Below are 72089 nucleotides of genomic sequence, written 5' to 3' on the forward strand. Positions count from 1 at the left end.
GTCTATTACATGTATCTAACATTTAATTACATTTGGATATTACAAATTTATACGAAAAAATCAAGGACAAAAGGGACGATTTATTGTTCTCTAAATCATTTTTAAGGTGAAGTTTCATTTGTCAATACCTACCAAATGTGTGTTTTTTATGTCCGTTTCTGTAGTGACGTATTATATTTATATGATGTAATCTATATGTATAACTGGTCATTCATTAAGTGATGTATTATGTTACCATATATAACTTTCAACCTAAGTTTACTTTATTCAATCATAGATACAAAGATTGAATATTATAGTTAAGCTGAAACGGAAGAAACCATATACTATTATCACGAATTCCCATTTTTTTCGTCAAAATTGTGTATAGTTTCTGTTAATTTATATATGTAACAGGTAGCATTTTGATCAACACAGGTTCAAAATTAACACTGTACAGGCTATACGGTTTTTTGTCGTTATCGGATTATTTGCTATTGGATTAGTGACTTTCCGTTTTGAATTTTCCCCGAAGTTCAGTATTTGTCACACAAAATAAGTATGTTTTGCTTCAGAGCTATGAAAACTAGCTCTACATCTGGTCAATACTTATAGCTTAACATTGCACTAATTTGTGTTTTTTTCAACAGGTAATGACGTTATTATACTAAAGCCGTTGGATGTTAACTGATTGATATTTTATAAAGGTGAAACATAGGTGTTTTTGTAGTTAAAATTGTCTATGAACTATTAACTGGAAGAACATATAGATTGGTACTCTATTTTTGTAATTTTTTTGTCAATTTGTTAACATCTCTTGCTTTAACACCACTATTTTACAAGTATTAAGTTTTAATTTATCAGTTAGATTGTCAATGATCGTAGACACGGTATTACACTGTTGTACGAAAAGAGAAAAACAACGAAAACTTTAGTCAAACTGAAATTGATGGTTGTTTTTTCAATATGAATGTTTCAACTACATATTTTTTTTAATTTGATTTCATTAACACAATATAAATTACTGCTGAGTCAGCTTTTATATTGTATAATCATAAAACATAATCGGAAATGAAGGGGACCGTCTAAACTTGAAAGCAATGCCTACTTCATCCTAATTATTTCAGACGCATGTATGCTCATTTGAAGGAATCAAAAACACCATTGAGTGTATACTTGCTATGCATGTGTGCTAAGATGCACCCGTGAAAACTTTACTTAAAAGTAGAGCCAAGACCTGTTAATAAATGATAAACGAATTTACACTTATTTCATTGAATCTGCAATCTTTTTATCTATGAATATAATACTGAGGAGAAGACATTATCAAATCAACATATTTTCAGATCCATTATATAGCAATGACTAATCTTATCTCGTTTTAGTTGTATCCAATTATACAATATAATTTATTTATAAGCAATCGCATGTACTAAACAAAACAATTAACAGAAAATTACTTTAAACAAACATGTATGTAATCTTTTGCGTACAATAATTTGATAAAAATAATTAAATTTTGCATTTGATTTGTAAATAACATTATATTATTTCAAAAGAAGATATATAAGATATCCAGAGTAGTCTATTTCTATTACTTGAATAACATGTCCTTGTAGAGTACTTCACAGTAGAGTTAGATGGATATTTTAAAATTAATTCATTTTTGTAAGAGCATGAAAATATTAACGACATATTGTTCGCTTGAATTTTTATCAAATGCCATAATTGTCAAATAGCGGATTTTCTATCTTAGATGCGGAAGATGTAAATGGGACAAATATATATTAAATGTACAAATTAACCAATCTTATCTTTAAATCACGTGTAGTATCGGTAGACTATCATGGTCAGGATTCAACTCCATCCAACTATTTTCTATTACATGTGTAATAAGAAGCTTTATAATTTGAATAAAGGCAACAGTAGTATACCGCTGTTCAAAACTCATAAATATGTGGACAAAAAACAAAATCGGGGATAACAAACTAAAACTGAGGGAAACGCATTAAATATTAGAGGAGAACAACGTCACAACATTAAAATGTAACACACACAGCAACGGACTAAGCATTAGACAAAATCCGATGAGAATAACCAATATAACATCAAAACCAAATACATGAATTTGGGATAGAAAAGTCTTATAGTAATGTGAATTCACACATTTAAAATTACCGAGCAACTTGATATTGCATTTTTTCTAGCATTTTACATAATTATGTACATTTTGTTTTATCGTTTTAATTTAAGTAACTGAAACGGTTTTTAGGAAGTTTGTTTATATTATGTAATGCTTTTATTTAGTGCAATGTTTTGATACATGCAGCACGTTACAGAATTTGAGAAAATTTAGTTTTAGAGAAATAATGTTTTTATTGATTCCTATTATATTAACTTATTTTAAGTAACATGTGAACGAGGTCTAGAATAGAATAAACTTTAATGATGATATATTAGACCAAGAAGAGGGTGGATATTTCTGAAGTCTGATGATACAAATAAAATTAAATATGTTTAATGAAGTGGTTCAACATCAAAAATAGTATATTAGCTTTTATTCTTTAACATGAAATCCAAATTAAATTATGAGTATAAGTTAGTAGGTATGCAAAAGAAACTTGCTTTAAACGTTTAATTTTTTGAAAGAACATTCATTTTAACGTTTTACAGTTGTTTTGTAACTATGGCATAGGTATACTATCTTTATACATAAACAATAATTCCACATCCTTTATCCATCGAAAGTCACATGGTACGTTGATTTTTTCCAAAAAATACAAAGATTTTTGTTTTTTTGTTTTTGTTTTTTTGTTTTTTTGTTTTTTTGTTTTTTTTTGGAAAATTATGCCGTTTTAAGCTTCTGGGAATAGAAACAAAAAGAAACCAGAATGATAATGATAAAATTGAGAAACGAAATGTGGAATGTGTCCGACCATAGAGCAGATAACAGCTGAAGGCGAATCTATTTTAGTATTTGTATTGTAAATTGATATTCGACAGACTTCATGCCCCACGCAAAAAATTTATGAAGAACAGAAAAACTTTAATTAAGAAAATCTTCCACCGACATTTCTGCTTTTACTAGCTGATAAGAAAAGAGTAATAATTATAATCACTACTGTATGCCATTGCCCTTATATCGTTCAATAATTTCGATTACATCCCAGCTCCTTTGTTCTAACAGGGATGATCTGAGCCGGATAACCCCTACTAGATCACCCTAGTTTTAGTTTCTTTGTTATGCATGCTTTCCTTTGTTCTGTAACATTTTGGCGGGAATGACAAATCCACTATAAAACTTATAATTAATTATCCGGAAAAGACTATCTATCAAAATTCACGTAGAAACAATCAAGTGTATATGCTGGGATTCGAACTCAAGACCTTTAGCAAATCAAGCCCCGATACATACCACTACGCCAGGACGACTGGATACGAACTAATTGTAATTTAACATACTTAAAGGAAGCAAGATATTTTTATAAGTTGGGCGAATTAGAAGACCTTTATTCAGTGGGGTTTAAACCTTTTTCGTTAATAAGAGAGTTGTCAGACTGATTGTTCAATTTGATTTTATACTTTTTTCAAAAGTGGGGCGAGTCGGTAAAAAAAGAGTGGGGCGATTTTTTTATAAAGTGGCGATATAGTATGGGCCGATTGGCAAGAGGGGCGAGTGGACATTGTTTGCTATCTACTCATCGTGTTTGGGGGTCATAAAGGGTATACATCATAAAGTAATATATAATGTATATTATAATGGTTGTATGGCGTTCTAAACTAGATTTTATGAATTGTAAATGGTTTTTCGTCTAATCTGAACAGCTGGGATGTAAATTAGTTACCCCATTCGGACTTTGTGTGTCAGTGTCAGATCACCCTCTGGCCTCCGGCAATCGGGGTGATCTTACACTGACACACCGCTTCCTTATGGGATAACTATTAAAGATTAGCCAGTCGATCGACCTTTGTCCCTACCGTAGATATGTTATATTTTTTTTTCTTGGCAGAGTAAATAGCATATTAAGACAATTCGCCTATTGTTAGAACATACTCACCCCTTCTCGTCCAATGAAAAGTCAGTTTTTCCCCTCTAATTTTCATAGTACATGGTTTTCCATGCACTATGAAATGCTATACATGAATGACTTTGCATTGTAAGTTTATTATAACTGCACTAATGAAGTGTATAATCCCCTGAGGCATTTGCCCTGGGAAAAGAGCCTACTGATTAAAGATAAAAGAGCAAAGATTAAAACAAAACATTTTGAACTTTACAAATTTTTATAAATTTTCTAATGGTACACATATATAGAATAAACAAAAACAATATGGGGGTAAGGATGTAGGTAAAATGATATTTATTTATTATATACCGGGCATTTGAGGGATTTTTTTTCTTTCAAGAAAACAATTCCAGACTGCTGATATAGAAAGCAAAGGATTTTTTCGGAGACACCATTCATATAAAACTATAAATAAAAAGTAAGCATTAAACGCTGAACGGTCTGAATTCAATTGCTTATACAGAGTTTTATATTTATAAAAAGAAATCGAAAAGGGGATTTATATAACATTGTGTTGCTTTTTAAAATAAAAAAATCTCAAGATATATAAGTATTAAATTTTACCTGAAGCAGTAGCAAAACAGTTTATCCATTCGGTCCTCACAAACTATGTCAGTGCTATTTCATTCCATCCATTGAAATGATGATTACCTATGGTTTACATTTGGTTAACTAAAAAAAGTGAACTCTTATTAGGGTTTGAATATTACAATGGAAAAGCTAATTTTGTAAGGTCACTCGAAAGTGTGAATATGTTTTAAATTGGTCAGACAATACTTGGTCATGTTTTATGAAGATTTAAGCCCTCGGCTTCGCCTTGGGCTTAAATCTTCATAAAACATGACCAAGTATTGTCTTACCTATAATAAAATTCTAACGAAAGAACACAACCGGCATGGCGGGGACATTTGATGAGCGTGTACCTGATCAACAAATCAAATAAGATCTATTGGAAGCAAAATAATCCTTAATGTTTATAATCATTAACACGACAATCGATTAAATTTAGTAATCCCTTTAGGCAATGCTGATCTCCCGTAAATTCATAAAACTGTAATGAGGCTTTTATTAAACGTCTAACATTTTGACTACTATGTGACTTTGATGTGTTCTTTTTAAGATACAAATCAAACCACAAATTTTTAAATTACGTGTTATTTCTTACTTTTAATAACATATTTAATTGATTTTAATGTTGAAATGAAAACATTTCTAACTGGTACGACGATCTTAACGCATACAACTTTAATAATCTTCTTATCTGTTGATGATCAATATCTTAAAGTCATATGAAACCTCAAATTAAAAAAAATCATGCATATATTTTTTTATAACTTAATGGATAGTTTTTATTATGCAACTTATATGTACATATACTTTTTTCTGAGGATTGTTTTAATTTGTCCACATTCAGAAGAAGTTTGCTTATTTTTAATTGCTTGCTTCCAGGAAGCAATTCGCCGACATATTTTCCGTATCCATAGTGACCTGAGCGTGACCTTCCTTGTAAAAATCCGGGGATCGCAATACGCATGGATCTGTCATTAGAATAAACAATTATCTGATTGTACATGTTAAACACGTGCTCAATACCCATGCTTTTTGTTATTTGTTTACTATAAGGTGACAATTGGTAAACTTCGGCTTTAAAACACGACATTTAATGAGCAGCCATATTTGTTAAATCATAACAGACAGACAGAAAAAAATTGACGATTATACGATATATTTGGGTAAAAAATGATACATGCACAGAAGACTAAGTTTATGATATATATACGCATTGGTTCAAGAATTGGATAAACATTATTTTTCACCACTCGCTCGTTTCATATGACTAAGTTAAAAAAAATATTTCTAACATCTGGGCTTCGGTGGTGAAGTGGTCTAAGAAGCCGATATACGGTCTCACGATCCTGTACTCACAGAGATTGTGTATTCTATTCCCGCACATGCGCACCACTCGACTCCAAATTTAAATCACTAGGATTGTCTTTTTTCATACCAAAGGTTTGTGGTTCTTTCCGTGCACTCCAGCTTCCTATACTAATAAAAAATCATCGCTATGAAATATCACACTACTGTTGAAAGTGACGTTAAATACAAATCAATCAAGCATTGACAACTTCAAAAATATTCTCTTATATTAGCGCGCACCTAAATCGATATTAAAAATTATCGTTTTATATGGCATCTCGCTAGTTTGTTTTCTCTCAGTTTTGGTTTGTGACCCGGACCTGTTTTAGTTAAATCGATTTATGATTATAGAACTGCGGTATACTTCTATTGCCTTTATTTATGTTCAATTTAATTAACGAGCATAGTTTAAGTTAATTATTGTCTTTCTCCTTTCAATCTGCTCCATCACATACAAGACATTGCACGTTAGTCAAACATCAACAAGTAAATCTTCTATATAGCTTGTATTCGTATTAACATTTGTAATGAGCAAACATATAAGAATACGAATTGTTGATGTAGATTATAATATGTCTGTTGATGTACATTATAATATGTCTGTTGATGTAGATTATAATATGTCTGTTGATGTACATTATAATATGTCTGTTGATGTAGATTATAATATGTCTGTTGATGTACATTATAATATGTCTGTTGATGTAGATTATAATATGTCTGTTGGTGTAGATTATAATATGTCTGTTGGTGTAGATTATAATATGTCTGTTGATGTACATTATAATATGTCTGTTGGTGTAGATTATAATATGTCTGTTGGTGTAGATTATAATATGTCTGTTGATGTAGATTATAATATGTCTGTTGATGTAGATTATAATATGTCTGTTGATTGGTGTATGTGCTGAGACATGTTTGATTTTCTTTCTTATTTTGATAAACTGTCGACAGAGCATTCCTGCCCTCTCGATAAACTTTACTCAGAGTTTAAAATTTTCCCTCGAAGTAACATATTCAGTATATTGATTGATTGATAGCTAAGTCTGAATATGATAAGGATACTCATAATGTTAATGAACAGTAAAACATTGTCATCACTGGGGTTTTATTTTCTTCTTTTAGAGATCATGTGTGTCCTTCGACTTTTATTTTTTGTTATTTATTCCCTATATTCTATTCACCTACAGACCTTAATTAATGACATTACATATTTGGTTTGTCTTTATTCTGCGTGTAGAAATAACTGTTTTATTTCATTTAACTTAATGTATGATAAATGAAATATTGATGAGCTACTGTAAGTTATGAGTTTGATTTTTTATGTTCTACTGTAAGTTTTAGGTTCTACTGTAAGTTTAAGTTTGATGTTTTATGTTCTGTATTGTCTTAAACTGCTACCTGTGGTTGCAATACCTTTCTCTTTTTTCTATTGTTTCCTGTTTTCTTTTCCTGGTTGGATTAACTGGGTTCTGCATAGTTTAAAAATATAGAACTGCAAGCAATTTGTCATGGTACACGTTGGGTTTCATTTTTTCACAATAATAGTACAATGTCATTATTTAAACTGTTCAGACTACTGATATGTAGTTAGGATATTAAATCACAGTAATATTTGACATCTATTGGTAGCTGATTGTTCAGCGTGATAATTTAAACGTATAACCGGGAGAAAAATGTTTTCAGTTAGATCGAAGAAAAAAGCTCTCTGGTTTTCAGATGACTGCATTTGAACTATTTCTGCACAGAGAAAGGATGACGAAGAAATAATAAATATCCTAAAAACGCCAATATAAGTGAAACTTGTATTTCAAACGAGGAGGATATGTGGACTGCTTTGCGTCCCTATAACAATCTTAAAAATGTAACACTCATAACATAATGCGCAAGGTTTAGGATATCTTTAAAATGAAAAAAAAAACAGGTGAAATATTTTTAGGCGTTATAATATTCTTGCATCGGAAAGAAAATACGATGTATCGAATATATTAAGATTTCCTAGTTAAGATAATATCCATTATAATAAACATTAAAATATCAAGAGATCACTTGGGTATATAAATATGGTAAACTGGACTGTTCCTATATCTGAACCCATGCTAAAAGAATGGCTTCCAATTGAATCTGTGAGAATAATAAATACGTCTCATTTTCCAATTAAATACTATGTCTTCATTAGAGAGAGTGCCACCACGTGTAAATTTTGGAGAGAAAAAACTGTTGCAAAGAGAACGCAGTTCATGTTGGCTAATTATTGCTCATTTTATTCAGGATACCAAACAAGGCGATCATAGACCGAGCATTAACTAAGAATTTGGTATCTGAAAAGAGGAACTGATATATTTATAATAAAAAAAGATATGTATGCTCTTTGTCGGTATTTGGAAAAGGCAAGGACTGTTGCTAGTTTAAGGTAGATTTAACGTATTTTTTCGAGCTGGTAAAGAGCTTAAATAGTTATCTGACATCCTGTTTAAATGTTTTCAACCAAGAACTTAAGTTCTTCTACAACACAATGAACCACAAGAGTCAACAACGGTACGGAATAATAGTCACATTGACTTTTCCATTTGCATTTGGTAGTAAAACAAATGCTTAAGAGTGGCGTGCGTTAGGTTATCAATTAGACGTTGGATCAGATTACTCATGTAGAGAGAGTGACTTTTCTCTTCAAGTTGAAAACAACTATATGAGGATAACATAGTTCGCTTGTTGCAAGGAAACATTCGGTCCCTCTCTAACTTTGGAGTTTTCCCGTGTCATTCCGTCGTAATTCATGTGGACCTAATTACAGAACCGTCATTAGTTTACATGAAATAGTTGCTACCGTAAGTTAAACAGAAAACAACAAATCTATCAATCAATTTGGTCAGTCTTAAGTTGTGTTTTTTGTACTATCGTTTGTCTGATGGTCTTTTATTTCGTTTTTTTTTTACCACGGTGTTGTCAGTTTATTTTCGACTTTGCTCATTGCTGAAGGATGTAGTGACCTGACATTCTTAATTTTTGTATCATGTTGGTCTCTTATGGAGAGTTGTCTCATTGGCCATCATACCACATCTTCTTTTTTATATTATGAGTTCGAATGTCCCGCTGGTATGTTTGCCCTTTTATTTAATTTTTTGATTTTCATTTAATTGAAATAAAAAATTCACCTAGTTTGTTGAGATAGTAATATTATATACCCGTCTTTCAAATGTAAAACACTGGATATGAGTTTTCACATTTGTCATCTTATTCCTATTAAGATAAAAAAAAAAAGAAAGCAAAAGTGCTGGCTTTCAAATAAGAATGAGATTGTAAATAAGACCACTTTGCACTAGAGTTAAAATGACGTAGATACAAGCAATTATATTCCACCGCATGAGAAAAACCCTCTTGCACTTTGATGTTGGAAAACCTCAATACATTTATTATTTTAATCTTGTAAATGTTTAATCAAATTGAATTGTTTTTTCTAATAATGGCATTCGGAAGCAATATTAAATTACAACATCCACATGTCTTTTGCGATAAACAAAATTGTAACTGAATAGACTTTCAATCGAGTTTCAATGACAGAAGATTTTTGTAATTATACGAATGTAATGTTTGAAACACTGCTTGAACAAAATTTAAACTCCCTCGACAGTTTTACTAGCTCACCTGATTGACGGAAATGTATCAGCTGTCACTTTGAAACAACCGTCTGTTTAACCAAATCTATTGTATAAACTTGTTCGATTTGAACTGCATCATTTAAAGTAGGTGACTCTAGTTTATGAAAGATCGACTGGTCTTGAGTAAATTAAATATGTTACAATCGCAATTAGTTTTATTTTGATACGATATCATAATTTGTTTTCTTTTGAATTATTTTGAAGTGCAATTTTGTTGGCATAAACAAAAGTACGAAAGTACGACGCTCTATGACCTATCAGTAAAGAACTTTTCAACTTTGGGACTTCGAAAATCCATTTGGCATAATGTATTAGGGAGGACCTTTATCGTCTGTTAGTATGCAGGCCTTCTTCTCTAAAATTGTCATTCTCCGTTTCTTCTTACGTTAAATCGGGCTTAATATATCGTACAATGAAAAAAGGTCCGTTATCAAATGTCAAAATCAAAAGCTCAAACACATCAAACAAATGGATAAAAATTGTCATATTCCTGGTACTTAATACATGCATTTTCTTATGTAGAAAATGATTGATTAAACTAGGTTTATAGCGAGATAAACCTGTCTCTTTCATGACAATTGTATAAAAGTCCATTATACTGACGATGTGAGAACAAAACAAACAGACATAAACAAAAAAAAATGTCCAAAATAGTGGTAAAGCGGTCAACGTTGTGTTATAATCTTTATCTGTGAATTTTTCACTATAAAAACAAACAAAAAACAAAAATATATGTAACGCAGAAATGCAAAAAAGCATATTGACAAAAAAGAAAAACAAGAATACAAAAAAATAATAATAGCACAAAGACGGGATATATATGTGCAGAGTCACGTTATTTGTAAAATAGAAACACAAAAGGCATAATGACAAAGTACAGTATCGAATATGAAAGACAAGAATGCAAAATGAAATTTACCTGATGAACTATTTAAGAAAAAGGACGAGACGTTCTTTGACACACTCTTGGTTCGTCAACATTCTTCTCAGACTGGTGACGTTTAAATTTTGATTTCTTGAATACCAAATAAGATTTGAAATATGTATCCCATATGCAGGTGAAGATAGTATATTGATACTAAGGTGAAGTAACAATTTGGGTTATGTTATTAGTTACACAGTTTGCAATTGTCCTAATACGAGAATTTATCGAGTCAATAAAATTCGTATCGGGGAGGCAAAGAAAATGGTATGTGATATAGATACAATGGATAAGCGTTAATTCTTAAGAAAAAAAAAACCATGAGCCCGCAGGGCGAATGGTTTGTTTTTCATGAATCAACGCTTGTCCATTGTATCTATCACTTAAACTATTGTGATATTGTATTTTGAAAATTAACGCCTATCCTTAATTAGAAGGTGTTGTAAGTGAGTTTAATTAACCCTAATATTGTGTCAAATGATCCATTACAATAAATTAGATATCACAATTAAATGGTTTAAAAAATACAAATATCATAACTAAATACGTCTGCCCTTAAAGATCTTCATATCATCAGGCATCCGAATGTTATCTGTTTTTACAAAATAAGATATATTCGAACTTATTTCTATTTGAATTGATCTTAATGGAAATGGAGAATGTGGCAAAGGGACAACAACCCGACAAAAAACATTATATTATATATAGTGCATGTAATAAGTATGTTTCCGAAATTTCTAGCAATAAGCCTAATTCAAGATATATCACGATTTTCTAGCATAGGAATTTGCGAATTAAAATTTGTAAAATTATGTAGTAAAACAGATAAAATCATATAATATTAATTTATAAAACAAAAATGGACCAATATTATTCAATCCATTTTTGTTTTGTTTCGAACATATGGAATAGCCAACCATTATCCGATAATAAACGACCCAAATCGCTTTTTTTACACAAAATATCCACAATAACATTCAAAACAAGAACAAAAACTGGAAATCTAGGCTATTGGACCAACAAAGAGAATTCAGTGATTCTAACCTAAACAGACAAGTCCTTAGCTTTAACTCATTTATCTTAACTACGAAACCTCGTGGCTACCAACTCATACTATACGATTACCTATTATGTATATATAAAAGTACAAGCCATATGTGTACCGATGTATATCATATATTGATTTATATATATAAAATAGACTTTTAAATCGTAACCGATTGGTAGCCCAGAGGTTTCGTCGATATGTTAATGTCAGTAACAAGTTACAAAAATTATGGATGGGTTCGATTCCCAGTGAAGGCATATAGAAATTACAAAAATTAAAGGTAAGTTATTATACTTGTTTGGCTTTACAACTATTTTGATCTGAGCGTCACTGATGCGTCTTATGTAGACGAAACGCGCTTCTGGCGTAATAAATTATAATCCTGATACCTTTGATAACTATTTACACCACTGGGTCGATGCCACTGCTGGTGGACGTTTCGTCCCCGAGGGTATCACCAGCCCAGTAGTCAACACTTCGGTATTGACATGAATATCAATTATGTGATCATTTTTATAAATTTTCTGTTACAAAACTTTGAATTTTATTTAACAACTAAGGATTTTCTTATCCAAGGAATAGATTACCTTAGACGTATTTGGCACAACTTTTTGGAATTTTGGGTCCTCAATGCTCTTCAACTTTGTACTTGTTTGGCTTTACAACTATTTCGATCTGAGCGTCACTGATGAGTCTTATGTATACGAAACGCGCGTCTGGCGTAATAAATTATAATCCTGGTACCTTTGATAACTATTTACACCACTGGGTCGATGCCACTGCTGGTGGACGTTTCGTCCCCGAGGGAATCACCAGCCCAGTAGTCAGCACTTCTGTATTGACATGAATATCAATTATGTGATCATTTTTATAAATTTTCTGTTACAAAACTTTGATTTTTTTTTAACAACTAAGGATTTTCTTATCCAAGGAATAGATTACCTTAGCCGTATTTGGCACAACTTTTTGGAATTTTGGGTCCTCAATGCTCTTCAACTTTGTACTTGTTTGGCTTTACAACTATTTCGATCTGAGCGTCACTGATGAATCTTATGTAGACGAAACGCGCGTCTGGCGTAATAAATTATAGTTCTGGTACCTTTGATAACTATTAAAAAGAATTCCATTAGTGAACAGAAATCATGAAATTAGTCAATTCAAACTTAATGATATTAGGCACACAAAGGAAACAATAGAATATAATCTGGTGAGTCCATTTCAGCGACGGATTTAGGATGCGTTGATTCTAGAAAAAGAATCCACGGTAAATAAATAGGCTGACGTCACCACAATGGTTTAAAAGGGAGATAATCCCAATTGACGTAATAAATAAGGGAGATAAATCCCATTGACGTATAAAAAAATTGTACTGAAATTTATCAGGACAATATCAGCCAATTAAATTGCGAGAAATTACTCTAAATCCTGATAATTTTAATTATACACGACTAGTTAAACATAAGCGTAATCAATAATACTATTAATAATTATATTTGCATGAAGCAATTATGATAACTCATCACGAGTGATATATAAAGCTCTGTCAGGTAATTTCAGTTACAAATGCTACTTTTTTAATTACATAAATATTCTGAACAATTTTCAGAAAGACAATACTATTGTATTGTACTTCCTTACACCTGAGTTTATCCTGGCGTTCTATGAAAAAAACAAATATTGTTGTCTGTCCTTCTGTCGTTTCCATTGTTGGACAAGGTTATGTCTGTTTTAATTGCATATACGTATTTTAGATATTTAAACATTTGTTGACGCAATGTTTTGTTAAAATATGTAATCAACACACTACAAATTTGAAGCGTCCGACTATTTTTCTGACTTTAGTTTTATCAGAATGCCTAAACCCGGAATTTGAAAATCAAACATATAAAAATTATTTGACCAAAATTTGATTTCATATTGAAAGTGTTTTTTTACACGGTAATTTTTCTAATGTAGGCATTCATTCAAAAAATAAATTTACAGTAAAGGATTTAATTTCATAAACAAATAAAGGCAGTAATAGTGTACCAGTTTTCAAATCTCATAAATCGATTGAGAGAAAACAAATTTGGGTTACAAACTAAAAACGAGGTTCCTAAATTAGGGAAAAGAATTATTCTTTGTGTCATAGACATTAAACATTAATTGCTGTTAAATGATCCTTTCCAATGATTCTTTAGTATATGTCTAAAGGACAGGATCTGCTTAGCCTTCTGGGCCGCATGATATCACTCAGGATTTGTGCTGGACTTCGTTTTACCGAGTTCGTTTTTAATGTATCTTCTCGTTTTGTCGTTTTTTGCCAAGGAACATTCCGCTCTTTTTTCGAATTATGAGTTTGAATGTCCATTTGGAATTTTTCGGCTCGATTTTAAGGACAGAAACACTGACTTCTGGGCTAGCGACACACTTGGGAACTGAAAGTTCACCAGCATCATAATTGAATCAGTGAACATAGTGTGATTGTTGGGTTTTTTTTTTTAATCAAATAAATAAAAATAAAATACAACACAAAGACATTTTTATTCGATATATACATGATTGAATGATTGTTAGTGTTTTTGGATATCTTGATATAATTGTGATATCACAAAAGAATATTTTACAATACTGTTTATACACAATATTCAGTCAAAATGCATCTTGGTAATGTTTTGTTATTTATATTTCAAAATATCGTTCACTTTTTTTGTTCTTTTAAACAACCATAATTGGTATATTGGCTATAAAAGGTCGACGCACATATCTGTTATTTCCGCCTACTAGCTTTGCAATGAATACCATTTTGAGCTCTCATCACCAGTGCCGTTTGTTCCTCCGCGGTGTGGTTTGGGTCGAGCTTCAGTGTATACCTGAGAGAGAACAAAGGAATATCATGGTAGGATCTATGACAGTATAATTGTGTTATATAGGATTCAATACGTTTTTCATTTTAATAACTTTCAAGTTTAAGTTACCTACAAAATGCTTTTATATTAGCAATTGTCCTTTGTTGGCTAACCAATCATGTCAATCATGAAAATGTATATTATACAATACAGTTAAATATCGTCCCATTTCCGAGTATGCTGAAACATGCACATTTTTCAAATACATTTTCTGTTCTTGTATGAATTGTACAAAAACATATGCCGTAAACGTTTATATTTACTAACTCGTACATAAAGTTGCAAATTTAGCTAAAGAGATTTGACAAAAATTAAAAACTATTAAGCGCAGTGGCAAAATGATATGTTTCTATAATGAAGGATTAATCTTCGTTTCCAAAATAATTACACACGACAAAAGCCTTTAAAGAGTTTTACAAGAAAATTCAAACAAGTATTATTTTATATAACAAAACCTTATGCGTGTTTATTTTTACAAAATTTCGTGAATAATCGATGCTTATTTTTACATTATATCTCTATGAAACAAACATCATCTGATTCCAATTTACCAATACTTGAAACTTAAACTGTTAACAGACACTCCCTGATTGAGAACATGATAACCAAAACATAACAAATAAAACTATAAAAGATGCCTAGATGATAGTATGATGTTGTTTGTAGAATAAAAGTGTCAATCCAAATGCTGTGAATACTAGTGTCTATCGATGTTTAGTCTAAGTCTGAGTCTAACTTTAGTGTCTGTATATATATAGTTGTCACGGAAATCTCTTGAACATTCTATAAATTGAAAGTTCTAGAGAACTATAACGGAAGTTCTTGGAATAATGTAGAAGTTGGAATAACACATCTTTAATTAGGATCATTATGGAATCATTATGCAAGTCAAATGGAAAGTTCCAATCATTCTGTGATTGTTTCAGTGATTTCTAAACTGCACAGTTCTAAGATTATTCTGTAAACAACTATCAGGACACACAACTCAAATCAGGCCAACATAAATAAATACAATAATTACAATATCATAATAACCTCTATCAAGAAAATCATGATAGAAAATGCAAGCACGGGAATATCATATCAATTGGGAGATATATACTCCGTATGCAGGTGCTGCTAGAATGTTGCTACTTAGAAATGGAAAGTCCTCACAATTGGAAGCTATAACCATCTCTTTTGTGGTTTCAACCGATCCTCATTGTCAATTTCTAGATGTAAGTCAAGATATGAGGCCGACTTAACTGTATCTGTAGTATCCGTTATCTGTAGTTCGATTGGATGGATGCGTTCAACATAGTCACCAAATTTTGAATTATTTAGTGAAAGAACATCATCTATAGTATATAGGGGAAAGTAGAGTTAAAGGATATTGCCAACTTCTTGTCCTTCTTCCTAAGAAATTCCTGCCAGCCTCATAGTAGTAACAACACATGTTGGCAAGAAGAAGAGCACAATTTGTACGCATTGGAATGCCGACAGTCTGTTGAAAAACACGTCCTCCGAACGTAACAAATATGTTGTCAATCAAGAAATAAAGCATCTTGATAATGTCAGTTTCAGAGAATCTTTTGTTTGAATCAGAGTGATCCTTTACAAAGCAGGATTTATCCCTCCCTAAGATAAGATACTTGTATCTACGTTGGCCATTTTTTTTATGAAACAAAGCAATGCTAACTCTTTCAATTTGTATTTTAGTTTCGGATGTGGAATACTTGTGTAAAGTGTAGAAATGTCAAATGATTTATTACTATTACACGAAAAAGAGAGTTAGATTGTATGTACTCTACAAGATCTTTGGAATTTTTAAGTATCTACATCTGATTCACGCCTCCTCTAGAATAGGCAGTTTCACAATAACTTTGAAGCCCGTCTTTGATTGCTGATAAAATAGATGTTAATAATTTAGAAAGAGGTTTCGTGGAGCACTTGGAAGACCCAGCAATATACCGTTGTTTCTAAGGACACTTATGTAAGAAGAGACATTTACGACTTAATAAGATATTACCACACATGACATTCTGTTTCCAGTGGCAATATAATTTCCGGTTCCGGTGTCACCATTTTATAGAATGATGAGAAATTTCGGAATCTTTCAATTTGACTACTGTTAAATTGATATACTTCAATTTCGTACTTTGGTTAGTTTTCTTTTTTTACTCGGGCATCATCAATTGGGTTTTTTGGTGACGAGCACAAAAGTTTGGTATCTATGATGTGAAATCGTACGGTAAAACTTTGAATAAACAATTTTTTCTAGTAAGCTTGTTTTAAAATGCTTATGTTTTTGTGTTACTTTTGGGTAATTGCTTTTTACCTGTGATACGTTTTAATCGCTTAAGTTTTGTTTCAAGTTCCACTTGAGAATAAATTTTCGAAATGAGCATATAATGTATTACATGGTTTTAGGCATCTCTTGCAATAATGTTCAATGAAATAGAAGCTAAAGAAGGAAACACAACATCATGATGAAAATACAAACAATAGTCCATAAAAATCACAATGTAGAAAAGTAAATATTGAGCAATGTAAGCATACAAAATCCAAGGGGAAAGAACTTTCTGTTTCAGTATCAACCGTTATATGGCTCATGACTAAAATATATTCCATGCTACCCATCAGAATCCATCACCATTTGGTGATATTCAAAAATGATGAAAGAAAAGATAGGATTCTTACTGTAATTAATAAAAACATGTTAATCATTAAAAGCTATGGTTGTAACGCTAGAAGACAAGGTTAACTCGGTTGTTCATGGTCAGACCAATTTAATGTTTATACTCTCAGAAGTTTTTATAATTACAAAAAAAGAACATGTAGTATGATTGCCAAGAGACAACTCATAAGCAAAAAACCTCAACTGTAAAAACATAAGGGCATATACTACAGGCACTAGAGACACATTGTACTGCATGCACACAGCACGAGTAACAAACCCTGCAGTAAATATAAAAATAAAGATGTTGTATGATATCCAATTAGAAACACCAAGTTTGACTGCTCAGACTTTTGATCACAAGTATACTTGATGACTTTAATTACAGAAACACGTATTGTGAGCACTTAAATCATATACAAGTATTTACAACTATGGAATGAGGAGAGGTGACCTCTAACGAATCACTTATATGCATTATGTAGAATGAAGATCAATTCATTTTGTGGTCTTTGATTGCATTTCCAGAGGAACACACATACTCACATGATGACTACGTTATATAAGTATGTCGTATTTTGAGTTCTTACACATCGATTGGTTGACTGTTTTAAAAAGTTTTATTTGCACAGCCCAAAAGAACTTTTAATAAATACACAAGATGGTCATTGGTCTTTTAGAAAGATACTATACGTACCTTTTAAGAATTCTAGCAATCACAGTTTTTTCTTCATTCATAGCAAAATTTTGTCCAATGCAGTTTCTAAAATACCAATAGTTAATTCTACGATTAAATAGTACGAAAATCTACAGATTTTTTTCCGAAGGGATGAAAATAATTGAAACATAATGAATATAAATTTACAAGTAATTACTAACATCTTTTAAAGTGTAACGACCTCTGTAAAATCTTCAGACAATTTGTCAAACCTTATTGTTAATACAGTTCTGTGAGTGAGTCTTCCTTATCGGAGAAAAAATGAAACTATAATTGTGATGATCTTCAAGAACAGTTTTATTTAGTCAATTTCAATACAAAAGACTACTACAAAATTATCCCGACAACAACAATAAAATGTTTACAAAAGTACAAGTACAAAATGTATTGAATACGTTGTCAGTGAAATGCAAAAAAAAAGCTTGTTTTGAAATAGGAAATTACACACAAAAACCTACAAACAGCTGCGCTTGTCCGCCTTTTATCGAATTTAAGTATCAAATCTTTACAACAACAAATACGAAAATATTCCAAAAACGAAAATATTTACAAAATGAAATGGAATTTCATTGTTTGGTAAATAAAAATAGATTTATGCATTTAACAGCGAACTTTATAAAAATAGTTAAAATAGATGAAAAGAGCTTTTTACCATTAGAGCCTTATAATTAAGGAAACTCTCATAACCTCAAGTGGCTTTCTTAATGAACAAAACACTGTAATATATTCAGAAAGATCGAGTTGCTTTGGTTATAATGATCTAAACTGAATATATTTTTTCATGTATTCCAAAGGACCCATACCGCAGGTACGCCAAAAACTTAAACTTGTGTCAAAATAAAAACGAACCGCTTATCAGACTGTCTTTCTTTATACTTATATGTTGTTGAAGAACTATACAATCACTTTGATATCCATTTGACGTGGCTCTGTACTTATACATCCCGTAATTGTGTTATTGTTCTATTTTATGGTAAAAAAATATATTCTTGTCTTTCATTGTTTGCTAATGTGTTTTGTCTATATGCCTACTGAGTTGTTTCTTTGTTTCATATGACGTGGCTCTGTATCTTAAATATCCTGCCAGTGTGTTATTGTGTTAAGTTGAATTTTTGTATCCTTATCTTTCATGTTTACTAATGTGCTTTGTATACATGCATTTTTTGTGTCTCTTTGTTACATCATTGTTTGTTTTAATGGAAATTTAGTTTATAAACCAGTGTTGACTGCTGTACCCTTTTTTTTGCATTGTTATCTATTATGTCTGTTTTGTTCACACATTGTTGTCAATATAATGGACTTTTATGAGACTGTCATACAGTGAGAGGTTTAGTTACCTATAAAACAAGGTTTAATACATTATGCTCTACACAAAAAAATGACTGTACCAAGAGAGGAATATGACAGTTGTTATACGTTCGTTTCATGTGTTCGAGTTTTTGATTTTGCCTTTTGATTACAGATTTTCCGTTTTGAATTGTACGTGGAGTTCGGTATTCTTGTTTTTTTTTTTACTTTTTAAATCAACTCCCAATGTACAAAATGAATTATGTTACAAATGTTGAGACAGCAAGAAAACGTCACTACCTTGGTCCAGCTGAAAATGGTATAAAGGCATATGAGTCCAGCACTGAGTCTCTGTCCTTTGAAAAACGACTTGGATCATAGGTCGTGTGGTCCTTCCATACAGCTGGATTATGGTGTAAACCGTATATATTGACAGAAAATGTGGTATCTGGAGGAAATGTCACGCCCTCTATTGTCACTTCCTTTGTTGATTGTCGTGATACGATAGGCACTGGTGGGTGTATTCTCATTCCTTCCTTTATACACTGTGTTAAAATATCAAATTGGCTTAGGTTTTCCCTAAATAAAACACAAATGATATATTTCCTTAACTGGTTAAGCATTGCTTAAAATTATTCCCCCGAGTTAAAATATCAAATTGGTGAAGGCTAGTGAAATTAAAAACAAATGAAATATTCTATTTACTAGTATTGGTTAAGCATCATTTAAAATTATTCCTGTGTTAAAATATCAAATTGTAGCAGGTTTCAAATATTTTGGCCACGAGCATCACTGAAAAGACATGTATTGTTGAAAGGCGCATCTGGTGCAGGATGTTATTAGTTTCCCTAAACAAATATAATATTCCTATATTGGTTAAGCTTCATTTGCAATTAGATTTGATCATGTTGATCTGAAAATATATTGACTACGTATATTTTCAAATATAACCACAAAAATCAAATATATTGCTTTTACAATTTCACATGCGTGTACTTAAGTGATACCGGTTTACACCACTGACGAGAAATACATGTTCAAAATGTGCTTTCATGCATCAAATTAAATCCGTTTGGTATTTTAGAGGAATGGGTCAAACTTTATAACAAATAGTTAAGATATTTCAGTTGACACAAAATATGTTAGACTTGAGGAATTTAAATGTTATATCTCCAATTGAAAAGGATACTAGATTTTTAGTTATATGAGTCACCCTGTTTGGCATGTTTTACATTCTTTGCTTTTTGACATTTTTTTAACCTTGATTCTTTTAAATAACTATTCGGTACATATAATTTTTAACTTGGTATCTATTTTGCATATTCCAAATTATGTGCTTTTGTGATACGAAAGCAGAATGGTACATGACTTGGGGTTCTTTTTTCCGCGTTCTGATTGCATAGGAATTATATAAGGAATGTTATATAGGCACATCACCGAAATGGACTCTGGAGACGAGCCTTTTCGTCATCTGATAATATTATTTCAAGGAGGAGATCCACATTTTCTTTTGCTAACGCCTGTCATGGTTATTTCAGTTTATTTAAATAAATAAAATGTATGAAAATGTCTATTAAATTTTAGATTACTGTAAAGTGAGTTACTAGTTCATAAAGTACTTACCAAGTAACAAAGTCATTACTATCCCTCAGCACTTTATCTACCTCTTGTTGACATAACTTTTGATATGACTGATTTTTGGCCAATTCATATAAAATCCATGATATTCCACTTGTTGTTGTATCATGTCCTAAAGGATTTAAATTAGAAAATTGTTAATAAAATCGTGTCTATTGAAGGTAGCCTATTGTTGCTTACATCCCTCCCCTCCATTTGAACTCCTTTGAGTAGTTGTCACATAAGCAATCAAACAACAGATCCTTATTTCCATATCAGAAGACAACTGCGTATTTACATGTAATAACAGCATTTGACTTATACCACTCGGTATGTCACTGTAGCTATATATAAGGAACGATCCCATCTTAAATTCAAACAATCAGACAATTTGTGCTAACATGAACATTTGTGGTAACATGAACAACACCACGGATGCCACATGTGGATCAGGATTTGTTAACTCTTCCACAAAAGCTGAGATCCTCTCCATGGTTTTTATGAGTATGGGGTTGGTGTTGCTCAGACTTAAATTTTAAATTTTCTATGGTGAGTTTTGTAGAGTGATATTCGTCTTTTCGTCATTTTTTGTTTTTGTTTACCATGGCGATGTCTGTTTGTCTTAAACTTGTGAGTTTGAATATCCCTTCAGTTTATCCCGCTTTTCTTGCATAATTTTCTTTTTTTTGTTTCAATAATTTTGATAAATTGATAAAACAAATTAAATTGATCTTGGCTCATAAATGAGATCTAAGAAAACGAAATCACAGATGGTATTTTAATTAGATTGGATGTTTGAAATCCTGTTTAAGACAAGATTTAGTTGAAACGTACATATGCTTCTCACATGTGAAAAACTAAATGTGTCTGAAAACTTTCTGGAAAAAAATGTGTTAATATATACACCTCGCCAAAAGTTGAGCAACATCTGATAATTTTCCAGAATCATTTTTTACTGAATTCATAACTAATCGAAATATCGATACAATGAACTGAATTTGTGTTTTTATATGATAACATAAAGAATGTTAATTGAAAAGTTTGGACTGTTTTCATAATTGAATTTTTTACTATTTCATTTAGGGCAAATGATTGTAAAATGGCAAATACAAGATAAAGTTTCAACTTATACTGAAGTTTTAGACAAATTTTCTGAGCACTATACACAAAACTCTTTTCAAAACTCGAGAGTGACAATTTGTGAATACATTAAAGAAGAATTTAGGTCATAAGCGAGTGTATCCTCCACGCTTCCGGATACGTTCATCCACACGTCGTCTTATGCTTTGAACTAAGCGTCGTAATGTTTTAACAGGAATTCTTTGCCATTTTTCAATTAAGCTGCTCGCAATTCCTGTTAATTCTTACTAGCTGGAACCATGTTGTTGATTTTCAACCAATATATGCTCAATGGGATTCATATCCGGTGTCATGGGTGGCCAAAGAATACTGTCCGTAACCTTCTGACGTAAATAATTTGTAACAATGCTTGCTCTCTGTGGCCTAGCATTATCGTCAATGAATATTGCTTTAGTTGCAAGATTATGATAGTCAAAATGTGGCTTAAAGATATCCCGGATGATGTTATCGCGATATTTTTTACCCTTCATAGTCCCATCCAGTACATAAATGTCCTTTTTGCAGTGGAATAAAAAGCATCCCTTAGCTTTCAAACGCCTACCACCAAACCCTGTAGTTCCAATAATGTACTGTTTCCTGAATGCTATATTCCGATGACGCCATATGCGCATGGGCTCATCAATATGATGTTGGAGGAATATTTTCTCGTCAAAACAATGGATATGACGCAACCGTGTCAAAGTCATATACATATAGTGGTGACCAAATGACCACTGATGTCGAGCTTGACGAGGCCTAAGAGTCAGTAATGGTCTTTTGACTGGCATAAGGGCACGTTAATTGGCACAATTTAGTCTGTGGATTAGTTACATTTCATTGCACAAAACTTGCAAGGAAAAACTTGTATGTAGCTTTATAAAACCTGTTTTAAGGTACCTAGGAATAGAATTTATACCTGAATTCTTACCTGTCGATTAACAAATTATAGATTATCGAAATATATGGAGACAAAGCAGTATCAAATTTAATTTTAAAACATAAGATAGAAGCAAAAACATTCAAGTGTTGCCTAACTTATGGCGAGGTGTATATATATACAGGTTGGGAATTTGATGACTGAAAATTAAAGAGAGTTGCTTTTCTCGCTAATAAAGAATTTTTTTTCAAAAAAAAACAAACGTTTTGATACTATTATGGAGTATATGGAGCTTTTCTCTTCAATTTATAGATATACATGTAAGACGATGTGGTATGAGTGCCAATGAGACAACTTTCTATCGATGTCACAATCTTTAAAGTAAACCTTTATAGGTCAAAGTACCACCTTCAACGTGGAGCCGTGGCTCACATCGAATATGAAGCTATGAAGGGACCAGCAAAAATGACTAGTGTGAAACCATTCAAACTGGAAAACGAGAAACACGTACGAAACACATAAACAAAAAACATGTTCCTGACTTAGAACAGGTGTAAACAAATGTATCGCTTAAACGTTTTAACAGGCGCCAACCTTCACCCTAACCTGAAATAATAGTGAAACATCACAAAATAGAAACAACACCATAAAATATCAGTTGATATGTCTCAAATTGATATATAATAACAACAAGAATGTGTCCCAAGTACACGAATGACCCATCCGCACTATCATTTTTCTATGTTCAATGGACCGTAAAATTGGGACAAAATCTCTAAATTGGCATTACAATTAGAAAGATCATATCATAGGGAACATGTTAACTAAGTTTCAAGTTGATTGGACGTCATCAAAAACTACCTCTACCAAAAAATTTAACCTGAGGCGGGACATACGGACGTACGGACGTTCGGACGAACGAACGAACGGAGGCACAGACCAGAAAACATAATCCCCCATAAATGGGGCATTAAAACAAGTTAACATACACTGAACGAATAAATTTGATCTATGACACAATACATAATTGATAAATAAAGGGTTGAGATGGGAGAAAAAACAGAAATTACATTTGTGGGATTTGTGTGTTCTACGTTTTTGTGATATTTTTTTTACGAAACAGGTTAATGTTTAAACAATGGAAAGATAAATGAAATGCACTCCTTATTCCTATTTCAAAACACTACATGTAAATGTAGATCATAATGCATTATTGGAATCTCCCAACGGTACATGTAAATGTAGATCATAATGCATTATTGGAATTTCACAACGGTACATGTAAATGTATTCCTATTCTTATTATTTAAAAAGGTACCGCTAGACATGAATTTCAATTATTGAAGATTTAAATCATACAAGCTAACAGTAAGTAAACATAAATTACATTAATTTCCATTTTCCATTCCTGTTGATTGCATGTTATTCTTTGTATAGAAGTTCAGTTATATCTCACTCGACTTGAATTTGTGAATTTCAAAAAGTCATCTCTTAAGAGAAAAGATACGAACCTTCGAACATGAAAGTATCTACTTCAGCTCTGATATCCGCTGGGGAAAGTCCTATTCCTGTCTCATCTTTTGCAGATAATAGTATATCTAAAAAATCTAGATATTTCTTCTTTTCTTGTTTTCCTGCTGCCTTAAAAATCCATGGCAAAACTGATATTATTAAATGCTATTTCAAAATTTAATCATCATCGAATTATTGTTTATATTTTCGGTTTGCTCCGTAAAATTAAAAATGAACGCTATGCTCTGTTTTAATTTTTTTTTTTTTTTTTTTTTTTTTTTGTCGCGCATGTAACGTCGACGATTAACTGAAATGAAACCCCCCATGTTTCTGTGGTCACGTGTGTTCTGTTTTTTACACTATCTGCACTTAGTATTTCTGTTTTAGCCCCCAATCTCCGTTAGCCATAGACATGTGTGTACAACGTAGTACTGTAATTTACTGTATAACGCTTTAGGTGACAAATGTGTATGAAATTGCGTGCTTATGACCTGTTGGGGAACACCATAGCGTAAAGGTTTTGTTTTCAATTTTACTATTCAGTTTTATTGGTTAAATCAAACCTCCATAATTAATCTTCAACTCTTATAATTTAGCTAAACTGCAATAATTAAAGCAGTTATATGGAACGCCAACACTGTCTTGTTATGACCATTTCCTTTATATGATGTGCATTTACCTTTATATGATGTGCAATTGTCATTATATGATGTGCAAATATCCTTACATGATGTGCAAACATCCTTATATGATGTACAAACATCATTATTTGATGTGCAAACATCATTATATGATGTGCAAACATCATTATATGATGTACAAACATCATTATATGATGTGCATGTATATTTATATGATGTGAATATATACTTATATGACGTGCCAATGTACTTATATGATATGCAAACATTCTTATATGATGTGCAAACGTACTTATATTATGTACAACGATCCTAATGATGTGCAAATATACTTATGTCATGTGCAAATATACTTATATGATGTGTACATATCATTATATGATGTGCAGTTACCATTATATTATGTGCAAATATCTTTATACGATGTGGTTGTGTCATTATATTATGTGCTTGTAATCTTATATTATGTGGTTTGGTTTACTTCATTATATGATGTCGAAACGTCACTATATGATGTGCTTTCATCGTCCTTATGGTCAATGAACATAATTACGATTAGAATGATTACTGTCTACGTCATAACTGATTCCGATCTGCTTCTGTAAACTATAAACCCGGCTCAAATACAATGTATGTGTCCATCGCTAGCGAGAGTGCAATTAATAGGAAAAATGAGACAATGCAATTTAACAAAATCTACGTTTTAAACAGTTCAGAGGGAGATAATTTAAAGATCAATTAATACAGGAGCTAATTGGAGAAATTTGCGGCTGTGGCGAAAATATGATAAAACAAATTTTGAGGCTCTTTATAGGTTGCTATTTGGGTTTAGCAAAAGCTACGTGTTGCAGGTCGTACTTTGACCTATGAGTGTTTACTCTTACAAATTATGACTTGGATGGAGAGTTTTCTCATTGACTCTCATACCACATCTTCTTATTTCTATTCATTGCAAAATGCACCATTGAACTCACAGTCAGTTTTAAAAATATTTCACAACAATAGCTATAAAATTATCTACTCATGCATAATATGGCGAGATGGTTTGTTTTATAAACTGTTATTGAAAAATATAAATGGTAAGATGTATAATGTAGCGTCACTCCTCCCAGTCCGATATGCGGTTTAAAGAGAACAAAAGAATTCGACCTCTTTTGTTTAGAAGGTAGAAAAGTGAAATGAAATTTGTATACGGTTGTCAAGATGTCACAAAAGTTACTTTCCGTAAAGTCATTATAAATATTTTCATTCACGTTGTTTAATTTTCAAATTGTACAATTGTTAACAATGCAACTTGCAAACAATCGTTTTGAAAACGACCATAAGTCAAGTTGTTACGTTATTTAGGGGGTCTCCTTATAAACTGCTACTTTTTTTCGCCCGACATAGAAAAAATCTGGGAAAAATTACAAAAATTGAGAAATGAATTGTCAATCGTTTAAGACCATTCCAAAAGTGGCACACCTAAATTTGACATTTGGACGCAATTTCAAAGTTGGATGTTATATGACGGGGTTTTGTTAATTCATTTACGCATCGAACACACCCGTCCTATATATGTAACATCACATGACTTTTAAGTGATTTAAAACTATTTTTTTTTTAATAATATTTGAATGTTTGACATGTTTTTTTCTTAAACAATTACACCGACAGTCATATTTTCTGTATTATTTAAAAAAAAGTTTTGTTACACATTTTGTTACACCTCAGTTATACAGTAACCCAGATTGGTTGACCATTGTGAAGTTGAGTATTTTTTTGGGTAGCATAGATTTATATCGTTGTATTCCTTTTGTTTGTGTTAACCAATTGTCGTTCGGAATTATTTTTTATACATCATTTATTGACCTTGCAATTTCTTGTAATTTAGTTTGCGTCTTATTTCTTTGGTGTCATATTTTGGCTATGTTTGTGTTCGATCATACAGTATAAGTCGGTAGTTGCCCGCGAATGGATTTTTTTTTTATTTCTTGTGACTCTTTGCGTCTTATTTTTTTTTTATTGCAGTTGGTTTTTGTTTTGTGTCATGTTGAGATCTGGTGTGATTTTCTTTTTCTTTTGATGTGTTTGCATCTTAAATTGGGATTGCACTGAGTTATTTTAAGATTTCTTTTGTGCTACATTTTTAGTCTATCTTATAGCATCTTACGACGACATAATGTGATACTTTTTTTGTTCGCCAATATTTTTCATACGATTCATACGATTTGAATTTACTATTTATATCTTTTTCCTTTCTTATAAGTTTACCTAAGCCGAAAATTTGCAAGACATTAAGAGTCTTTACTTATCTAACAGTTGTACATTAGACTCAATTTTATTATAGTTTATCACATAAAGACTCGATTGTATTATAGTACTTTACTTGAATAACCCTTATTTGTATGTTAGTTCTTCACAACTCAGAAACAAATTCAAGAATATCAAAGTTCCCTTATATTGATTTTTTACCGTATACGGTGGCTCACTTTATTTTTCTCATACATACTCACTAGTACAAGTCAAGTACTATAGTATTACACCGGTGTCTTCATATTTCATGTACTACACATGCGTATATATTACTCGAGTGTGAAACATGCAACAATACTCTACCAAAGCAAGCGAGGAAACAATCCATCAACAAGGAAGTAAGTTAATTATTTAGCTTCAAAGGGGGTATGGTTTTCTTGTCTGAGCTCGAACATTTATTGTCCGCCTCCATCAGTCAAATATTTTGTTCTTTCAAAACTTAACACTGTAAGGTTTTAGAATCTTGATCAGAATTCATATTTTTTTTTTTTGGTTTCAAATTTTGCCTGACAACAATATTTTTTTCGAACGAATTTTGAGTCAGACGATTTTTTTTTAATGAATCTTACCCCTCACTCTTTTTCACAATTTGAAGTTAAATTTTCGTTCCCGTATGTAAATAACCAGCACAGACTTTCATAACCTTTTTTTTTTTTTTTTTTTTATACATTTGAAGACTTCCATCGCACTGTCCAAACCAATCGTGATTCAGTGGCGGATCCAGAATTTTAGATTAGGGGAGGGAGCGCTAACTGAGCTAAATGGAGCTCGCTCCAGTCGCTTCAGTGATTCCCTATGTTTAATCAAACATATATTTCCGACGAAAGCCGCTCCCACCCCCGGCTTGAGTTAAAATTGTACTTAGGGACGACATCAAAAATCAATGAAGGATAAAAAACTTCACATAGTTTTTTCACAGACAACCCCCCTCTTAACTTAATTTGTTCAGAAGTTAGAGAAAGTATTTTTCACATTTTTTGGGAATGTAATGTAACAAAAAACTTCTGTTTTTTCATTATAGATTGGATTAGAAATTATGACATCTTCTTGCCTTTTAGTGCAAAAGAGGTCATTTTAGGTGTGTCTGAGGATTTTGTCAACAGTAAAACAGTTAATAATATTTTGTTGTTACTTAAATACTATATATACAAATGTAGATGTAAGAGCGTATTGCCCACAAAATATGGTGGGATAGAATATTTAAAGTATTGGATCAAAATAGAAAAATACTCTGTATGTTTCTTAACCCCTACACAAAAAATAAAATTGGATCAGAAGTGGCAATTGTTAGAAGCAGCATTAAATTAACAAAATCAATTGTAATATTTATATCTTATTATACCATTATGATTTAATTGACCTTACAAGTGTTATTTAACTTTTTATACTTGTGTCTAATACTGTATTATGTAATTTCACATGTTTCATCTTCAAAAATAAAATAATAACAAAAAAAAAAACAAAAAAAAAAAAAAAATTTGTGAAAAATTGATTGACCCATATAGATATATGTAAAAATCAATTTCGGATAACCACATCTTGCAGCAGTTCACCCCCTCCCCCCCCCCCCAAAAAAAAATCTATTTGAATTAATTTTTTTTTATCTTACATTGATCTTTTGATGTCGTCCCTTACTTGACAGTCTTTGATAATCTGTTACAGTTTTGTACAAGAGTTAGTCCTTTGTTGTTTTAATGATAAAACGGAACTATTAAAATATCGAGTTTGATATTGACAAATCAAAAACTCAAATCACATGGTAATGTTTGGGATGCTTAAACCTTTGACATATTTTGTAAGTTGAAAAATTAATATACAAAAGACCTTTTTTGGGTGTTAACATTTACGGTTGACTGGCATATTTTATGTAGAATGTACAACCTGTTTTATTTTAAAAAAACAATGATGATTCTAAAAGATAACGAAAATTAAGCATAATGCTCTTTTAACTGTTCTTTAACAGGGTTCCAATTAAAAAAAATAAAGAGTTCAGATTATCAAGTTCTTTGAAGAAGGAGAAAGGGGTAACCAATGGCACTGCTATATCATCTCAGAAATTATATAAATTATTACCATCAGTATTACAAGACTATGAAGAATGCATTCACATCTCTTCTGTTATGGATACGTTTGACAAATTCTGTATATAAAAAAAAAAACAATATAAAAAAGAAGATGTGGTATTATTGCCAATGAGACAACTATCCACAAAAGACCAAAATGACACAGACATAAACAACTATAGGTCACCGTACGCCTTCAACAATGAGCAAAGCCCATACCGCATAGTCAGCTATAAAAGGCCCCGATAAGACAATGTAAAACAATTCAAACGAGAAAACTAACGGCCTTATTTATGTAAAAAAAGAACGAAAAACAAATATGTAACACATAAACAAACGACAACCACTGAATTACAGGCTCCTGACTTGGGACAGGCACATACATAAATAATGTGGCGGGGTTAAACATGTTAGCGGATTCCTTTTGTGGCATAACTTTATTCATATAGATTATTTCTCCTACATATCTTTATATATTGCTTTTTTTAGTTCAATCTCAGATAAGCATCTGGTACTTTAAAACCCCTCCTCTCTGTTCCATGCCACTGGTCGACATGTGTACTTCAGAATAATTCCTGACTGTCAGATGTATAGTAGAACTTTCACATAACTTCTTGATGAAACTGCTGTCCATCTCCCTTTTCGACACTGCAAACAAAAAATCGAATAGGCAATTAAAGAGGGGGTTGCAACCACATGTTCCCCGTACAAACGGATCAGAACCAAAAGTTCTTTCCCGGATCTGCCACTGGATTTATACATCAGATGCATCACAAAATATAAACATGTTATTAAATATACTAGAATATGAAATAAAGAAAAATATAATTCGAAAATGTTGAATTATCATTTATGTCTACGAGTACGAAACCACAAGATCCTACTTAATTGGCCATGTTTTCAAATCATATCAAATGTTTTCATCGGTCTTCACTTGTTAGAAAAATGTACTGAATTTATTGTTTAGCTAAATTATCAATGTTAGGTTATTGCATATTCTTCAGAGCTGTATATTGAACTAATAATTGAAAAAGAGGGGATGAATATACGTACTAAACATGTGTCTGTATTTTCAACATATCTAACAAACATGTGTGATAAATTAGTTTTAGAATACGAAATATCTCTCTCATTCTGTTTTACAAACAGATATTGTAGGATTGTTAAGGTATTTTTGTATTTTTAAAAGCCCCCTTTTTTGTAATATACACCACACTGAAAAACATTTAGTTAGGACGAAGAACTAATAAACGATAGTCCTATAATGTAAGGCTTCAGAGTTACATATCATTTACATTCAACATGTTTATCGGATTTTTTTAACTACCAATGTTGAACCGTTGAACCGTTCAAAATTGATAGTAAACAAAAATTCGTAAAAAATGTTGAATGTAAATGATATGAACCTCCGGTCTTATATTAAAGGACAATACATAAGACTTCTGAGGTTCATACCATTTGCATTCAACGGTTTTGTCGGATTTTTTTTTTACTATGAAGTTGAACCTTTCAACATTAATAGTATAAAAAAAATCCGATATAAAAACGTTGAATATAAGTGATTTGAACCTCCGAAGTCTTATATAATAGCACTACGGTAAATAGAATAATTGAAATTCAGTTAATTGAGTGTGGGAGGCTATTTTAATCCACTTTATGAGTGTGTATTATGTAAATGTTGTTTATTTTCTTTGGTTACATCTTCTTACATCAGACTCGGACTTCCCTAGGACTGAATTTTAATGTGCGTATTGTTATGCGTGTACTTTTCTACATTGGCTAGAGGTATAGGGGGAGGGTTGAGATCTCACAAACATGTTTAACCCCGCCGCATTTTTGCGCCTGTCCCAAGTCAGGAGCCTCTGGCCTTTGTTAGTCTTGTATTATTTTAATTTTAGTTTCTTGTGTACAATTTGGAAATTAGTATGGCGTTCATTATCACTGAACTAGTATATAATTGTTTAGGGCCAGCTGAAGGACGCCTCCGGGTGCGGGAATTTCTCGCTACATTTAAGACCTGTTGGTGACCTTCTGCTGTTGTTTTTTTTTTTTTTTTCTATGGTCGGGTTGTTGTCTCTTTGGCACATTCCCCATTCCCATTCTCAATGTTATTACAATGTAACAAACCTATCAAACACACCGTGAAAAATAATATTATCTCCCCTGGAAATGCTTAACAAGACACAAGAAACTGCTACCTTTTTTGCCCTATATCACATAATTATGAAAACACATTACATAGATAGGGAATACTGTGTCTGTGTACACGTTTGAATCTGTAGGTGGCACACTCAGAACGATCGTCTCTAGATTTTTTTTTAAATTCGTCCCGGCCTTCACAGGCACTTGTTTCTATCCATTGGAAGACCCACTATCAACGTAAATCACTATCAACGTACATTTACGTTGATAGTGGGTCTTCCAATGGATAGAAACAAGTACCTGTGCCGGCCTTTCCGGGTTTAAGTAGCAACACGTTTCCTTTCTTTCCAGCTTTTCCTGATTATGAATTAATCCAAAACATGCATTTATCCCCAAGCAACAACTATTAAACAACTCACCTATAGCAATGGTGATCGTCGAATTCCTAGCTGATTCCATTAATCGTACCTTTCTTGACGACACCCGTCGTTGTAGCGTCTACCATTGGAGGTAGCGCAATTACATAATTTGACAGGAGAGCAAAATAAACAAGGGGAGCAATTTTATCGAACCGCATTCCGGACTGCTCCAAAACCATACAAAGTCGGATATATTTGTGATATGACGTATACATGTAGTGTTTTGTACTTCCTTTATTTGTCTTTGAAACAATCTTTTTTTCCTCAGAAAAAGCCAAAATATCCAAATTCGGAGACTGCATGCTTAATCCACGTACTGCCCGCGAAATGCAAAATGGTCAGGTTTGGTAATGTTCACATATTTGTATTTACTGATTGTTTATTTTCAACTTATTTCAATGGAGATTTTTTTAACGTATTGAGAAAGATGTGTGTAATTGTTCTCTTGTGGTTTTTTGAGGGGGGAGTCGTGAAAAGTTTAGGTCTTTGGAATGATTGTTTTTTTTTTTCCTATTTCACGGTAATAACTTGGAAAATAAATTAGAGGAATTCCCATCTTTCCTACGCCGTCCCCACCACCAATGATGAAAATGACAATAATTATAATTTACTTATTTTTAAATCTGTTCTTATAATATAAAAAATAAGACGTGGTATGATTGCCAATGAGACAACTCTCCACAAGAGACCAAAATGACACAGAAATTAACACTTATAGGTAACCGTAAGGCCTTCAACAATGAGCAAAGCCCATACCGCAAAGTCAGTACAAAAGGCCCCGAAATGACAATGTAAAACAATTCAAACGAGAAAACTATTTTGCTCAGAAAAGGTTTCCCTATAAATAAGTATCAAGATAAAAGGCAATAAAACAACAAAACTCATAAGAGCCAAAATTGCCCAAAATGGGACCTTAAAATTTACCATAAAATATATTCAGATACATTGCAGTATTTTTTTTAATCTATTGTAGTTTTAAAGATAAACCTAAAATATTAAAAGTCACCGCCGTAAATCTTCACTTAGAAAAAAATAAAACGCAACTCTCTATATGTCAGAGACCACCAGGCCTCAGTAAACAAAAAATAAATATAGTATTTTTATGTTCATTCAGACACAAATCTAATTAAATTACAGCTATTGTGTGTCCAAGCTATGCTTACGCGGATCTGAAAACGCTCCATTCTATTTTCTGTTTAAAGACCATTGGGATTCTCGGTTTTGTCGGATTTATATACACCTTCAAAAATGTGAAGGCTGAATGTCATTGGCTTATGTAATATATACTAGAACAAAAAGTATCAAAGGACTGAAGTACTGAACATCGGATGACCACAAGTTCTCGTTGATGGTCACACGCACTTGCCTTAAAGAAAATCACATCACAATACCTGAAAGTGAGGTTAACTTACAGAGACATATTTTTTCTGAGACAAGTTCGTGCGTGGATGATGAACGGGCTCGTCTAGATATTCAACATGATATAGTCAGTATCAAAAACGAAACTACCTATTATTCTATATATAACAGTTACATGTATACATATTTTTTATTCAAATGCTATAGCATTCTATTCTACTATTCTAATAATAGTGCAGTGCAAGTGCATGGTGAAAACACTTCTATAATAATTCGGATTTTCTAATAGTTTGGATTTATGTAGGCATTCATTTTCCCCGTATAAACGTTCTTGAGATGTTCTTCCGAATGCGTTAAAACAATTGTCCTGTATGTGTGCCTAGATATAACTTTCTTATAACTTAAAAATATATTTCTAACGACGCAACATCTTCATATAATTAATTTAATATGTTCTAAAAAAAAAAATTTTTTATGAGTATTACTTGAAGCGACAAGGAATGCTATTTTGCACTCGGCTATGTCTGCGTTTTTATACGATTGGTAACATGTACCAGTCAAAGTCGAAAGTCAAATCTCTGTTGCGACAATACATCGGAATGCCCTCACGGTCATCGTGATGTAAACATGAAGTGATGGCAGGAGGACGTGTTCTTCCTTGTTCCAGGACAAACACTATTGTTTTATTTTTTCTCTCATTTTCTCATATTTATCAGAATAATCTGTCCGGGTAAGGTGAAATGGATTTCTGTGAAGTAGCATGTTAAAAATCCGACTCAGGGTGTTGGTCTATTACAAAGGGCACAGGACGTTTGCGCTTTTTTACCTGTAAAACGATAGGACATTTGCGCTTCAAATACTATGGACATTTGCGCTTTTAATTTTGATTCACCTGTATTAAATTGACCAGACATTTGCGCTTTTTACCTATAGTCGACTACCTGTAATCTTAATGAGAAGTAAATCATTACGTAAATAAATTTAACTTATATTTGTCATTAGTTAGTTCACATTTACACAGTGAACATGGATTTTAAAGTTATAGTGAATAGTAAAGAAAAAAAATGAATATGTCTTGATGGATTTTTATATCGTTTCGATCAAACCCTAACAATTGGAGACCTTTCAAGGAGATGTACCGTTGAAAAGGAGAAACTCGATCATTTATTTGAGATGTGGGCTAAGTACCAATCAGGACAGTTAACAAGAGCAAAATTTGTTCACTCATTGGGCTTCAAATATCAAGCTAAAACTGACCTGTAATTGTGATGATAGTACTTGATTTTATTTCTTAAGAATGTTTACTTTTAGCTGTACATAAACTTTTAAACATATATCAACAATGTGCTATGACATGAAGGTGCTATGATTTTTTAACTTTTAACTATAATGAATGACTCTAACTCTGCCAGGTCAAACCTGCCGGTCCCAAGCCCGGATAAAAGAGGAGGGAAGTTATAGATATATATAAAAAAAAAAAAAGCGCAAATGTCCTATGTAAAAAGCCCAAATGTCCATTTTTAAAAAGCGCAAATGTCCTATGTTTTGAAGCGCAAGTGTCCACAAAAAAAAGCGCAAATGTCCTATGAAAAAGCGCAAACGTCCCGTGCCGATTACGGAACCGGGTTAATATTCATTTCACATTAATATGTTCCCGTACCAATATGCACCTGTCCCAAGTCTGGAGCCTGTAATTCAGTGGGTTGTCGTCTGTTGATGTGTTACATACCGGTTTTTGTTTTTCGTTCATTTTTTGTACATAAATTATGTCGTTAGTTTTCTCGTTTGAATTGTTTTACATTTGTCATTAAGGGGCCTTTTATAGCTGATTATGCGGTATGGGCTTTGCTCATTGTTGAAGGCCGTACGGTGACCTATCGTTGTTAATTTCTGTGTCATTTGGTGTTTTGTGGAGAGTTTTCTCATTGGCAATCATAACACATAGTCTTTTATATATATAACTGATTATCTCAAGAAAATGGAAAGCCTCAATCCTTTACCAAGCAATACTATACTTGCTTCCATGGACGTGTCTTCTTTATATACCAACATTCCACAAGACGAAGGAATAGCAGCCTGTGAAGAGGCATGGAACACTCGTAGTGAAAAAAATCCTCCTACTGAGTGCCTTGTTACACTTCTGAAACTAGTACTGGAGAATAACAACTTCTCTTTCAATGAAAAACACTATCTCCAGATAGACGGTACTAGTATGGGCACAAAAATGGCCCCGTCATATGCCAACATATTTATGGGCCAACTTGAAAAACGCCTCTTGGCTAGTGCTCCATATCAGCCCTTATCATGGTTCCGATTCATTGACGATATTGATTTCAAATGGACAGATTCACAAGAACATCTTAATGAATTTCTAGAACACTGCAACTCTTTCCACCATTCAATAAAATTTACATATGAATCATCGATCTATGGAGAAAATAAACTTCCTCGATACTACGAGTTACATCAAGAACGGAACCATTATAACGGACCTCCATACCAAACAAACGGACAAACATCAATTCCTTTCTCCTAAAAGTTGCCATCCTAAACACTGCTCCCGTGGTATCCCATTCAGCCAGGCATTGCGAATCAAGAGAATATGCTCTACTGAAAATACGAAAAATGCTAGACTTGGACAACTTCGTAAACATCTAGTTGTTCGAGGATACAATAACAACATCATTGATAGCGCTTTCGAAAGAGCAAACAAAACTAGTCGCCAAGAACTTCTTGAGTACAAAGATAAGAATAAAGCAGCTAACAGAACACCCCTTGTACTCACTTACCATCCTGATTTTAAAAATGTGTCATCCATTGTTCAGAAGCATTGGAAAATTATAGAAAATGATTTAAATCTAAAAAAAAGTATTTTCTTCACCACCAGTCATGGCCTTCCGAAGACCTAAAAACATCCGTGACAAATTAGTGACATCTGTATTAGCAAAGCAGCCTAATCCATCGCCCGGTTGCTACAAACAATGTGGTCGAAGGAATTGTTTGTGTTGTAAAGCTGCCAATACAAGCAGTTCTTTCATCAGTTCCGTTACTAAACAAAATTATACCATTTACTCTAATTCCAACTGTAAAACGGAGAACTCAATTTATATATTAACATGTGACACTTGTGGCATTCAGTATGTGGGAGAAACAATGTTCAAATTTAATATTCGGCTCAATAACCATCGTTCATCCTACAAAACCAACAAAAACTGTCCTCTCACAAGACATCTTCGTTCAACGAAACATCCTTTTGATAATGTCACTTTCCAAATTATAGAAGTCAACACCGAATGGGACACCACGGCGAGAAGGAGAAGAGAAAACTTTTGGATCCACCAACTCCACACTTTAGAACCTGATGGTCTTAACGAAAAAGACGAAAAAAGATACAGGAAAGATAAAGAATAATTTAAAACAAAGCATCGTCCTTTTTATCCCGTAATATTGGCCAATGGACGTTGCTAACTTCAACTACCAATTATGTATTTTTAAGGTAGCTAAATCCAAGTGCAACATGTACATTGATCTGCAAAATTTTCTTATTTTCAAAGCAGCTAAATGCAAGAGGTCATAGACATTGAGCTGCAAAATTTTCTTATTTTAAAGGCAGTTCAGTACAACATAGACGTTGAGCTGCAAAAGTTTCTTATCATCTACGTCCGATTTCACCTGGATAGATGCACGCTTGATAAAGCTAGTTGGTCTAGCGAAATATTGCGTTTATTTTCATCATTTTGTAAATATTTTAAACATTCTTATATTTACATACTAAATAGCGTGTTAAAATTACATTGTTAGGCAATCTATATATATATATATATTTTTTTTTTTTGGGGGGGGGGGGGGGGGGGGCTCGGTTTGCGAGTAGTCCAAGTATCTAGCCTGTCAACACTTACATGTAGGTTGTGAGTTCGAATCCCACACGTGGCAGGTAAGCTCGACTTCAATCTTAATTTAATGGAATTATTAGTTTTTCCTACCGAAAGTCGGTGGTTCTTTCCGGGGACTTCGGCTTCTTCCATCAATATAAACTCACCGCCACGATATAGCATGATAGTGTTGAAAGTGGCGTTAAAAAGCAATCAATCAACAAATTAATCAACCAATCATCCATACCGGTACAATTATAAATGCAAGAGAGGATAATTTTGTAGCTATCGTTATTAAATATTTTTAAAATTGACTCTGAGTTCATTGGTGTCTTTTGCAATGAATAGAAATAAGAAGATATGATATGAGTGCCAATGAGACTACTCTACATCTAAGTCATAATGTGTAAAAGGAAACAATTATAGGTTAAATTACGGCCTTCAACACGGAGCTTTTACTCAAACCGAACAGCAAGCTATAAATAAGAGCCACAAAATTTGATTTATCATATTTTCGCCGCTGCAGGGAAATTTTTCAACTAGTTCCTGTATCAATTGATTTTAATCTTCCGCCGAAATGTTTGAAACGTTAATTTTTGTTAAAATGCATTGTCTCGGCCGATAAAGCTGCTAATAACATTATTATTGTTTGACGTAAATTTTACATTGAGGTTCTGAAAAAAGAAATCACCAATTCACCAACATTCCAACTGACTCCATTTTCAGAAAACGACATCTGTAACAAGCATAAACTTTTAGCTACCGCTTTACAAGCAGAGCCAAATACAATGAAAGTCCCAACTATGTACTGGCTTTCGAAGCTACACAAAACACCTTACAAATATAGATTTATTTCGTCTTCAAGTCATTGTTCCACTACTAAATTGTCTATTCTTCTTACCAGCACACTTGGTACAATTAAAAATCTGATAATAGATTGTTCAAATAAGGCCTTCGAAAGAAAATAGTGGAATTAATTACTTTTGGAGTGTCAAGAACTCGTTGAAAGTACTTGATAAATTGCATGCTTATATTGGTGATTTTGAATCTGTTCAAAGTTTTGATTTTTCTACCCTATATACCACATTGCCTCACATTCTCATTAAGAAGATATTCACACACCTAATTAAATGGGCATTTAAAAAGTCAGAATGTGAATATATATGTTCAAACTCTTTTAGATCATTTTTTAGTAGCAATAAACAAAAAAACTATGTCAATTGGACATGCTTTGATACTATATATGCCCTTGAATTTTTACTAGATAACATTTTTGTTCGCTTTGGGAATTCCGTATATCGTCAGATTATCGGAATTCCAATGGGGACTAACTGTGCACCACTTATTGCGGACCTGTTTTTGTATTGCTATGCGTTACAATTTATGACAAAAATAAGCAAAGACCCATCGAAACAACATTTGATAAACAAATTTAATAATACTTTTAGATATTTGGATGATATTTTGGCTCTCAATAATGACGACTTCAGTATGTATATTAAAGAAATTTATCCTGCTGAACTTACTTTAAATAAAGCTAAGACTAACAATGGCCAATGTCCTTTCCTCGATCTTGATATCTATATCACTAACAGAAAGCTGAATACTAAATTTATGATAAAAGAGATGATTTTTCATTTCCTATCGTTAATTATCCATTTTTATGGTGACGTTCCCTTGTCACCATCTTACGGTGTTTATATATCTCAACTTGTACGATTCGCTCGTGTATGTAACAATCTTTTAGATTTTAACGAGAGAAATTTATGTAATAATTACTGAAAAATTATTACACCAGGCTTTTCGATATCACAAACTAGTCAAAACATTTACTAAATTTTATCATCGGTATAAGGACATCATTCGTAAATATAGCTCAACATGCAGACTTCTTATACGTTCAGGTATTTCACATCCAATTTTTTATGGAAATATTCTTTATAAAGCACAAAGGTGTCAGTATTCACCTCAAAAACTAACAAAACCTTTGAATAGACTTATTAAGAAGGGATATAGTTACGATACTGTTGTCAGGTCATTAAAGATTGCATATTTTGGCGTTAATATTGATTCACTTATAGGGTCTTTGCATCGGAACTAAACACATTTATTCAAAAACCAGTTGTTGGCATGACACGGGTTATTTTCTTCTCATATATGTTATGATGGTATGATACTAAACCCCTAACGGGAAGGATTGTGCCTGATGTTCATATGATGAAATCATAATCTTTCAGTCAGTTTAATTGAAGTCTGGAGCTGGCATGTCAGTTAACTGCTAGTAGTCTGTTGTTATGTATGTATTATTGTCATTTTGTTTATTTTCTTTGGTTACATCTTCTGACATCAGACTCGGACTTCTCTTGGACTGAATTTTAATGTGCGTATTGTTATGCGTTTACTTTTCTACATTGGCTAGAGGTATAGGGGGAGGGTTGAGATCTCACAAACATGTTTAACCCCGCCGCATTTTTGCGCCTGTCCCAAGTCAGAAGCCTCTGGCCTTTGTTAGTCTTGTATTATTTTAATTTTAGTTTCTTGTGTACAATTTGGAAATTAGTATGGCGTTCATTATCACTGAACTAGTATATAATTGTTTAGGGGCCAGCTGAAGGACGCCTCCGGGTGCGGGAATTTCTCGCTACATTGAAGACCTGTTGGTGACCTTCTGCTGTTGTTTTTTTTTTTTTTTTTTCTATGGTCGGGTTGTTGTCTCTTTGGCACAATCCCCATTTCCATTCTCAATTTTATCTCACTTTATCTTAAAAATGCACTTTCGCTTAAAAGATTAAAGATCTATTTCTAAAACGTAATAAGTTAACTACATATGCTCATTATTGTAGATCCCGTATATTCATTATTGTAGACCCATCGATTAAAATTCATAATTTGACAATTTTCCATCAATAATATCTGGTGTGATTTTTTTCATCTTTAATCAAGGAACAAACATGTCAAGGTTTTTTCTTTTTACATCTCAACCATTTTCCAAACGATAGCTAAAGATTTGGTCCGGGTTTATATTAATTCTGCAGAAGCAGATCGGAATCAGTTCTGACGTAGTGAGTAATCGCTTTAATCGTAATCATGTTCATTGACCATCAGGACGATGAATGCACATCATCATAATGATGTTTCGACATCATCATAATGCTGTTCTGACACCCTATTAAGATGTAAACCGAACCACACCCTATGATGTTACATTGTCATAATATAATGACATTACCACATCATATAACGATGTTAGCACAAAACATAAGGATACGTTCACATCATATAAAGAAGTTTACACATAATATAATAAAGATAACTGTACATGATATAAGACCATTTGCACATCATATAAGATAATTTGCACATCATATAAGATAATTTGCACATCATATAATATAATTTTCACATCAGATAATGTCAAATTGTCATTATATAAAGGTGATTGCACATCACATAATGCCGTTTCTACATCGTATAAGGAAAGCATCACATAATATAAGGACGCAATCACATCACATAATGGAGAAAGCACATTATATAATGAATTGTTGAAATGATATAAAGATGTTTGTACCTCATATAAATGTGTTTGGACAGCATATAAGGACAACTTCACATCATATAATGACAACTGTTCATCATATAAGGACAAGTTCACATCACATAATGACAAATGTACATCATATAAGGACAAGTGCACATCATATAATGTCATTTGCACATCATATAAGGGTAAACTAACATCATATAAAGGCAAATGAACATCATATAATGAGAAATGTCATAATAAGACAGTGTCGGCGTTCCATACAGTTATTTAAAATTAAAACTCATATAAAAATCAATGATTGTTTGTTCAAAATTTCATGTTTTCTGACTAAATTATATGTAAGTTTGAGGAGCACGTACTCTCACAACACTGTCCAAACTTAAGCAAATTTCAGGAATTTTCCCCGTGCATGGCTATATATGAGCTCTGTACATCTATTAAGACTTAAAATTTGATGTCTGCAAATACAATAATTAGCCATCACCTCGTAAAAGATAAGTGGTTCAGACATTTTTTATGTTTCGGGCGCTGGACCATTTTTGAATGTTTATACTTGTGTAATAAACAAAAGAACTATAAATACATTAAAAACCTGAAAATTCAATATGTGAAAACATAAAAATCCCTTTCTTCAAATATTTCACAATTACCAAAACTTGTTTCCTACTTTCAATCACTTCATCAGCTACCCCATGTATATAATCACAGTCTTTATTGAAGGATCTCCCTGGTTTACTCATATTCCATATGAAGTCAATAAAATACAATACACTTCTGTAAAATAAATCTAAATGATTTAGAAAAAAAGATAAATTAAGAAAACAGCTTGAAATTCAATAAATATATATATAATATATGTATTGGTGATCAGTTCACAAGTTTTAAAATAACTATTAACTTCCTTGATATCAAGTTGTATATATTAATTAACTATTTCCTACAACTGCGTTCAAATTGAACAGTTGGTTGATAGGTGACTTATTACAGAGGAGTTAGTGACGTCAAATTGTGACGTATAGGGAAACATACACTACAGTTACAGAGGAGTTAGTGACGTCAAACTGTGACGTATAGGGAAAAGATGCATTTTAACCATATTTTTATCATGCAATCCGATTGAACTTAAAAACGAGCTCTTGGACTGCTGTTTTAAAAAATGATATTTATCTTGAATATGTATGGAGATTATTTGTGTAATTTTTATGAACAAGTCACCGATGTTTTTATTTCTATGTAAGATGCTAAACAAATGTGGTTCTTCAGATCAAACCATGCAAATTTGATAAAAAAATAATAATTTCCAAAGCATATATATACTTATGTAGAGAACGTCTGTTTGTGTTTATCTTTTAATACAAAAAGTTAAGTATGTCTTTTTACAAAATTTTGAATTTTTTGAAATACTAAGGCTTTTCTACCTCAGGCATAGATTACCTTTAAAGCTGTATTTGGCAACACTATGAAGAATTTTGGATCTCAATGCTCTTCAAATTCGTACTTTATTTGGCTTTTTATAACTTTTTTGGATTCGAGCGTCACTGATGAGTCTTTTGTAGACGAAAAGCGCGTCTGGCGTATATATAAAATTTAGTCCTGGTATCTATGATGAGCACATGATGAGTTATTTTCCAAAGGAAAGAAATTCCAAAAACAAAAATTTTCAGTAAAAGCCTTATCATTTATTTCTATAAGTAGCTTATGAAGGTATATTTCTTGTTACATATTTTAATTGACTAGGTAAAAATAGCTCACATTCACAGCTATGTCGTATGGTAAAGAACGTCAAGCGAAAATTACTGTTCATATTCAGGTAGAAATATGTTTATAAGATATAAAGAGGAAATCATAATCCTTAATTGATAATGGCAGACAATATAAGCCAATACCAGATAGCAGTTAACAAAATTTTATACACAAAGTTCAAGTTTATTAATAAATGTTCTGAAAGGTTAATGACTCCAAATTATTGATATATTAATGCCATATGAAAATGTTTTCGAATTGGTTTTGGCAAATAGAACGTAATGTTAATTTCCCAACTGAATGTGCATAAAAACTAGAGGCTCTCAAGAGCCTGTATCGCTCACCTGACTCTACTTGGGTTTTTGATATCATATGAAAAAAAGATAAAATTTGGCTACAAAGTTACAAAACTTGGTCAGCACCTCATAAGGAACATTCATGCTATGTAGGGTTTCATTCATTCAGTGGTTCTCTAAAAGAAGACTTTTGTATGCATTTCCCCTAGGGTCCTATGTTAAACTAAACCCCCCGCTGGTGGCCATCTTGGATGATGGATCGGCTACAAAGTAACAACACTTGGTCAGCATCTCATAAGAAACATTATTGCTATGTTTGATTTCATTCCATTCAGTGGTTCTCTAAAAGAAGAAATTTGAATGTATTTTCCATAGGGTCCTATTTTAAACTAGTAAGTCCCCTCCCCCCACTGGCGGCCATCTTGGATGTTTGATGGATAACAAAGTAACAACACTTGGTCAGCACCTCATTAGGAACATTTTTGCTATGTTTTGTTTCGTGCCATCCAATGGTTCACTAAAAGAAGTCATTTGTATGTACTTCCCATAGGGTCCTGTGTTAAACTAAGTCCCCTGCTGGCAGCCATCTTGGATGATGGATCGGCTACAAAGTAACAACACTTGGTCAGCACCTCATAAAAAAACATTCATGCCATGTTTGGTTTCATTCGATTCAGTAGTTCTCTAAAAGAAGTCATTTGTATGCATTTCCCAAAGGGTCCTGTGTTAAACTAAGTCCCCCGCTGACGGCCATCTTGGATGATGGATAGGCTACAAAGTAACAACACTTGGTCAGCACCTCATAAGGAATATTCATGCCATGTTTAGTTTCATTCCATTCATTAGTTCTCTAATAGAAGTCATTTGTATGCATTTCCCATAGGGTCCTATGTTAAACTAAGTCCCCCGCTGACGGCCATCTTGAATAATGGATCGGCTACAAAGTAATAACACTTGGTCAGCACCTTATAAGGAATATTCATGCCATGTTTAATTTCATTCCATTTAGTGGTTCTCTAAAAGAAGTCATTTGCATGCATTTTCCATACGGTCCTATGTTAAACTAAGTCCCCCGCTGGCGGCCATCTTGGATGATGGATCGGCTACAAAATAACAACACTTGGTCAGCGCCTCATAAGGAACATTCATGCCATGCTTGGTTTCATTCCATTTAGTGGTTCTCTAAAAGAAGTCATTTGTATGCATTTCCCGTAGGGTCCAATGTTAAACTAAGTTCCCCGCTGGCGGCCATCTTGGATGATGGATCGGCTACAAAGTAATAACACTTGGTCAGCACCTCATGTTTGGTTTCATTCCATTCAGTGGTTCTCTAGAAGAAGTTCAAAATGTAAAATATTAACGACGACGACGGACGCCGGACGCCAAGGGATGAGAAAAGCTCACTTGGCCGCTAAAAACACTTGGACATGGACTGTTTTGTTTTTTTATTTCTTTAAGTTTCTTCCAAACTTGCCTGTTTCTTGTCGCTACCAGATTTGCTACATTAGATATTGCTCTGCAGTATGGGTGTTGATCTCTGAAATAAAAAAAAAAGTAAAGCAAGTTAACATACAGCAAAGTAGGTGTTTCATCAAACTAAGAACAAATTAATTTAAAAGTTTAAACATATTATATATAGTTATCTACGCGAAGTTGCTAGTTACTTTCAGTGGGAAACAATGCAGTGATTTCAATCAACATAATTATTCATTGATATAATTTGGGTCAATTTCTATAACGTTTGTTTTCCACAAGTTATCTAAAGTTTTTGGCGATGCATGCGCTTATCTGTATAGCATATTTTTTAATTAAATTAAATATTCAGAGACATACTCTACATACTCAAAATTTATGTCTCATTGACATTCGGTCGACATTTCCGTTTATTCATATGTATAGTATATAGTCTACCTGTCTTTTTGGCAATCTGTTTGGTACGAAAAAGCACACTGAAGTATGATATCTAATGTACAGTTACTAATTAATTGGAATAACTCAAAACTTTCCCCAGTCTCTGCGTATGTATCTATTAGCCCCTGAAATAAAAAAAATACTAGTATCATAACATTCATTATATGTCAATGATTCCAATGGAATACAATTTTTACATTTACAACATGTTGAAATCATGAAAAATCAAGAAAGTACATGTTGAAACATGCATTCATTACAACAGAAAATGTCTTAAGCTGATCTACGCAGGTCCCGTTCTCAATGTCTCGGAAACTTCGGGAAAACTCATTTCTTTGTAGTGCCTGCTTCAAAATGCCATAAAACAGTAATACTAAAGAGCAGGGGGAAAAGAGAGGATTAACGAAAATCACGACAAGATAGTCTTCAAAACACAAAATATAAAAAAAAAATCAAAACTTAACATCCCGAATCCCAGATAAAATTTGGAATGACCTCATGTGTTCTGTCACCCGTAGTCATCATTTATACATTCAGTGATACATGTAAGTCTCATTCGTATCGGTAGTTAGTGGTCCGAGACCACAATTAATTCGTAGTGCATTTCTTTTAGAACATAAATGAAAATTAAAAAAATCCCACCTGCGCTTTCTCAATGAAATTTTTACAGTGTGTTGTACTACTTTTGGGACAAATTATATCAAAATTATAGAAAACTTCATCGGCTCTAACTCAAAATATGGACAATTTTATGTTTAGGGCGTCTTGAAATCTTTTGACAGCTTCCGAAGTGCTAATTTTGAACCTTTTTCAGCTGGACCAAATCACTACTTTCCTTTGAAATTCTGGACCCAAATTTTTTTTACATTGTAATTTCACCCCCCCCCCCCCCCCCTACTTCCAATTTGAGGCATAAAACATGGTGAAATAAATTTGGAAGAGGCATGAAAAATATTGGCAAGTAACCCACTGTCAACACTAGGGACTACATATACTGTGCATACATACTAATAATTTATCTGTGCAGCTGTTATAGATTGTCTGATAGGGTTTCAGTATCTCGAAGTGAAAAGCCGGGGTTAATAATCTACGGGAACGTGCCCACTTGGCTCCTCCGGCTAGTAGCAGTCCTTCTCCTAACCATGGTAAGGCAGGTCTATAATTACCACCAATTCCAAGAGGTTTGGGCTCTTAAAAAAAGTTAAAAGGCGTGATTATTCGTATTTAAAGTTCTGAAAAACTTATGTCGAGTTAGTAGGTTAAAACAATGCAAAGAAAGATAACTTTTTTTCTGTTTATAAAAATAAATTGTTTGTAAAGACTGCCAACTGTAAGAAATAGAGTTGAAAGTATTTTTAAAGACATTTATTTTTATTGCCTATTATTGTGTGTTTTCACCAAAGTAAGATGCAAGCTCTGTCGTGGTTTTTTTATGTCTCGTGTTGTTCCGCTGGCTCAGTTTCTGTTTCTATTCCTGTCTTATTCGATTTGTCAGATTGAAAACGTGTGTAGTTGAAAATGAACTCCGTGTGGACGACCATATTTAGACCTATTACGATTTACTTTTTATAAATTGTGACTTGGATGGAGAGTTTTCTCATTGGCACTCATACCAAATCCTTATATTTATTATCTCAGCAATTTATCTAACGCGGAACAACACGAGACTTCTTGAACAAGACGAGACTTCACAAACACGACTGAGTTTGCATCTTACATTGGTGAAAACACACAATAATACGCAATAAGTATAAGATGAGAACCACTAAATCTCACTTTAATATTCCCATTAAGGATTCTTCCTTAATTTGAACAGGCCGATTTTTTTTTTAAACAATTGATGTTTAATTTCAATAGACCATTATTGAATAACTATTTCACAGATGACCCAGAATATTTTTCATCTGAACTCCTGAAGTGTCCATCATTTTTTTCTTTAAGCACGATGTCGTTACGATTTTAAACAGTAAAAGTAGAATATTACATGTATTGAAGGACAACCTCTTTTAATTCCATTCGAATCATTTTTCATTTTAATTAAAATTTTGAAAATCAAAGAAGAAACAAAAGTTTTACATTGTATTAGCTTGTATAATTTTTCATCCTGTGATTATTCAAATAACATTTTTCATATCATACCTGATGTTTTTAACATGATTTTAATGGTATCTGGGTGAACAAGTTGAATACTCGGTCTAGAAAATCCAAACCATATACGAAAAAGTTTGGGAAACCGTTTGACGAGAGATCGAAGTTCCTCTAAATCAATACTGTTATTCTTAACATACTGAAATAGAACAGTTAACAAGGATTATTTCACAGCAACCGAACAGCAAACTAATTAATAGACAGATAAACATACATGTGTGAGTATTCTTTTGTTTACATATATAAAGCGCGAAAGTTGCAAATGGAAGCTTTTCGGATACGTTAAGTCATAAGAAACGAGTGACTGGTGAAAAATAATGTTCATCTAATTCTTAAACCAATGCATGTATATATAAACTTAGGCCTCTGTGCACGATTTTATCATTTTTTACGCAAATATATCGTATAATCGTCAATTTTTTTTTCTATCTGTCCGTTATGATTTAACAAAAATGGCTACTTATTAAGAGTGCCGTGTTTTGAAGCCGAAGTTTACCGATTGTCACCTTATAGTAAATAATCAACAAAAACATGGGTATTTAGCACGTGTTTAACATATACAATCAGGTAATTGTTTATTTTAATGACAGATTCATGCGTATTGCTATCACCGGATTTTTACGAGGAGGGTCACGCTTAGGTCACTATGCATATGGAAAATATGTCGGCGAATTGCTTTCTGGCAGCAAACAATTAAAAATAAGTAAACTTCTTCTAAATGTGGACAAATTAAAGAAATCTCCTCAGAAAAAAATATATGTACATAAGTTGTATAATGAAAACTATCCATTTAGTTTAAATAAAACATATGCATATTTTTTTTTAATTTGAGGTTTCATATGACTTTAACAAAAAGTATCCGCATTTTTATTTTACTGCAATATTTTTTTTGTTTAGAAAATCCTTCATTTTTTCAATATCTCCACAAAGTTCAACATTTTTATATTTAAAGACAACAAAAATTTAAATATATGTTTTTTTTTTAAACAGATTTCTATTAAGCCTTGAAGTTACCAAAGATCATGACATTTTCAAATTTATCCTAAAAAAATAAACATTTGGTATAAACATTGTTTTTATCTCTCAAATCTCTTTTTTCTCAAATCTTTATAATGATTACCAATCTTTAAATTATTTCACCATTTTTCATATATTGCTAGTGTTAATTTGAGATTTTTCATGTTAATTTTGAAGATCATTTTAAGCATCGAATACTTCTTTCCAAAATGTATTTTATCAGCTTTTATAAGGGCCAAGAAATCGCATTACCAAAATGTTCAAACTTTGTGAAAGAGGAATAGATACACAGTCAGTCAAACAAGAAGGTGATACTACAATCGAGAGTACTTATCGAAAAGCAAGCATCGATCCATTAATAGGGAACCAACATGATACATATCTGCAGGGCTCTTTTCTAGGTTAACATGTGTAAGAAACACTTTTCAATAGTTAATAATACAAAAGAGTGCAAGGGGAATGATATATAACAAACGGTGATTGATTTGATATTCACTATTTTCAGTTCTTGTACATTTGGTTTTGTTGGGTTTTTTTTTTTGGCTTTCTTGTAAGTACGTTTTGGTTTTCCGTTGATCTTAATTAAAAAGCGAGCGATAAGAACTCATAAAACCAGATAACCCTGCCACTTTTCAAGCCTATCTCATACAAGGGTTTTTTATTCCTAAGCAATCCCGGTTATTTATTCTTCACTATCCGGGTAAAATAAATAACTGGTGGTATATTAACGTCCAGTGGCAAATATCTCATGCGTGGTCAGGATCAGATCAAATTTTTCAACCTTTGAGTTGCAGTTCCTGGATTTTTAACTGCTATGGTTTATAACGGTGAATGAATCAAAGTACTGAAGTACTGAACATCGGATGACCGCAAGTTCTTGTGGTAGGTCCGACAAGCACTTGTCTCAGAAAAAAATCACATCTCTCTACCTGATAGAAAGGTTAATGTACAGATATATATTTTTTTTTCTGGGACAAGTTCGTGCGTGGATGGTAAATTAATGACAGGGAATTCATCCTCACCGTAATGGCTATTATATTGCAGTGATACAAATCAGTATATTATGGTTTATTGTTATATATTATATTACGGTAGATCATGGAATTGATTTGAGTAGACATTCGTATTTCCCCGCAAACAAATGTTTAATCATCTATGCAAAGTTATCGTTCCTTGAGATTGCAAACGTTCTTGAGATATTTTTCCGCCTGCGTATGCATAAATATAAATGATTTTTTACTTATATGTATATACATATAACAAAACATTTTAATATTATTAATTTATCTTCTTTAAAAAGAATTTGATGAGTATTCATCGAAGAAATGAATTTATAACAAACGATAAGGAATGTTAGTTTGCACTTGATGATGTATTCACCATGTGTCGGTTTTTAAACCCAAAACGAATATTATGTGATGTAATGGAAATCTAGGCCATAGAAATACACCGGAAAGCCCCCACGGTCATCTGCTGTAAAACAAAAAGTTTTCCTCCGATGTAAAAAGGGGTAAATCAGAGTCTGACATTTATGTATGAAAATAAGAGGTACAAGAAATAGTATTGTTTATTATAGCTTTACTTACAAGTGATATATGTCCAGTAAGCCAGTGTTTTTCTGTCACACTATAACCGGGAAGATTATCAAAAAACCTCTTCTTCCGCTCGAAATTAACATAGAATCGAATGCATATGACTAGAAAATACACCAATATTCCAATTACAAAAGTAGATGCCACAGATCCCGAGAGTAAGTTGAAATACGCCATTTCAAATCAGTTTAGGTTAGACAGACCATCACCTTTAATCGACGCAGTTGTGGTAAAAATAGATTATTTAGCTTAAATATAGCACAACTGATTATAAACAGGTAGAATGAAAAGGTAGAATAATAGGTTTAGAGTAAGTGTATAACTATAGGTAATCCATATTTAGATGAAGTCTCTGATTGCACAGGTACATGTACATGTACTTGTTGCATACGTTAGTATAGATTTCCTCCCTCTTCCAAGGGCCACAGATTGTAATTGTATTGTGTATACAGTTTTACCTCTTGCTTCACATGTGAATGTGACAAAGACTTTAAGTGATTTCAAATAAAGCATATTGTATTGAATTGTCCTATATATTTTAAACTTATATTTTGTCCTATATTTTAACCTTTATAGGAATCCATTGTCATTGGGGCCAGAAACTCGCTCTAAAATAAAATAAAAATACAGATACTGTACATGTGTATGAATCTTTTTTTTTTTTTTTTTAAGTTCCCATATTATCACAGGCTGGTCTTATATACAATATCTTAAAATACAAGATGTTCAAACAGAGGATGACTGCATCAAGCCCATCATCATAATATAAATTGGGGAGGGGGTAATATATAGATTGCATATTCCTGTTCCAATTACCATGTCTAAAATGTCAAATGTCAAATTTAATCCATGTGGATATCCTCTCCAGAACATAGATTTAATCTTGTATGTTTGATAGTGTACTTTTCTTGTTTTAAAAAAGGTGCAAAAAACGATTTAAAATTTAAAGTTTAATAAAGACAATTCTGGAATAAAAGAGATATTGGAGTTTTTTTTAATACAAGGAAATGTAAAATGAGATTAAATATATCTTGACGTTAAGATCAGGAAATATGAAATGATAGTTAATGCGATAATTATCCATCAAATATTTTCAGGATTTTCAATAATGAGTTATGAACTAATAACCACCGCCCGACTTCCGCTTCTTTGCTTTGGTGAGGAACATTTTTTATGTAGTTCCAATTTGTTTTTGTGCGATCCAACCTTTCCCTTGCATTGGACAACGATGTAACAGTTCATGATCCATAATAAGGTTTTTTTTTTTTAAAGTAGTCCTGTCAATCTGCGCCAAAAATAGCCCTACCGAGAACTAATTGCAACAGAAAGTTTTTAGTGTTTATTCAATAGTTTAAGGTGTCCTTGTTCACATATTAAAAATCGCCATAAATCCAGGCAGGCATTTAGTGATTTTTTGGGGTAAAAAATGTGGATTTTGAAGAAAAATCGTGAAAAACTGGAAAAAACATCCCACTCAATCTTCTATCAAATACAAGCAGAATTGGTTACGTTCAATCGATATAAACGTTGATGTCTTCGCTTCAAACAGGATTTCTTTCAATAGAATGCAGTATTATTGCATTTTTGGGTGAAAATAACCTTTTTTCTGCAAAAAATCATGAAAAATCGGAAAATCCCTACAATACCATATAGTTATTAATAGAGACCATACGTGGTTTATCTGTCAATTAGAAAATTCTGGGTTTATTAATAAGATGATGGTGCCATTATGTTTGTGCAAAACAATTGCCATAAATCCAAGAAGGCATTTACCGAATTTTTGGGAAGAAAACGGGATTCTGACGAAAAACGGTGGAAAACTGGAAATAACATGAGCAACACTCTCCTTTCAAAATACAAGCGAAATTGGTTAAATTAGTAAGAAATAACTTTGCTGTCTTCGCTACTAATATGATTACTTACATTCAAATGCAATATTATTGCAATTTTGGGTGAAAATAAGCATTTTCGGCCGAAAATCAATGAAATCTGTAATTTTCCATATACTCTCTTAAATTTAAAAATAGACAGCAAACGTGAACAGAATAATCAATTCCGATGTTGAAACTGTATTTCGAAATCATAAAATTAGTTTAGTTTACTAGATCTATTCTATAAGTTAAATTGTTAATAATCGAAGAACTCTTTTTTAACAAAAAAGCTAGTTTAATATTGTATTATATCAGAAGTACTATTTCAATGCAAGAATCACGATAAGTTGATCAATAATCAGATTCTGAATCATAGATCGGGGTACATCCATTACAACAAGTTGTGCCCCTGCATTCTGTACAAGCAACAGAACATTCAAGACCATGCTTCCTACAATTACATCGTTTAGTATCACAGTTACATTTGCATCTACAATAAATTGTTTTCAAGAGTTCTTCGGGAGCAGGAGGCAAGCTAGATCTAACAGGTAGGTACATGTTTCCATCAATTAACCAACCCCAGTCTTTTACATTCAAGTTAACGTCCTCGCCAATCCAGACTTTCATTTGATAGAATGCTCTTAGAATATGGAATTGTGCTGCATTCGATGTTGGGGGAAGAGTGTGTACCTCTACAAATTTGGAACTGGTCATTACTTTCGATGTAAATTTTCTAAAGCGTAGCAGATCTAAGCCTTCATGCTCAACTCCGTTATAAAGACACACAATTACTTCTTCGCCAATTCTAAGTACTTCCTCTTTAGACATAGTATCGGTAAATGTATGTGCACATTCCATGAAATATACATCAGTTTGTGCCTTCTTTACAGCTTGTCCTTTTCCGATTCCAAAAAGTCTTGAAGTTGTATCGCATCCCGAAATTGCATGGACAAACGGCAGAACTTTGCAGAACTCCTCTCCAAGCAATTTCTTTGTTTTCTTAAGGTCCCATACCTTGAACTTTTTAGTTAACTGTTTCATTTCAGATTGAAAGATAATGTTGTGATGGCAAGAGTTCATATGGTAACACAACAATACCAAAAGATCCGTATCTTCACCAATGAGGACAGTCGTTGTAGATTTTGCACTCTCAACTGCAGTTTGAGCAATTAATACGTCGGCGTCGCTTTCTGCGTGATGTGAAACAATATTTTGACTTTTGAAGCGTTCCGCAAGAAGATTTATAAAGTTTTGTTTGTTTTCTACATTTCCTAAGAACTGTTCTTTCTTTGATTTGAAGGGAGTGTCTTCTTTGAATAGCACTTTGGTTCCAACTATACCTTTTGTTCGTCTTTGATGAGTGGGGTCTTTTGTAGATGGTCCATTTTCATAGCCATCGAAAACAACAATTGCTGTGTTATATTTTCTACAGACGTGATCAACATACAAGTCAGCAATTCTTCCGAATGTTACACCTCTCGGCCATTGAATACGATGCAACAGGGATCCACCATCAAGAACGTACTGCACATCAGTTGTAGAAGTCACATATTCCGCTGAACAATCACCGATTGCCCACAAAGCTTCGGCAAGGTTTGATTTTTGAGGTTCTCGCATGGCACCTGATGTATCAAACATCGCTGATGGAAAATTACTCAGTTCGTATGAAAAGATTTTAGATACATCATCTGTGACATGTTTAGCGGCGGTAATCAATCTCTGAAAAAGTAGCTGAGAACTGACATTAAGGGTGTCACCTTGTGTTCTGATTTTTGTCTTTTCATTCAAAGTTTTCACTTGCATGCTTCTTTTAAATGATATCGAAAATGCATCCTGATCTTTCATCGATTCAATGATTTTTTTCCCAACTAACTCAGTGTTGTGGACGTTAACTTCATCGGTAGCAGTGACCCCAGTTTCTATATTTCGAAGATCTAAACTCTCAGAAAAGGGATTTCTCTCACGTAGATACGAAAGAATAGTCAATACATCTTTGTTGTCTCTCTCTTGTCTCGATTTTGTGCTTTCTTTGTGTTGTTCACTAGTTGTATACTGTAAATTTTCGACTGTTTGCATAGCTGAATTGATACTTGAGCATGCTGGCATTGAAAGAAGCCATTTCGCCCTTTGCACTTCAGTCATCCCTTTACCTCTTGTCATTCCTCCATTGGTTTTAACGCTCCTCATTAACGTCTGTTCAATAGCCAAATCTGTTGAAATTCCTGCCCAATATCTGTTGCTTCTCCTAACAACGTGATATCCTTCACAGAACTTCGAATACATATCGGGATATTCCGTTTCTAATGTTTGCATTTGTTGAAGATAACAATAGGCTGATTTCAAATATAAATTGTGTCCGGTTGCAGCAAAGGTGGGTAGCATTTCCTGTACAGCATGCAAATGTAAAAACCAATCACCGGTTCTCTCTGCTTTTATGAATAGTTTCATAATTTTAATCATGTCCATATATTGAATCCAGAGTTTTGCAGTTGGATACTTCGACAGTCTTTCAAACTCGTTCTTTATCGATTGATAAATGTCTTCTACATTTTCGTGGTTTTGGATGTTTTCAAGTGATGTTTTATTGTGCAGAATTTCCAAAAATGTCTGCAAAGCAGATTCAAACTTTGCTTAGAGGGATGATTTATTTTGCTCTGTACTACTAGTGTCTATGACTTCCTTGTCCTCAGCATTGACTCCATTCACATTTTCATCTGTACTTGCTTCAATTCCAAGTAAGGAAACATCAATCATTTTTGATAAAAGCATAATGTATAAAGCACAATCGATTATGCTATGCCCTCGAACGGCTCTCGATACAGACTTTCCTGACATCATATGCTCTATTGTGTTTGATGCATAAATATTTTCTAATAACTCATAGAGCCCATACCGTGAAATGTGTCATTACCGTCTAAAGTGTGTAAATTATGATCCACATTGTCGGCGAAAATATAATCGTATGCTCATCAACATCGTTTGGTAGATATGTATCTTGAGAGACTGCCGCGCTGGATTCAAAATTCAAAATTTCGCCGTACGAAGAGCAGAAACCAAGTGTATGAAGTACATCGATTAAGTATTTTGACGCAAAATGGTGGTGCAGTTGTATTCCTAAACCGACTTGTAGGGGTGCCATAATTACTCTCGGTCTGGTGGCTTGCATAACAGCTTGTCCTATCGAACAAATTTTTATATCAGAAGTCATACTGTTCAACAAAGTTGTCAAAAATGTTGTTAAGGATGACGGTAGGAACTCTTGATTTGCACTGATTGAAGACAATATGCTTGGATCAGGGTACACTTCCTTGTTTGTTGGAATGCTTTTTATGTCATTTAATATAAGTTTTGCTGCTACTTCAATCAACCTTTTCTGTTTCACTTGGATGTCTTCGTCTTTCGGTTGGTTATAAAATTCGTGCAGTATTTCTGATGCTGTCATTTTGAAAGTTACAACATCTGATTTCCCGTTAATTTCTGCTATAACAATGGATGTCCCAAAATGATCAAGGAGTTTCCTTTTCATATACTTGGAGCTGTATGGGTCATCTTCATTTTTGCAGTATTCTTTCATTTTTGCACAAAGATCTGAGATTGATAACTGTTCATCGTCATTTATTTCCAAATATGTCACTGTTTTCAAAAATGCTTCCGTTTGTGTCCAATTTGTTGGCCTTCCTTTGCCGACTTTCTGCACTTTTGGACTAGGTTCTTGCATATGTTTTGGTATTTGTCTCATTGTTCTGAAGTTTGTGCTACATACTTGATGATAAACTGCATCGACCGCTGGTAAGTCTCTGCCAAATTCTATTCGTTCTAAAACCTGATAACCCCATTCATCATTGCGATCTAAACATGTGGCCCTAACTGCATTTTGAAAGTCAAACGTGCGCACAGGGTAACAATCTGCACTTCTTTTGTTGCCATTCTTTTTTATTGGTAGTGCACAGAACAGACAATGGTCACGGAAGGAAAAGTTATTTGCAGCTGATCGTAACTGACGAGATTTCTCGCTTAGTATGGAACTATTTTCCAATTGTCTTATTTCTCTGTGGCGACAGAAATCCCTACGACAATCCTGATGTACTATTTGACCGGGACGAGTTTCAATATTAGTGTTCAGCACCTCATTGGCTCTGTTTATACCTTCACATCCTTTCTGACGAAGAAGTACCGTTTTCTCACCATTGTCAAGGGGCTGTTGGCAAAAAACGCATCTTGGTTCCATTTCAATCTGTAATAGTTCATCTGAAAAAAGATAAAGAATTATTAAATTACAAAATACAGGAAGAAAACTATTTATGAGCAATCTACATTCAAAATGTTCAAGTTACTTTTTTCATAAATGGGTTTGTCTTACAAAGAAAGATTGTTCTTTGGAACTTCAAGTAGCGCTTATCAATTAATCTGCAATAATAAAGATTTATATACAGATATCATATTTTTTTCTGTTCTTAGCCTAGCAAACTAATACGTTTTGTATTATTGTGTTAAAAAGCATCCAAGATGGTTATTTAAAAGTCGATGAAAAATTTGGTATCTTCTTATTTTTATTTGCTGCAGGTAGGTGAGTTAAAATCTATTTCAGATATTTGTTTCTACTTTACCTGATAATTTTACAGAGGCAGGTTTACTCGAAGTTTCAGATGATGCCATTGGAATATCAACATCAGGAAGTGTCTGTAAAAAATAAGTTTTAAAATATTGCATGTTGTGTAACAATTATAACTACTAAGCAACATTTATCCACTCAAAAATAGTATAGGCAATTAAATGTTTTATTTGCCTTATTAAAAGCTCATGTTCTTGTAAAACTGGTAAATATGTATTTAATATAGAGATAAAAGTATTAGATAAAAAAATATTAATGATAATAATAATGATTATAGTCGAATAATAAATAATAGTAAATTGATTTCTGTAAATTAAACTTACTTTTTATACGATTTATTACAGTATACTCCTCAATCTTAGTTTGGGCTGATTCATTTCACCTACTAAGCTGTGAAAAAGTAAAAAAAAGAACAAATGAGAACTTATCCGCTAATTTGTATTACACTAAATAAACATCAAAATAGAAAAAATCGCAAATATAATTTTTTTTAACTTTTATAAATGTTAAACCGGCGTTCCATAGATTAATTTTTCGTCAGCATCTCCCCATTTCACAATTTTAGAAAAATTACACCATTAAACAAGTTTCTTTTAACTAGATGTTGTTATGTCATTAAATTACGGGTTGTAACATGTTAAAATCTCGAAAAAGTTTGGTATAAAACGAAATAAAAGGAAAATTGTTTGTTGAGTGTTGCATCTTGGGAAGGTAGCGTCTGCTATTTATAGACGCGGATTAAAACATCTCAATCAGGGTTTATTGACATGAAATTGGGTTTAATTGAATCATAATCATAAAAAATAAGTTCATTGTATTGTAATACTTACAAAATTTCGTCTTTAAAACAATATCCTTTCTGTTTGTCGTCATGTTGACGTCATGATAAACAAAATTCTAAATACCGGATCGGCTATGGATCAGCGTTGGTGACATAATTTTTTTAAAGAATTATATTATGTATTATTTGTGAAATACAGTATATTTTGGTGGCGATTTTTTCTGTATTGTATAGTGATGGAAGGTGAATATTTTAACGTCTTTATTTTTTCTGTTGCAATTTGTTCTGGGTCAAACGGCAAACTCACTGGACTCATGTGGGAAAAATCGTGTAATAATTTCAAGAATAAGGCAAATTTTCTGAAATATTAATTTTGGAAGTTTGAATGATATAAAACAATTTATTTCATAGCAATATAATATTTCCCACAGACAGTAACAAAAAATTAACATGCAATAAATTCCAATATTGCACGAGTGCAATAAATCTTCAAACTTCATGACGTCATCAACGACAAAATCTTAGTTTAGACCAATTTTTACTTTCAAATATTATATTGCTATACAATAAAAGGGTTATTGCATGAATATTGGGGAATATTGTCCCCCTGAATATGATTAAATGAAAACAATTTTGCCACGTTACGAATACAGACTTCTAGAATTGCCAAGTATGTACGATTCGTAGATGCAGTTTTCAAATTTGACATTGTTAAATGTATTCTATTTTAACATTTGGATTTTTTTTTTTCGATTTGTTCTGTACATCTTATATTCCTTAATAGTATTGATACACATAATTTGTAATTATTATATGCCTGATGATTTTATCTAAAAATTAAAATTTTAGACGGAATTAAAAATTATGCTGTATTTTATTATATGCAAGGAGAACTGTTTGTTTTACTAGTTATTTTCTATATATTTTAGTTTGGTTGGCTGTTTTGTAATATTTGATGTGTTTAAGGTTTTTTGTTGTTTTATTGTTGTTGCAATTTTGACGATTGGATATACATGTATAACAAAAGTCAAGAGGAGAGTATAAAATTTACATTCATTGCTATTTTATCCTTATTTCTCATGGATATCCATATCTTCTTGGTTGACACTTTTAGTCAAATAATGAACAATTTTCTCACAGAGCAAATACACTTCACAGACAGACATTTTCAAGATAACCCGCTTATTTGAAATCGCTGTGCCTGTCCCAAGTTATGAGTGATTGTCGATTTTTGTTATAATAGTTTGATATAAATGAGGCTATTAGTTTTCTCAGCTGCATTGTGTCACATTATCAGGACCTTTTAGAGCCAACTAAAATGTACACAGTATAGTATTTTTTCATTGTTGAAGCCGTACGACTGCCTATAACTGCTTACATCCACTTCATTTGAACTTTGGTGAATAGATATCTCATTTGCAAAGTACCCTATCTTCTTATTTTTATATTTGTTCCTTAACAGGGTATGATTTAATCTTAGGTCTTTTATTCACTTTCATTACAAGATTTAACAATTTGAAAACAAATTGAAAAGGGAGGAATATGTCAGATGTTGTTCATTCGTTTCATGTGTTGCAATTAGTGACTTTTGGTTTTGATTTTTCCTCAGAGTTCAGCTTTTTTGTGATTTTACTTTTAATGGGATAAAAATGCCTTTAAATTGTGCGCTAAATTAAAAAACAATCATGTAAAATGACATTGCAAAAAAATCAAATCAAATCCTGAAATGCTGTTAAAGAAATTGCTGTCTAGTTAAATTAAAGTCGTAATTTGAGATCACCTGGGCACGCCCAAGCTGATCTCTAAACCTTACCATCACAATCATAGACCACAACGAGGGTTGGTCAAAGATCAACAGAGTCGCTCGGGAAAGATTTTGGATAAGAAATTAAAGGACAGAGGGCATAAATGAAAAAAAAATAGAATGAATCACCTTTTTCCTACTATCACTTGTTTCCAGTTTAGTCCAGTCGATTTGTGAAACAATTGTTAAGATTGTCGTAAAAGCATCAAACTTTGCAGAGTGTTAGTTGAGGTCATAACTAACATTTATAGCTATAGACCCAATTCAGAAAATCAAAATGGCGGCTCTGTGCGGCCATTTTGAAATCATGTCTAAAAAATTAATTAAAATTAGTAGAAAAAATATGAAAAATATATTTCTTTACCAATTTTGATAAACTTTCGTATTTCTTATGACAAAAAATGTCAACTGAGCACTATTGAAGTATTTAGTGGCCATCTTGTATGGTGGACATTTTGGAAACGTAAATTTCCAATATATATCATTATTCGCTATCCTAAATTGTTTTTTGAATTAATACTTAGTTTTATATGCATTTACAACTAGTTTTGCTAATCATTTATTTATGACTGTTGCTATTCATATAGGATACATTCACCAAGTGCTCAAATAAGGCATGTGTTAACAAACAAATGTATTTAAAGAAATACGTAAATTCTTTTAATTGCAGTTTAGCATGTAGGTCTTAGTTACTTTTTTACCACAAACAAATGCGTATATACAATATGAGTTATGACCGCTGTATGTCGAAAAGGAAAAATACGTAGGTAATAAAATCACTGGAGCTGAAAAAACTAATAAATAAATAGATTTGAAAGAATTCCGTAACGCCAAGAAATGACACGTGAGTATTTACAAAAAGAGCAGACATAGACATTTGAGCTGGTAATCAGTCATTTTTTTGTAAACATACAACAGTTCCAAGTTGATGAAGGCCATGTAATGGGAGAATCACAAGGCACAATGTACTATCCCTGTCAAAGCAAATCTTTAGATCAAAATATGTTTTGTCATGAAAAACGAAAAAGTCTAAGATGAATCACAGATTGAAAATACCAGTAAAATAACCTGACACAGTGGTGATGAATCAACAAAAACAATGATTGCAGGTTTTTTTTTCTTTCTTTGTGATGAGATATCTGACTATCATCAAGCATCGACAATTATGATCGACAATAGAGTATGTGACTGTCAATTGAACTACTAACCATTGTTCTTTTAGCCAGACTCAGTGCTGGAGATTAACATTTTAGGAGCAGATATCATGCTAAATGTTGGTTAAAACTGCACGACAAGGCAATTAGACAGAATTTGAAATACAGAAAGAGAGTCAAGAATCTGTTATCCATGGAATAGGGCTCGCCAAGGATAAAAAATTCCTGGCTTTCTTTCTGTGTCTTTTATTCTGCCTATTGGCTATGTTGTCCAGTGTTTATCAAGTATCAGGCAGCATACTAGTGATTTTACATCTCCAGCTCTTACTTTGGCTAAGGGAATATGTCTTGTAGTACAGGTGCATAGCCATGCCCTATTTTTGTCGATTTGAAAATGTCGATGGATCATGGAGATCTTCACATACATCACCACAGAAAAAATACACTGCAGTCTATGCTTTTGTTGATTCAGTACCACTTTACAGTCTCTGGTTACTTATTGTTTTCTTTCAATTGGCAACTTATTTTCAATATCAGAAGTATGTTTTTCCTTTTACTGATAAGATATTTTTAGGTCTAAAAATTTGTTTGACAGGATTTGTGCCATTTTTCCCCTTGTGATTCTGGAGCGCTTCTGCAATTCCATAGCCCTCATTCAACTGTTTCAAATTGAGCGAAAGGATAACCATTTCAAGACCCAACATATCCGTATGCTTGAATCAAAAGAGTAATTGCAAGCTTAAATGTCTATGTCTGTTCTGTTTGTATCTGCTTGGTATTGCAAACCCTCACATGTCGCTTGCCGTTTTACACAATCCTTCCAGTCTAATCGCCCATTATGTTCTTCTGATATCTAGCTCTAGTGTTATCAAAATCTACTTTCGGTCATAGATTATATCATATATATACGTAATTTCTGTTTTAAAAAGTTACTTAGGCAACATGTAAGTAACAGAAATTCTGATACTGATATCTTCATTTTGTAAACATGTGCATGACTTATCTGACCACTTTGTGAATATCCAATATAAATTAGCAAAAAAAGTATGAATGCAAACAATGAATTATTAAGATTAGCGAATAATGATATACTGAAAATTCATGTTTTCAAAATGGCCATCATCCAAGATGACCACCAAAAAATCAATATATATGAAGTCCTAAGATTACGGTCCTTGTCCTCAGTGATGAATATACTATATGACTATATTATAACTTCTCCTGCAGCAAGCGCTTAACTTATAAGTCAAAGTGAACACGTTTACTAAGGAAATGCAAATGTGTAAAGGCAGTATTAAGTTGTACTACTCTATGTAAATGTGGAGGACAGTGTGCCGGTTTGATTTATTGTTAGATATTTTTAACGTCAATTGAGAACATTGGAGCAGTTGCTGTTCTTATAAAATTACTTGTATGATATGAAATTTATTATGTCTGCAATCAAGGTTTTTGAAAGTTGTTTTAATGAACAATATCAACAAAAAGAATTATCCTGTAATCAGCCAACTATTATAAATGACAGGTATTCAAATATTTTCTTGCTTTATTTGTACTTGTAAAATAAAATTCTCCTGTTTAATTTTATGTTGAACAAGCGGTGGCACGAATATTGCTTTTAGAGTAATAGTTCATTTTATGATGTTCTTCGTGGTCCGCCTTTTAACTATGTCGATTAATTTTGAACATTAGAGACAATGATTCAGATTTCAACAACTAAAGTTTCAAGTGTTGGGTGTGAACTTTTGGATACTACCAATAAATGTACATTGTCGGAAAATATAGAGTAATTTGTACCCGCTATGAAACAGAAGAATAATTCGTGGAGGGTGGATAGGCTCGCTTTTTGTCCTGTTTATGTAGCTCAAACAAATACATTTGTATATCTTCGACAGTGCATTTTTTTAAAATTTTATCGAATAATGACTACCTATTTTGTCTTTAAAAAAATCAAGATTTTTCAAGACGGCCGCCATTCAATATGGGTAAGACAATTAGAATCAGCAGTGTTATTCTATTAACCAGGTTTCGTGTCAATATCTTCTCTTATATCATTTTCATGATTTTTCTTTTATTAATCTATAGAGATCAAACCATTTTAAAATGGCCGCCTCTTCCGCCAATTTCGACTTTCAGAGTGGGTCCAAAGCTTAAAATGTTGTCCATAACATATACTACTACTATGTCAAATTTCATGCTTTTACCACAATCTGAGCAATTGTGTCAAAAATCTGCACAAATCGACTGGACTTGTTACTCCGGCTTCCGTACTGGATTTATAGTTTCAAGATTTTTTTTTAAATCATACCAGTTTAAACTAAAGGGCTCCATTCATATATATATATATATATATATATATATGAGTCTAAAAGATTGTGTACCAATACCGATAGATGGAAAACAAAACACTAAAACGTGTTGAGTATCTTCGCACAAAGATGGAAAAACTGAACAGATGATATAAAATATACAATAATTGCAAATATTTCGGCTTAACAAATGGCCTTCCTCAGTGTGAAAAGTTTTAACAATACTGAAACATAATGTGTAAGGTGTAAAAATAGATCAGTAATAATACAGGTAAGTTTTGGTCGATTGATTTTAATCCAAAATCCTGAATATCATAATATAAACATTAGACTGTAAATTTAATTATTTCTTTCTATTAAATTAGACTCGTTTATATTTTTAAAGGCAGTGCTTTAAGGCTTGACTTTCAAGTCATGAGGTTCATCTTTCCTTACGCGACATCCAACAAATCTATGCTGGGGGTCATTTTTTCAGAAATAGATCCGGAAATGTTTAATTTTCTCCTCTTCTTTTTGTGGTATGAAATGGTTTTTGTTTCTTTCACTTACATTGGGAAATAAAGAAACGATCAGTGTGTATTGTTCGTTTTAAAAACTTTTCATTAATGTGTATTTTGTATTATAAGCAGTCAATCTGATTACAAACTATCATTATTTGAATTCCGTGTGGAAAGAGGTCGGGTCAATTTCGAGAACTATCTGCGATTTAAAGATATTTTAAAATCATTTCAGTCGTTGATATTACAATTAAAAGTCGACTGAACATGAATTATATTGCAAATTATACAACTTAAAGCATTTCTGTACGTAAAGCCGTATGAAGCTATGTCAGGAAAAAATTAAAGTTTACTTTCCATGTATTTTTTCTAAATATTCAATAATTTATGACCTTCACCTGTCTCAAAACACCAAGCAATTTGATTGGTTGTCTGTTGAAACTATTAAATTCCCCTTTCCAAAAATATGATATCAAAGGGACTTTCCATTCAAAGTGTTTTAGCCAAGAGAGATAACTCTAATTTGTTTTTGTTCATATCATGGAATGAATGACACTTTGCTTATATAGTCTGTTTCTTCAAATTGTAGTTCTGCAAAGTTAAAGTAGCATTTTATTGATAACAATATAAATTGATTGTTTTAAATAACTATTGAAGAAATATTAAAATATGATTTTATCAATCTTAATTGTGTTTTTTTTTTATATTTGAAAAATATGTTACTACATTTTATCACATGATTGAAACCCAACTGTCTTTTTTTATGATACACATGTCCTAAGTCAGGACTCTTATGTTCTGAAGTTGTCGTTTGTTGATGTGATTTATAAGTGTTTCGCGTTTCTCTTTTTTTTTTACATACAGATAGAATATATCTATTCTAAGGCCCTTTATCATGTTTATAGCTTATTGTTCTGTGTGAGCCAAGACTCTGTGATGAAGAACGTACCTTGACCTATAATGGTTTACTTTTATAAATTGTGACTTTGACAGAGAATTGTCTCATTTGCACTTATACCACATCTTCTTTGATCTATTATGTTATAATGCACCTTGTATTATAAAGAAGAAGAATGTAAATAAGGAAGTGTCGTTTGTTGTATATCACATCTGCTTTTTATTTATTATTTTGTACATAAATCAGGTTTATTCTTTTCTTCATTCTTATAAATCATTTTACAAGTATCAATTAAAGGCATATCGCTTACTATGGAGTATGGATTTTTCCCATTGTTGAAGGTGGTATGGTAAACTGTTCAATACATATTGAAACCATGTGTTAAAACATGCAATTACATACATTCTTCTTCCATTAAAGAGTTCTGTCCTGTAATACTGTTTAGTTGAAACGGTTTTGTTATTTAAGACAAACCACACCATCACTGATATACTTATAAACGAATAAGAGCTGTGTGAAATTTATGGATTGATGAATAAGTAAAAACTATGCTGTTTTTTTTTAATAACCTTGACTACACATGAGAGTTTTGCAAGTACGGTAATACTATAAGTATCGACATCAGTGACAGTTTAGACATGCTTGACTTAGGTCGGAACATATTAAAATTAAGATGTGGTTTGATTGCCACTGAAACATCCGTCCACCAGACACCTCAATGACACAGTTATTCACTGTGACAGTTGTAGGTCACCGTACACCGGTCACCGTACATACACAGAATTTAGTGGTGTGGAATATGTTATTATTAGAAATTTTTAATTGATGTTTATATTAATGTTTCATGTTCTGTCCGACTCGGCTTCTGTTAAAATCATTATTTATTTAGGTGGACGATACACATTTTATTACTAGATTTATGATGTCTGTGGTAGAGACGGCAATGTTTTCTTAACCGTCTCATGACTTGGTGCACGTGTTAATTTTTCAATCTTTGTCAGGTTTATTCAGTCAGTTGCATTGATAGTTAGTAGCAGTATAGAAGTGCAAAATTCAAATCAATATTATTTGGTTATTTCACAACTTTTCACAACTTCTTTAAAATGCCGCCAGTTCGTAAAAAGCGTGTTTCCAGTAAGAAAAGTAAGAAAAGTGACACACCAGTTGTACAGAATTCCAATACAGAATTGACATTTGACGAAGTTAAAGAAAAACTAAGGAAGCAAGGCATCAGGGCTCCATCAACGTTCACAAAAGAGCAGTTATTGGAACTATTAAATGAGAATTCAGGACAGGATAATACAGTTATGCCCGAAATCCCAGCATTAACTCAACTTACCACCAGTTTAAACAACATGGAGCAAACTGTTCAAAATCAAGGAACTTTAATTCAGTCGCTTTTAGTTCGAGAATCAAATATCATTAGTCAACCTGCAGTCGTTAGTGATATAAATAATGGAGTACATCATGATACAGGATCTTATCACACTACCAAGGTTTCCTCAGGCATGTTTCCGCATGTTCAAGCAGTGGCGCCGAACGTTCGGAAGCAGATTTTAGAAGGCAAGTACATTAATCTGGCTACCCTTCTTAACAATCAAGAAAACGTACAAGATTACAAAACCGTTGATGAATCTGACGGGTCCGTTCTGTTAATCAAACATCGCGATCCCCGCCTTCAAAGAAACTTGTCTATACAAGAATTTCTAGAAGCTTTTAATATTTACAAAAATATTATCTGTGAAAAGCAAGACCGACGAATCGAATTCGATATGTATATTCAAGATGTCATTGATATCTCTGCAAGATATAAAGGTCCCGTTTTCTACGAGTATCACAAGGCTTTCGCAAATAAGGTAGCTGCTATCAAACTGACCCACGGTAAAGTTGTAGATTGGTCCATCAGAGACGAAAAACTCTATTCATCCATCACAAGTGGACAAATAATTAAGGAATGTGAAACATGCGGTAGTCTTGGGCATCTCACAGCCGTTTGTCAAACGTTACCAAGCTTAGGTCAATTGAATAATCGATCCAAACCAACTTATAATCAAACTCATTTTCAGAAATCACAAGTTGGGAGTAACGATCGTGTTGATTCCAATACAGATATACGAGGACGCCCTGTTCTTTTCTTTCGTGGTCGGGAAGTGTGTAACAATTTCTTATCAGGAAAATGTTTCAAGGGGACAAAATGTTCATTCGCCCATGTCAATACTAGATCATCTACTGGTGCTACTACGAACAGTAGGCCGTCACAAGAACAAGCGCAGGCAAAAAATTGACTAGTGTCTACGCCTATTGATATCGATCAACTTGAATTTGAACTTACACATTATCCAGATAAAAATTTTGTTTTTAATTTAATTAATGGACTTCGATACGGTTTTGACACAGGCATAAACGTACTACCAAGTAAATCTTTGGAATGTAAGAATTTATTGTCTACCAAGAAATTTCCCGATGATGTTACGAAACTGGTAGATGACGAACTTCGTAAAGGATACCTTATTGGACCATTTAAAAAACCTCCGTTTGATACTTATAGAATTAGTCCGATAGGTATTGTTGAAGGAAAATATTCAAAAAAGAAACGATTAATTCTAGACCTTTCGGCTCCTCACAACAATGATGAGCATCACAGCATCAATGATTTGATAAATAAGGAAGACTATTCATTAACCTATGTAAGAATTGACGACGCTATAAAAATAATTAAGTCATTAGGAATTAAAAGTCAATTATGTAAGTGTGACGTAACCGATGCATTCAAATTAATACCTGTACATAATTCTTTATGGCGATTTTATGGATTAAAATGGAATGACATGTACTATTTTTATACTCGTTTAGCATTTGGTTGCCGTTCAAGTCCCAAGATATTCGATACATTATCAGTGGCAATATGTTGGATCTTACAAAATAATTACGGTTTGCGGCACGTGTTACATTTGTTAGACGATTTTCTCCAGATTAACAATCCTTACGTAGATGCTACAAGGAATATGAACACAATGTTATATGTATTTGATAGTTTAAAGATTCCTCTCAGCGCTCATAAAACAGTTGGTCCATCTACTTCATTAGAATATCTCGGCATCATTCTCGATTCAATGCATATGATTGCTAAATTACCTGATGAGAAGCTTGTTCGAATTAAGGATATTTTATACAGCTATCTTAATAGACGTTCATGTACTAAGCGTGAAATGTTAAGTTTATTGGGTCATCTCAATTATGCATGTAAAGTAATTATACCAGGGAGATCGTTTGTGTCGTATTTATTGACATTAGCACACTCCGTTAGAGAACTTTATCATCACGTTACAATTACAAAGGGATGTAGAGATGACATGGCAATGTGGTTTAAATTCCTAAGTCAGTGGAATGGTATATCATTTTTTATCAGCGATAACGTTATTAATGCGTCCGATTTTCATTTATTTACGGATGCTTCATCAACAATCGGATACGGAGGTTATTTTAGGAAAAGGTGGTTTCAAGGCATTTGGCCCGACGATTTTATTCGGCCCGATGAGGAGTCTTTCTCAATGGCTTACTTAGAATTGTATCCGATTGTTATATCTGCTATTTTATGGGGGCATGAATGGTCTACTAAACGCATTCTTTTTCATTGTGATAATATGTCTAGTGTGTACATTATTAATAAGGGTCGTTCAAAGTGTAACGTAATTATGAATCTTGTTCGCCGTTTAACTTGGTGTGCGGCTAAATTTAATTTTGTTGTACATGCTGTACATGTACCAGGGAAAGAAAATAACATAGCAGATGCTCTTTCTCGTTACCAGATGAAGCGGTTTCGACAATTGGCTCCGGACGCTTCGCCAAAATCCATGCACCTGCCCTCCTCATTCCGAAATTCTGTGGAGTTAGATCAAGCAGTCGACAGCTTATGGAATAAAAGTATCAATGTGAATACCCGCAATGTTTATTCAACAGGATATAAATGTTTTATTCAATTTTGTGGCAATCATATCACTGGATTCAACTCAAGGAGTTTCAATATGTCTAAAGTTTCGGAAGATTTATTGATCTATTTCGTGGCCCATTGCCAATCAGTGTTAAAACTGAAATATTCAACAATCAAATTATATCTCGCTGGAGTTCGTTTTCATGGAGTTAATTTTGATAATGTGAACCCACTTTGTGATAAATTTGGTCATACATACCAACGCTTGCAAAATGTGTTAAATGGAGTTAAAAAATCTGAGAGTAAGCCATTACGACAAAAGTTGCCAATAACGTTTAAAATTTTACAGGAAATAGTAACTTGTTTGCAATGTGGATTTTTCAATCATGATTATATGGATTTAACATTTCAAACAGCGTGTGTTCTGGCATTTTATGGTTTCCTGAGATGCAATGAGTTTACATGTAGAACTGTGTTTGATCCAGATTCAAATTTATGCGTTTCTGACATAAATTTCGTTTCAGAATCCGAAGTAACTGTTAATTTAAAAGCTACAAAGACAGATATATTCCGACAAGGTATTATAATTTCCTTGTTCAAGATAGAGGGCGTCGTTTGTCCGTATAAATTGCTATCCCAGCTGATGAGTGTAAGATTAAACCTAAACGCAAAGCAGAATGATTCGTTTTTCGTTGAAGAAACCGGAAAACCACTTTCCCGGAACTATTTTATAAGCAAACTGAAAACAATACTCATAGCATTAGGATATAGTGACAAGGATTATAGCGGACATTCTTTTCGATCAGGTGCGGCCACAAGTGCTAGTTCTCAAGGTATTGAGGACAGAATGATACAAACACTGGGACGTTGGAAATCAGATTGTTTTAAACGTTACATTAGAACTTCTAAATTGGATATTAAATCCGCGCTGGAAAAGATTAAATAACAAGATACAATGCAGAAAACGTTTTTTACAATCGGTTATAACTTTGTAACTTGTCCTCCATCCTAGCCTTGTGTCTTTTCTTCTCACGTTGATCTCAATATTGTGGTTAAGGAATTTTATATTGACATTAATTTTTCTCTAGATCAACTTTAATTTTAACAAGACACAAGGCTTCATCAGGCACAACATCTTCAATTTTTTGGGGTTACTCAATATGCAACTTGGGCAGGCAACATAACGTTACATATTTCGTTTTGGGCTATGATATTTTATTTTGGCCAAATATAATATCGTTTCCCCAAAACATTTCTGAGTAGTTAGGGTGCCTACGTGCCTTAACGAGGAATAGTCTCATCTCGATTGCTCAACAGCTCTATTTCACGTCGGTCTATGCCCACAAAGATTTACTCTTATGCGGTACCACGTGGAAAATCAAGTAAGGCTATTCCGCTCGGGAACGGCTTGCTAAAGTACTCTGAGACAAGTAGACTGGTAGTCGTACACACACGTGTATGCAAATACCCCTATGGTGACGCATTTCTGTCAAAGATATGTGGCTAGCTCAGGCACAGTATTTTAGCGGCAAATTATCCTTAATTATCTGAGAACACACTATCATTTTATGTACATACTGTGTGTTTTGTGTCAACTGCAGGTAGCATGTAATTTGTTTTGTTCTTGATTTACAATATGACAGAACTGAGTGAATTACATGATACTAGAGAAAAAATATCCTCAAGCATTCACACAGTGTGCCGCGCACACTGCTCGGATAGTTAAGTATAATGTTGGCGTCAGTTAGTTTACATTCATCGCTTTTTATTCACTGACGCCAAGGAAGTTTTCTGTAACATAACGTGTTGCCCTTAAGCCCAAATATTTGTATAATAAAAACAATTATTTTATTATGTTTTATATTTTTTCAGTACTCGAACAAATCAGACTGGGTATCTTGAAATACTTTCTGCTGGACGTTTACAGGCTTTATATCAACAATAACTACTTTCGTAATTATGGTATATTGTCTGTGATCGTTCTTATAGACGGTCATTAAAAGCTATCAATTATCTGCGGTCAAGGTTAATTTATATTTATTTGTACATCTCTAATCATTGTTCACGCCTGTAATTCTCTTATCAAAGGTCTATTAAGGTCAACGCATTGAGGTTTTATTAGTTAATTGGCTTTGGTCTGCTGTGTCGGTATTAACTTTGGATCATACGCTTGATGTGTATTTATTATGTTTGAAACATGTTGTATAAACTCTGTGATAAATTCTAAACTATCTATAAAAATATCAAAAGTTCCAAAGTTTGGTGAATCAAAAATTTATATATTTCAAAAAAGACAAAAAATAACCAAATGTTGATAAATATTTTCTTAAAATTAATTGTACATACTACTATTTATTAATTGTTGTGTAATTTATCATGATTAAATATTAAGTTGAATAATTATTAGTATAAAATTGAAACAAGCTTGTTCAAGGGAGATAACAATTGCAGTTCTGGTCCATTCTTGTATAGATTTCGTTCACAATAAATCTATTCATTCATTAATCTTTACAGCATGTACTATCATTATTGTTATTGTAACAATTTATTTTTTACACAAACATGTACATCCCCCTCTTTTCACGAGGATCATTCGACAGCTGTTACTTTTGAATAAATAAACACTGTCATTATTTAAAAAACAGATTCGTATTGATATGATGTGTAATGAAGTTCACTGAATACAAATATGTGTGGTTGAATCAGTATTTGACCCCATACTACACATTACAACCGATGGAGTCACCTTATCCCCCCCCCTTTTTTAAACAACAAAGCAAATTACACACACTAGTCAATTCAAGTATTTTCATTTATGCTTTCATACTAAAATATCAACTGATTACAGTAATAAGGTGAGTTGTTTTTATATCAAATATATTTCAGCCATTTACACATGACCAAAAAAAATAATGGACTATAATGTCAAGGGAGACAACTATCGACATATTTTTAAAAAAGATTCATTTAGAGATAATTAGACATTTTAGTCAAAATTAATTGATATGAAATGTCTTAGATCATCATTTAGTACATGTCTTTAAAAGGTTTTTGAAGGTAGAGACGTTAAACAAATTAATTTGCCTATATAATTCAACAACGTCACCGTTGATTCATTTCAACAAAAAGTAAACCTTAATATTAACACTTTGACACTTTTGTTTGTTACAAAGCATATTTAAATCGTTAATATTATACCTAAAGATTGTTATAAATGTGTAATTTTGAGAAAGTATTGCTTGCCTACCTCAGTTTAGTGATCGGTCAAAATATTCCCTGTTGAAAGTAAAACACGTGGTATCGTAAATGGTTCAAGGCCAAATTTGTTATATAGTTATCGTTATTGAAGAACTCTTTTGTGTACCTCCTTTGGTCTCCTGACGATGCTACGGCGTATGACGTTATAGTTATTTCGGTCTCAGTTATATAAAGTATGAAATTATCGTTCCTGAATCTAGGTCTCACTAATTAGAGACAAGAAGCGTCAAAAAGTGATAAGAAGCGACAATAAAAATAAGCGTCAAGAAGACTATTTAGCGACGATACATAAATAAAAAAATATCCCAATAGATATTAAAAAAAAAATGCATTATTTTTATTACATGGGCGGTTATAAAACATTTTTTTTTATATTACATTGATAGATAAAGGCAACAATAATATACCGCTGTTCAAAACTAATAAATTTATGGAAAAAAAACAAAATCGGGGTAACAAACTAAAACCGTGGGAAACGCATTTAATATAAGAGGAGAACAACGACACAACACTAAAATGTAACACACACAGAAACGGACCAAGCATCAGACAAAATCCCACGAGAATAACAAATATAACATCAAAACCAAATACATGAATTTGGGATAGACAAGTACCATGACACGTCTTATCGCAATGGGAATTTACACTCGAAAAATAAGAAAAAACAAACGACGCAACGTTAAAATGTAACACACACAGAAACGAACAATAATATAACAATGGCCATATTCCTGACTTGGTACAGGACATTTTTAAAGGGAAAAAATGGTGGGTTGAACCTGGTTTTGTGGCATGCCAAACCTCGCACTTTAATGGCAATGTTAAATATAACATTGAAATGACAACATAATATTACAGGACTACAAAACAAATAAATAGGAGAACGTATTAGACAAAGAAACACATGATTAATGAATAACAAAAAGCATCAGGTTTAAAATTCAATACGTCAAAAACGCGCCTCCTCCACACAAGACTCACCAGTGACGCCCAGATATAAAAGATCGAAAGCGAAAAAAAGTACAAAGTTGTACAGCACTGAAGATCAAAAGTTGAAAAAGGCTGTGTCAAATACGGCTATGTTTTTATGCTTGGGATAAGAACATCCTTATTATTTAGAACAATTAATGCTATTGCAAACAGTAAATTTTATCAAATGAATATAACAGATATACATAATGAAACTGAAGTATTAACTCATTACAGAAAACAAACACGACACAACACAGAATAGACACACCCGACTCAGTCCAGGCCTCAACGCAGTAAATTGTGAAAATGACGTCACATACGATGGTGAAAAGGCATTAAAAATTACGTCACATTTGAATTTATGAAATTTCTGTAACAGCAGAAGAATGACGTCACATATGAAAAACTATATCTCAAAAGTAAGATAGAATTAGGATTGATTAAAGATTATAATAGAACTAAATACTGATATTGCATTGAAACACAATGCATATTGGAATACTTATTAATAGCAATTAACTATAATATATATATATATATATATATATATATATGTCCAGTTTGTTATGAATCCAACTTCAAACGTAAATTATCGTACAGATTACGTTGACCAAAATTAAATCTAATAAATGACGGCGGTGATTAATCTTTCTTTCCATAACACATAAATATAATAGAAAAAACGTCAACA

General features: G+C 32.6%; 2 protein-coding genes across 2 annotated transcripts; both read right to left on the reverse strand.

Annotated features, from left to right (window-relative positions):
* Positions 1-14096: 14096 nt before the first annotated feature.
* LOC143071324 (cytochrome P450 4A4-like) lies at positions 14097-49554 on the reverse strand. The gene is made up of 11 exons (XM_076245568.1): positions 49306-49554; positions 46694-46841; positions 45563-45744; positions 44555-44679; positions 44118-44180; positions 41255-41378; positions 24266-24395; positions 20765-20891; positions 19442-19720; positions 17834-17899; positions 14097-14444 (listed from the first exon to the last, which is right to left on the reverse strand). Exons 1-11 carry the CDS (start codon positions 49486-49488, stop codon positions 14342-14344), a joined length of 1530 nt encoding a protein of 509 aa, XP_076101683.1. The 5' UTR covers positions 49489-49554; the 3' UTR covers positions 14097-14341.
* Positions 49555-53813: 4259 nt separating this feature from the next.
* On the reverse strand, positions 53814-56880 carry LOC143070964 (uncharacterized). The gene is made up of 4 exons (XM_076245064.1): positions 56118-56880; positions 55790-55862; positions 54393-55430; positions 53814-53905 (listed from the first exon to the last, which is right to left on the reverse strand). Exons 2-4 carry the CDS (start codon positions 55836-55838, stop codon positions 53814-53816), a joined length of 1179 nt encoding a protein of 392 aa, XP_076101179.1. The 5' UTR covers positions 55839-55862; positions 56118-56880.
* Positions 56881-72089: the final 15209 nt, after the last annotated feature.

Source organism: Mytilus galloprovincialis, chromosome 4 (assembly GCF_965363235.1).
Source record: "Mytilus galloprovincialis chromosome 4, xbMytGall1.hap1.1, whole genome shotgun sequence".
NCBI classification, from domain to species: domain Eukaryota; kingdom Metazoa; phylum Mollusca; class Bivalvia; order Mytilida; family Mytilidae; genus Mytilus; species Mytilus galloprovincialis.

Coding starts and splice junctions, on each gene's coding strand:
- LOC143071324 (XM_076245568.1), bottom strand. CDS start 49,488: ATGGCGTATTTCAACTTACTCTCGGGATCTGTGGCATCTACTTTTGTA. Junction 44,181..44,554: donor ACAGATTGCCAAAAAGACAG/GTAGACTATATA, acceptor TTTTTATTTCAG/AGATCAACACCCATACTGCA. Junction 19,721..20,764: donor AGTAATGACTTTGTTACTTG/GTAAGTACTTTA, acceptor TGTTTTATTTAG/GGAAAACCTAAGCCAATTTG.
- LOC143070964 (XM_076245064.1), bottom strand. CDS start 55,838: ATGGCATCATCTGAAACTTCGAGTAAACCTGCCTCTGTAAAATTATCA. Junction 55,431..55,789: donor TGCCTCTGTAAAATTATCAG/GTAAAGTAGAAA, acceptor ATCTTTTTTCAG/ATGAACTATTACAGATTGAA. Junction 53,906..54,392: donor TTTGACAACTTTGTTGAACA/GTATGACTTCTG, acceptor TTGGAATTGAAG/CAAGTACAGATGAAAATGTG.